The sequence below is a fragment of the Zea mays genome, chromosome 1, assembly GCF_902167145.1.
Source record: "Zea mays cultivar B73 chromosome 1, Zm-B73-REFERENCE-NAM-5.0, whole genome shotgun sequence".
In the NCBI taxonomy this organism is placed as follows: domain Eukaryota; kingdom Viridiplantae; phylum Streptophyta; class Magnoliopsida; order Poales; family Poaceae; genus Zea; species Zea mays.
Window position 1 is genome coordinate 291,232,576 of NC_050096.1, and position 72,089 is coordinate 291,304,664.

At 43.8% G+C, this 72,089-nt stretch overlaps 2 protein-coding genes, 1 long non-coding RNA gene and 1 pseudogene across 3 annotated transcripts; 3 read left to right on the top strand and 1 right to left on the bottom strand.

The window, feature by feature from the left end:
- Positions 1 to 18,511: 18,511 nt before the first annotated feature.
- Positions 18,512 to 21,210, top strand: LOC111590125 (uncharacterized; annotated as a pseudogene).
- Positions 21,211 to 21,963: 753 nt separating this feature from the next.
- On the bottom strand, positions 21,964 to 22,919 carry LOC103644129 (uncharacterized). The gene has a single exon (XM_008667326.3). The coding sequence runs from the start codon at positions 22,804 to 22,806 to the stop codon at positions 22,174 to 22,176; it is 633 nt and encodes a 210-aa protein (XP_008665548.1). The 5' UTR covers positions 22,807 to 22,919; the 3' UTR covers positions 21,964 to 22,173.
- A 19,373-nt stretch (positions 22,920 to 42,292) lies between these two features.
- Positions 42,293 to 43,166, top strand: LOC103645672 (uncharacterized). The gene is given in 1 exon segment (XM_023301371.2): positions 42,293 to 43,166. A coding segment is annotated over 1 exon segment (222 nt). The 5' UTR covers positions 42,293 to 42,698; the 3' UTR covers positions 42,921 to 43,166.
- A 26,720-nt stretch (positions 43,167 to 69,886) lies between these two features.
- Positions 69,887 to 70,476, top strand: LOC100276724 (uncharacterized). Its single transcript, NR_157032.1, has one exon. It is a non-coding gene; the product is annotated as an uncharacterized lncRNA (long non-coding RNA).
- Positions 70,477 to 72,089: the final 1,613 nt, after the last annotated feature.

The following is a 72,089-nucleotide window of genomic DNA, read 5'->3' on the forward strand; positions in this document are numbered from 1 at the left end:
GACATCTTCAAACTGGCCTGGTAACTGTTGTTATAGGAAAACTCTGCATAAGGCAATCTCTTATCCCATCCGGACTGATCTTGCAACGCACAGGCTCTCAACATGTCTTCAAGAATTTGATTGGTCCTTTCGGTCTGACCATCTGTCTGCGGATGATAAGCTGAACTGAAATTCAGATGCGTGCCCAAGGCTTCATGCAACTACTGCCAGAAATGAGAGGTGAACTGCGTTCCTCTGTCTGACACTATCTTCTTTGGCACACCATGAAGATAAACGATCCGAGACATGTACAACTCTGCCAATACTGCACTAATGTAGTTGGTCTTGACAGGTATGAAGTGGGCTGACTTGGTCAAGCGGTCCACTACTACCCAAATAGAATCGTAGCCGGCTCGAGTGCGAGGCAATCCGACTATGAAATCCATACCGATTTCATCCCATTTCCACTGAGGGATTTGCAATGGTTGCAACAATCCAGCAGGTCTCTGGTGCTCTGCTTTGATCCTTCGACAACTATCACACATAGCCACATGCTCTGCGATTTCCCTCTTCATTCCGTACCACTAGAATTTCTTATTCAGATCTTGATACATCTTCTCACTGCCAGGGTGAATCGAATAGGTTGTCTCATGAGCTTCCTTGAGGATCAACTCCCGAATGGATTGGACATTGGGAACACACAAGCGGTCTTTGAACCATATCACACCTTCTGCATCTTCTCGAAAATCTTTGCCTCTGCCATCTAGAATCAGTCGTCGGATCTCACTGATCTTCTCATCATTCTTCTGCGCTTCTTTGATTTCGCGCTCCAAAGTAGGTTCCAACTCGACTATGACTCCTCGCGAATTGTTCAGAAATCCGAGACTCAACTTGTCGAACTCTTTGGCCAACTCGTAAGGCATCGGACGAGCGACCATCAGGTTGACTTGACTCTTCCTGCTCAAAGCATCTGCCACTACGTTTGCTTTGCTTGGATGGTAATGGATCTCCAACTCATAGTCTTTGATCAACTCTAACCATCTTCGCTGCCTCATATTCAACTCTGACTGAGTGAATATGTACTTCAGACTCTTGTGGTCTGTGTAAACATCACATTTCTGTCCATACAGGTAGTGCCTCCATGTCTTCAGTGCGTGAACCACTGCTGCCAACTCTAGATCATGGATTGGGTAATTCTTCTCATGAACCTTCAACTGTCGGGACGAGTAAGCCACAACTCTTCCCTCTTGCATCAACACACATCCCAAACCTGTGTAACAAGCATCACAATACACCGAGAAGGGCTTGTGCACATCAGGCAAGACTAGGACAGGCGCTGTTGTCAACTTCTCTTTCAGCGCTTCAAAGGCCTCTTGACATTTCTGGGTCCACTTGAACTCAACCTTGTTGCCTAGCAATGCTGTCATTGGTTTCACAATCTTCGAAAACCCTTCAATGAATCACCGATAATATCCGGCCATTCCAATGAAACTCTTGATTCCTCGGGCATCTGTTGGCGCTTCCTAGTTCAAAATGTCTGCCACTTTCTTCGGATCCACAACCAATCCTTCTTTGTTGATTATGTGACCCAAGAATAGGACTTCACTGATCCAGAACTCGCACTTGCTTAACTTTGCATACAGCTGGTGCTCTCTCAATCTCTGCAATACCATCCTCAAATGATCTGCATGCTCTTCTTCGCTTTGAGAGTAAATCAGAATGTCATCAATGAATACCACCACAAACTTATCAAGATAATCCATGAATACACTATTCATCAGATTCATGAAGAAGGCTGGCGCATTGGTCAAACCAAAAGACATCACTGTGAACTCATACAACCCATACTTGGAAATGAATGCCGTCTTCGGAATGTCCGAAGGTCGGATCCTGAGCTGATGATAACCTGACCTCAAATCAATCTTGGAGAACACACTGGCTCCTCTCAACTGGTCGAACAGATCTTCTATTCTAGGCAAAGGGTACTTGTTCTTGATCGTGACTTCATTCAGAGCTCAATAATCGATGCACATCCTTTTGGTGCCATCTTTCTTTTCCATAAACCGGACAGGGCGGCCCAAGGCGAGGTGCTTGGCCGGATGTAACCTTTCTCTGACAGCTCATCAATCTGCTTCTTAAGCTCAACCAACTCTGGTCCAGATATTCTGTAAGCTCTCTTAAAGATGGGGGCGGTTCCAGGAAGAAGCTCTATGGCAAATTCAACTTTCCGCTCTGGTGGCATACCTGGCAAGTCCTTTGGAAACACAACTGGAAACTCATACACAACCCTGATACTCTCGATCGGGTCTGCTTCACTGCTATCAATGACCATCTGATAACAACTTCCTTTCTTTGGCTCAGGCGGGACTAACTCGGTCACCACTTCCTCTCCTAGTGGGGACACCAACTTGATTGTCCTCTTATCACAACTGATAACTGCCTGATACTTATCTAGCCAATTCATCCCTAGGATGACATCTATTCCCTGAGTACCCATTACTATAAGGTTAGCGGGAAACGCTATCCCCCTTACTTTCACACTTACATTCAAACAAATGCTATCGGCTCGAATTCTACCACCGGCTGAGTCAATTTGAAAGGGGGTTGACATGGTAGTAATTGGAAGATTATGTGCTTCTACCCATGATGCAGTAATGAAAGAATGCGTTGCTCCAGTATCAAATAACACTTCTGCAATATGGGAGTCGACCGGGAACATACCTACTATCATGTCGGGGGTCTCCTGAACTGCTTCAGCCTCCAAGTGATTCAGTCTTCCATGATTGTAGCGTGGCTGAGAGCGGTTGCCTGCTCCAGGCTGAGACACATTCTCCTTTGCTGGGGCATTGGGGCCTGACTGCTGCTGGGCTGCCTTCTTCGGACATTGCATCACCTAGTGGCATTGCTCTCCACAATGGAAACATGCCCTGTTTCCAACCTGAGCTGGTGCTGCTTGACTGTTCTGCTGGGCTGCTGGGGCAGGAAGACGAGGTGCCTGCTGATTCTGCCTCTGAAACTGACCTCCTAACTGATTGCTCTGACGGTTCTGATACTGGTGCTGAGGATACTGCCTTTGGAACTGCTGATGCTGGTGAGGTGGACACTGGTTCTGCCTGAACTGCTAAGGTTGATTGCCTGAGAAACGAGGACGATTGCTGCTTCCAGGCTGGGGTCCACTGATCTTGTGCTTACGATCCTCCATCTCCTTACGCTTCCTTTCTGTCATAATTGCTCTGTCAATCAGGTGCTGGAATGTCGGGAAGGTATGATTCATCAGTTGGTACTGCAGAGGGTCAACCAAGCCTCTCATGAAACGGTACTGTCGCTTGGCATCAGTGTTGACATCTTCAGGAGCATAGCGAGACAACAGCAGAAACCTGTCCTGGTACTCACTGACAGACGATGACCCTTGCTTGAGGGCTAGGAACTCCTCCTTCTTCACTGTCATCAGACCTGCAGGAACATGGTACTGACGAAAGCTTCCTCTGAACTCTTCCCAGGTGATGGTGTCGGGGTGGGCATGGGTGGCGAGGTAAGACTCCCACCAAGACTGAGCTGCTCCTCTCAACAGACGGGGACCATACATGACTTTCTCCCTGTCATCACACTGAGCGGTATGCAACTCCCGCTCCACAGTGCGCAGCCAGTCTTCAGCAACCATGGGGTCAGAAGAATGAGCGAACGTTGGTGGATGACCTCTCATGAATTCAGCACGCTTGTCCCTAGGCATTTGAGGCATCTGAGGCTGAGGTGGGGCCTGCTGCTGTTGCTGCTGCTGCTGCTACTGAATGGCGGCCAAAGTCTGACTGATGGCTTGAACTGCCTGAGTCTGCATCAGAAACATCTGCTCGATCGACATCGGGGGCGGGGGCGGCAGGTGCTATTGCTGGGGTACCTCTTCCTGCTGAGCGGCTCGCTCCTGCTGAGCATGCCTTCCTCCTCTGCGCCTGTTCTCTGACATCTGCAGAATGCAACCACACATCAGAACTGATCTTGCAAATCTTGCAGCATAAGAAAAGAGTATAGAATTCTTCAACAGCACTGAACAGATGAGCATCTTCACTGATCTCCAACACAGACCACACAGCTTCTCAGATAAAGAGGAAAGTGGAATAAAAGGTTTCCCAACTATATAGCTAACTCCATTAACATATAACATGTAAACCATAATGCAGGGGATACCCACACTCTGGTGACAGTCATTACAAAGATCCAAACCAAACATAGTTCATCATGACAAACATAAATGCACAGGATATAGCAAACTACCTTGTCTAACTAAGACTAACTAAGAGCGAGACTAACGCTAAGACTATAGCTTCTACGTATATATATTTTGTATTAATTACAAGATCCAACTCTAACGATCTATGGTTCTAGATTTATCTTAGTCTTGCAGTCGGGGTTGCCATAAGACTGGCGTCCACGCCGAGGTGAGCGGTACGGGTGCTGAGTCCCAACGGGAGCGGGGGAACCATCATCCAGGTGACGATGTTCCGCGCGCTCAGCCCGCAGCAGGGCGATCTCAGCACGAGCCCTACTCAGCTCGTCTAATGCATGGTCCAGCTCCGTGTTTAGCACGGCGGCTAGGTTGACTGTGCTGCTCAACCTAGGATTGCCCTCACCGACAGGTGAGACAATCACGCCTCCTGTGCTGCCAGATGGACGGCGAGGGTAATACTTCAGGTTGAGACCGTCAGCTACCCCACCGAGAACCGAGCAGTAGTGCGAAAGCGCACGCCGTGCAGCATCTTGCATGGCCGCCTCAGCTGAGTCCCGCTCAGAGATAGAATAGTGCTCTGAGCAGGCCTCCGCACCCTAGAGACTGTTCTCCGGGCGGCGCACCAAGCAGGTCGCCTCCCAGCGGTCCGGGTAAACCCCGTGACTATGCTGGTAGACCACACAGCGATACTCGATGGACCAAGTACGCCGGTTAAGTGCCCGACGTAGCAAGATGTCGAGCGCATCGTGGAAGTGACACCCGCGAGCAGCGTCGCGAGTGATGGGTCGAGCAACCCATCCTTCCGGCTCCTGGTCAGCAGAGAAGTCGGTGTCGTGGCTCGAGCTGTCGTCGCCACCTCCGTCATCTGGGTCTCCTCCAGCAGCTACTCCAGAAGCTGGGGCGCCCAGTGGTGGTGTAGGGGGGCGCCTCCAGGGGAAGCACAGGGGAGCAGCTCCTCACGAACTCTATCTCCTGGTGGAGCGAGAAAGAAGAGCCCTGCTGCTCCTGTCGTCGACGTTCCTGCTCGTCATGCAGGCAGTGGTGCAGTCTCTCCAAGTGGCTGGACTGTCCGGCCACGGGACGGCGAAGCGGACGCTCAGCAAGGCGGGAGGGTAAGAAGGGGATGACAGACTTTCGTGCAGTGTGTCTAAGACGAGCCATCTACAAAAGACACCGCAAGCAAAAGAGTGAGAACAGAATTAATATGACCAGCAAGTAATGAACCATAAATAAATGAAGGATTAGAATAAAACATAATTTTCAGCAAGGTATAATATATAGTAGAACATAGGTTTGGTCGGTATGACCAACTTTTGAAGGGATATCAAAGTCAAGGCAGGGACAGAGGTCTATAGTCCTTAGAACGACCATTCTATTCTAGGTTAGCGGTCCTACAGTCAGCACGGCTTTGATACCACTTATGTCACACCCGGTTTTAGAAGGCAAACCGAATGCGAACCATGTACGTGCCAGGATCAGTAATTCACGTACACAGCAGTTACATAACATGGACATCATCACACAGTGCTCAAAATAGTATTAAAAGGGAAATAATAGTTGATTACATCATACGTCTGAGACGTCCATATAGTCCTTACAATAAATCAAAGTGCGAAAACGAAACATAGATAACCACGGCCTTCACAGGCAGCCGACTGGGGGTTTGCCGCTAACCCACGCCTAGAACTCGTCGTAGTCTTGGAACTCCTGGAAGTCTCCTTCCACAGCTTCATCTTCTCCTGAGCAGTGGTTGCAATGCTGACAACCTGGGGATGGGGGGGTTTGGTGTGTAGAGCAAGGGTGAGTACACATCAACATACTCAGCAAGTATCCTGTTTGGCTGTAGTGGACTAGCTTTATGTGGGGATAAGTCAAGCAGTTGCTTTTAGTTGGTCAGATTATTATTTACTAATAGAAAGCCAGGTTTTAGCATTAACCCAAGTTATTAGCCTCATGTACCCTTTCCAAACGGAAAGAATACCACTTACCAGCACCATAGTCATAACCAAAACCATCAGTCTCATTGCCACCGAGATACCATAATGTCTCTGATCAAGTACCACTAATCACTGGAGCTCCCTTGGCCGCTCATAACTGCGAGCACGACTGATATATCAGTTTTCAAACACTCTGCAGAGGTTGTGCACTTTACCCACAAGTCGTGATTCCCTTTCTGCCCGGAGATCATGACTCTCCATTGATCACTACCAAGGTGACCCAGCAGGGCATCACTACGTAGCCTTTACAAAGATTCCCCGGGGCTGTAGCCACCCGTTAGGTTTCCTAAATGCACCGCACTCCTCCCCAAGGGGCGAACCCAAACTTGGCAGAGCGAGCCGCATACACCGAGCCCCATTGACGGCACGACGGCTAAGTGATCTACACCCCGGATCCTCTAATTATTCAGCTAAGGGCATCCCATTCCACCCTCATGGTTGCACTGTTTTCCCGGGCGGTCATCCATAGAACAGGTCCTTACGGAGAGGCACTCGAGAAACCGCTCGAGCCCCCTTGAAGACCACAAGTATAACATCATAATAAAAGAGGGGAAAACAACGTATCATTGATAATTCTCATCATGTTCATTGATTAAAGTGGAGCAATAGCATAAAGCTAAACAATAATAATCCAACCCAAATAGGTAAACAAGGACATGGATAACAAAAGCTAGGCAATCCTTAGGTATACATGTGTAAAGCGGGAGGTGAATTAAAGAATGAATAGGACAAAGATAGGTCAAGGGACACTTGCCTCCACCAACCGACTGCTGCTTAGGGGCTTCTCCTGCGAGTTCCTCGGGCTCTTCAACCGGATCGTTCTCTATGCGATTGCAAGCATACACACATCCATCCATTCAAATTAGGAAACAAACAGTACACCATATAGGAGAACAAATAAAGTATATATGCATAGAATATCACATACGATAATGAACTCACCATGGTTAGAAAGAAATGGGAAAAGGTCTCGCGAGAGTTAAAGCTTATGCCCGAGACGCACTACGGGTAAACAAATGACTAAACGCTACGTGCTCTAGTTCCAATTGGTTCTAACAAAAGAATTAGCTACATGCACTAATGTAAACGTGACCACTTTTAGTAGATCAACATTGAATGAGATATATGATTAGTTATACAAATTAACTAACGTAACCAATTTCCAAATTGAGACTCCTACCTTATTAATATAAACACGTGATTAGCGCGCATAGGACACGGGGGGGGCGGGGGGGGGGGGGGGTAGACGGGGCGTCTGGGGTAGACGGGTCGTGCCAAGGCACTACGCACTACGCGAGCACGCGCGCGAGGCCGCACGCACACGCCACGAACTAGCCGTGCGCACGTCGGGGCCGTGCGCTAGCCGAGCTCGAAGCCGCGCGCCATAGGCACACTGGGCCGAGCTCGAGGCCACGCCGGGGCCGTCACGACGCGAGCAAGGCACGGCGGGGCGAGCGGGCAAGCACGCCGGGGCAAGCGAGCACGGGCGAGCGAGGACGCGGCCGGGCGGCCGAGCCGGGGCACGGGGCGGCCGGGCTCGCCGGGAGGCGACCGAGCTCGCCGGGAGGCGGGCGGGCTGGGCACGGAGGCGGCGCGGCCGGGGGCGGGGGCGGCGCGGCCGAGGACGGCGGACGGGGTCGGGGAGCACCGGGGCGGGCGCGGCCGGGGCCGGGGCCGAGCTCGCCGGGGCCGGGCGAGCGCGCCCATGGCGCGGGGGAGGGTGCCGACGGGAGGGAAGGAGGAGGGAGGAGGGGGGAGAAGCCTCATCGGAGGGGGAGGACGGCGCGGTGGCGGCGCCGTGGAGGGGCGGCGGCGGCGCTAGGTTTAGGGAGAGGGAGAGAGAGAGGGGATGACGGGCGAGGCCCGCGGGGAGGGGATTTTTGGAAAAAAATAAAAAAGGGGAGGGGGCGGTTGGGCCGGCTGGGCCCAAAGGGGGGAGGGGGGCGCGGCTTGGGCCGCCAGGACGGCCCACAGCGGGGGAGGGGCGGCTGGGCCGCCGCGGGGCCCACGCGGGAAGGGGAGGGGGGCGGCTGGGCCGCTTGGGCCAAGGGGAAGGGGCGGCTGGGCCAAAAGGGGAGAAGGGAGGGAGAGAGGGCTTTTCTTTTTCTATTTTTCCATATTTTCTATATGCCTAATTCTCCAATTCACTCAACCACAAACACAAGAGTGCATAATCCGGCATGATGCAACAAACAAAAATAGTTCTAGGTTTTGGTTACACAAGATGTCGAGCTAATTCTCGCTATAACTTTTAGAAAAATCAAGGCTTAGCGAGAAGAAAAGGGAAAAAGGAAAGAGTAACGCCTGAATTTGGTGAGAGAAAAGAAGAAAAAATTCTACCCCCAAATTCAGGGCGTTACAGCTGGCAACCCAGGACGACAGAGGCAACGAGACGGTACCTCCCGACTCGAGTGTAATCACTGAACTTTTGATTTGCCCAAGTGATTTTACATGTTATGAACCATGCTTCTAATTTTTAATCCTGGAATAGGCAGTATCTTGAGAGATTTTCTGTATATCTGTATATTTTTTTATTAAGCAAGCTTGCTGCAGCATTGTTACCCTGGACCAGTGGATTAAATTTTGTACGGTTTCCTGTATGTGGAAGGTTGGAGTAACTTTTATGGAATCATGCCTACGTAGCTGCAGTTCATACACTGGATGATCAGAATGTTGTTAATCTTCTAGTTACTACTTATAACCCCTCTATATATCTGCCTGTTCAAAATTGAACAATTAATCTTGTATTTCAGTTTTCTAGCCTTGGTTTTCTTTTATCGTCTGCACAATTCCTAGGTTATTAAAACGATAAAACGTTGAAACGCTCATGGGTGAAATTTTGACATTTAAACAACATAGGAAAAATACCAATATATCATAATTTCAGCACAATTCTCCTGAGCGTTCGATAAAAAAAATAATTTCAAACAATAACATGAAGTTAAATACCAAAACCGAGAAGTTAGTGGTTTACCAAAACTTCACCTATGAGCCAGATTGGACCCCAAAAGTAACTAACAGACTAGGCCCAAAAGTAGCTAATGGTCTAAAACACATGAAACACTGTGTTTTACAGTCTAGAACGCCAAAACGCGGTTTCAACCTCTAATTAGAATTTTGACGTTTAAATGTAGTTTTAAGAAATAACACTGCACAATTCTATGCAGTCAAATGCTTCTTCTGGCATGGGAGTTGCTCCTAACATTAGGGAGACGTTTGTCGAGCTCCAAATGAAGAAGGCATTCTGATATGTTATCTTCAAAATCGAAGAAAAGCAAAAGCAGGTAGTTGTGGAGAAGACGGGGGCGACTACTGAAAGCTATGATGATTTTCTGGCCTCTCTCCCGGAGAATGACTGCCGATATGCGCTGTATGATTTTGATTTTGTTACTGGGGAGAATGTGCAAAAAAGTAAGATTTTATTCATTGCCTGGTAAGTTTCAGAATCATATATGCACGCATCTTTATTTTGTTTCATACATGTTTAGCAGTTCCGTTAAGTTGTAAAGCCAATGCCAATGAAACTAGACTAGAATACTAGATCCATAGAAATAGCTAAAGATGTGAACTGTTGATGAGTTAGTCATTCGAGGATCTGAAAAAATCTTAAAATGCACCAATCACAGTTAACTTAACATACTAGTTGTTTAAGTACTTAATCTTTTAAAGTGTTATTAACTCAGTATTGAACTGTAAAGTTGGATTGGATCTTGTGATGTGTGATCTTGCTATGATAGCACTTGCCACCTCTACTTTATAGTGTTTGCTGGTAACCCATACTAGTTAGCATTTTAGTAGCTCAGACCAAAAGGATTAATAATGCATGTGGCGCAACAGTTAGGAATATTCTTGGCAATAATTGTTAATCTATTATGTAGATTCTGATGTGGTCTTTTTGGACTGCACTATATGTATCCCTGTGGTGCCTCATATTCTTTCATGCTCAATGCATCCGCTCTGGCCTTCCTGCTGGTTTCACTTCACCAAACCTTTTACCTAATCCACCGTTACCCCAGGTGATACGACCACGCTATTAAGAAACACGTTACAACCTCCAAGGCATACTACATCAACTCAGGTACAATCAACATCATCACAAACCCAAGCCTTTGATGGACCAATTACACGTAGCTGAGCTAAGAAGCTACAACAAGAGGTGCACGCGCTACTTTATGAATTTCAATTAAACACTAATGAGAACTTTATGCTACCTAAGTCGTGTATGTTGATATTACTTAGGTTCACCAAAGAGCAAGGACAAAACATATCAAGGGCGAATCAGTAAGAAGAGTTATGTCCGAGTGAGTCCAGCGCTACAGAACCGTCCAGAAGAAACAGTCATATCTTTTGATTCCCAAAAGCTATGAAGGCCCATAAGTACTTTTTAGAAAGCTCTTGAAGTCTAGTTTCCAATGCTTCTAAAGCCGACTTAATCAAATCTACCAGAAAGGCAGCCGACCTACTTTAGTGCTGACTGGTCAGAAGGTCAACAGTCTGCTTGATGACCAAGTTTTTGTATTAAACTGCATCATTCTACGAAGTTTCATTAAGCATGCTATACATGGTGAGAAAGCTTATCAAGTCAGCTTTCCAACGCATCCAGCCCCACGTCATTTGGAGATTCCTAGAAGAAGTTATTGTCAAAATACTGAAGGCTGCGCAGAAGTCAAACAGCCACACGGAAATCAGCTCTGCAGATCTCTCGAAGAGGCTCCTTCACATTAGCACGTGAAAATACTTTTGTTTCGTGTTTATACCTTGCTAAGGCTGGTTCTTACTAGTATAAATACCCCCCTATGTCTATGATGTAAGGCAGCTTTTGATAATCTAAAACAGAACCCCCTTTGTTCAGCTGTGTGCTAACAAATATTGAGAGTGATCTCTACCCCTTTGCTCTTGTGAATTCCTTCGCGGGATTGCAGAAGCGGCGGCTTCATCCGCTCCCAAGTGGTGCTCCTACTCCCTTCGAGGTCTCCTCGATTGATTGTAGGTTGTGTTGGTTGGTTCTTTGAGAGTATGGTTGGGAGAATCCTCGATTCAGGCTGCCGGTTAAAGACGGTGGTTGGCTTCGAGTTTTATTTGTCTGGTTGCACTAGTTATCGCTGCTTGCAGCAAGTTATCTTGGCTTCTTTGAAGGTAGTTATCTGAAGATTGATCCTACATCGTGAAGATCGGGCATCATGACGCATCATCTGGTATCAGAGCCTCAGTTGCCACGGTAGGATTCTTTACCCTTAGCTACATATATTTTGTGTTCGTCCTATCCACCAAAAAGCCATAAAATATTTTTGCCATAGCCCTTTGTTTCAATCTGTTGTTCCAGTGAGTTTTGTTAAGTTTCAGTCCTTAGAGTCTTTGTTTAGTTGATGGTCACTCTATCCTTTGTGTTTCCTTTGAGCCTCTTATATATATCTGAAAATATCCACAAAAAGAAAATTCTGAAAAAAAAACTTATCATTTCCTTCGCGTTAACTTTGATCCTATTTAAGTTATAGCTGCTGGTTGAGTTCTTTGTTAATTATTATAAAGTGTGCAATATCATATCAGATCTCTGTGTTTAGTTCTATAAAAAAGAGTATAAAAAAAGTGCCAAAAAAAGTGTTGATCAAGATTGTGAAAGAAAAGTAGAACAATCAATTTGTTTATGTGCACAAGTGCTGAAAGTTTTATCAAGTTGTTCAACTAGTTTGCTATTGTCATTTGGTGCAAAATTTTGGTTGGATCTGATTGCAACACTTGCATTCCAATCATACTCCTTGTCTGCATCAAATCTGAAATTTCTTGCGCGTGTGTTTGATCTATTTACATCACTCGTATCTTGTGGTCAGCACTAAGCAGGGAACTTCTAGTTGGATGGTTATTTAACTTAACAACAACTAGGATTCAGATTGCATCTCTTGTTTATTATCCCCCCACTAAGCTCCACATATAAGCCATCGTAATCGGTACTCTGGTCTTGTATTCGCTTAACCACCACTTTCGTGCTACCACCACACATTTTCTTGCAATTGAAGAATGTGTCACCATGATACAATTCAATGAGCTCAAACAAAGCATAGAAGCCAAGCAAGATCTGTTGGCACAAGATCTTCAGACACTTATGGCTGAAATCAGAGGTCGTCGTCGACTCCCTAACGGTGTAAGAAACCATGATGAAGATGGGGAAGAAGGTGAAGGAAATTATTCTAGAAGGGCAAGTGAACATGGGAGGAGAAATCAAGGTGCTGCACGTGGTAGAGGAAGAGGCCGGAATCGAAGAAATGATGACAATGAAGAATCTGAATTTGGGAATGATGATGATCAGTCCCAACATCGCTATGGTCGTCGTCATCATAGAGGCGTCAACCAAGAAGAGAGATTTGGGAAACTTAAGTTTACCATGCCAAAATTTGATGGTAGATCTGATCCTGAAGATTATTTCATATGGGAATTGAAGGTGGAGAAAATATTCCGCCTACATAATTATTCAGAGGAGAAGAAACTTGCAATGGCATCTCTTGAGTTTGAAGGACATGCTCTGATTTGGTGGGAGCAACTTCTTCGTGATTGTGAAGAAGATGGAGAGGACCCTATTATTACTTGGCAAGAGATGAAGCGAGAAATGAGAATTCGTTTTGTGCCGAAGCATTATCGGCGTGATCTTTTTGATAAATTGCAGAATTTGAGGCAAGGAAGTTTCTCTGTTGAGGAGTATTATAAGGAGATGGAGAAGGCCATGATTAGAGCCAATGTGTATGAAGACGAAGAGCAAACCATTGCACGTTTCATGGCTGGGTTACACCGCAACATTCAGCGTATTGTTGAGTTTCAGCCGTACCAAAGTCTTATTGATTTGGTACATCAAGCCACCAAAGCTGAACGCCAGCTGCAACAAGATGCTAAGAGCAGCAAGCCCTTGTCATATGGTGCACGAACCATGACTGGAAGAAGCAAATCGATCTCAAGGTTTACTGTTGCATCCTCAGCGACAAAAGGTTCAACTGGAGGCTTGCGATCCAATATTCAAGGCAATTCTAGTGGAAAGAATGGTGCTGCTCCAAACACGAGTTATAAACCAGCAGCATCCACTTCAACATCAGTGGGTTCAACAGCCAAGAGTAGTGGTATTCAGTGCTTCAAGTGTGGAGGTCGTGGTCATGTCATAAAAGAGTGTCCAAATAATCGTGTGATCCTTGTGACTGATGATGGAGAATATACATCAGCTAGTGAAGAAGAAGCTGAAGCAGGAAATGAAGATGACATTGATAAATCTGAAGAACATACGGGATGTGAATTTGAGCATGGTACTACTCTTGTGGTTACACAAATCTTGAGTGTTCAAATGAAAGAAGCTGAAATTGGACAACGACATAATCTTTTTCAAACGCGAGCAAAAGTGCAAGACAAAGTAGTAAAGGTGATCATTGATGGAGGGAGCTGCCATAATCTTGCAAGTCGTGAGATGGTTGAAAAGCTTGGTTTGAAGTTGCAGCGACACCCTCATCCATATCATGTCTAATGGTTGAATGAATCGGGAGATATCAAGATTGGTTATAAGGTGAAAGTTTCGTTCAAGATTGGAGAGTATGTTGACACAGTGGAGTGCGATGTTGCACCCATGTCTGTGTGTCACATGCTGCTAGGAAGACCTTGGCAATATGACCGATATTCTCAGCATTGTGGAAGAACAAATCAATACACGCTAGATCTGAAAGGGAGAAAGTTTGTACTCAAGCCTATGACCCCTCAACAAATCATGGTTGAACATTTACAAAAGAAAACTGAAATTAGTGCAGCAAGTAGAGGAGGAGAAGAGCAAAATAAATTGAGTGCCATCCACAATTCGGTAAGCGAGTGCTACAAGCCAAATTCAAGAGATAAAAGGAAGGAAGAGGGAGAACATCTAGTTATGCTAGCCAAAAAATCTGAGCTGAGAGAAGTGAGGAACAACCCATATCAAGTACTCTTTGTACTTGTGAACAAAGATGTTTTGATTTCTCCTAACGACATAACATCTCTTCCTAGTGTTGTGGCTGATCTTTTGTAGGACTTTGAAGACGTGTTTCCACAAGAAACACCGGCTGGACTACCTCCAATTCGAGGGATTGAGCATCAAATCGATCTTATTCTAGGGGCTGCACTTCCTAACCGTCCACCATATCGAACCAATCCTGAAGAAACTAAGGAAATACAAAGGCAAGTGCAAGAACTTCTTAATAAAGGTTTTGTTCGTGAAAGCTTAAGCCCTTGTGTTGTTCCTGTGATTTTAGTACCTAAGAAAGATGGATCTTGGAGGATGTGTGTTGATTGTAGAGCTATAAATAATATTACCGTTCGCTATCCTATTCCACAGCTAGATGATATGCTTGATGAATTAAGTGGTTCCACATTTTTTACTAAAATTGATTTGAGAAGTGGATACCATCAAATAAGAATGAAAACTGGAGATGAATGGAAGACTGCATTTAAAACAAAATTTGGGTTGTATGAATGGTTAGTGATGCCCTTTGGGTTGACTAATGCTCCTAGTACTTTTATGAGATTAATGAACCATGTCTTAAGAACTTTCATTGGAAAATTTGTTGTTGTCTACTTCGATGATATTCTAATTTACAGCAAGTCTTTTGATGAACATGTGAAACACATTCGACAAGTTTTAGATGAGCGTAGAAAGGAGAAATTATTTGCTAATCTTGAGAAGTGCAGTTTTTGCACAGACCATGTTGTGTTTCTTAGCTTTGTTGTTTCAGCAAAAGGAATAGAGGTGGATGAATCCAAGGTGAAAGCCATCAAGGATTGGCCAGCTCCAACGAATGTAAGTCAAGTAAGAAGTTTTCATGGTCTTGCTGGTTTTTATAGAAGATTTGTGCGAGATTTTAGTACCATCGCTTCCCCTTTAAATGAATTGACAAAGAAATGTGTTGAATTTAAATGGGGAAACTCACAAGAAGATGCTTTTCAAGAATTGAAGAAACGTTTGACTGAAGCACCTGTACTTATTCTTCCTGATTTCACTAAAACTTTTGAAGTAGAATGTGATGCTAGTGGGATTGGGATAGGAGGAGTTTTAATGCAACAAGGAAAACCTATAGCATATTTTAGTGAAAAATTGGGAGGTGCTCAATTAAATTATTCTGTGTATGACAAAGAATTGTATGCTTTGGTCCGAGCGCTTGAAACATGGCAGCACTACTTATGGCCAAAAGAGTTTGTTATTCATTCCGATCATGAAGCTTTGAAGTATTTGAAAGGACAAGCCAAACTGAACCGTCGCCATGCCAAATGGGTTGAGTTTATCGAAACATTTCCATACATTGTGAAATATAAGAAAGGTAAGGACAATGTGGTCGCTGATGCCTTGTCTCGAAGGAATGTGTTGTTGAATCAACTAGAGGTAAAAGTTTTGGGTCTTGAAAATTTGAAAGAAATGTATCATGATGATCCTGAATTTTCAGAACCATACAATCATTGTAAAGATGGAAAAGGTTGGGAAAATATCATATACATGATGGATTTTTGTTTAGAGCTAACAAACTTTGTGTACCAAATTCTTCGGTTAGATTGCTTTTATTGCAGGAGTCACATGGAGGCGGTCTAACAGGTCATTTTGGACAAAAGAAGACTTATGAAATGCTCAGTGATCATTTCTATTGGCCAAAGATGAGGAGAGACGTCATCAGATTTGTGGAGCGTTGTGTCACCTGTCACAAAGCTAAGTCAAAATTGAACCCTCATGGTTTATATACTCCTTTACCCGCTCCTAAAATTCCTTGGGAAGACATAAGCATGGATTTTGTTTTAGGACTGCCGATGACTCTAAAAAAGAGATTCTATTTTTGTTGTGGTTGATAGATTTTCAAAAATGGCTCATTTTATCCCATGCAACAAGAGCGACAATGCTTCACATGTTGCCAATTTGTTTTTCAGAGAAATCTTGAGGCTACATGGAGTGCCCAAGACCATCGTATCTGACCGTGATGTGAAGTTTGTGAGCTATTTTTGGAAAACAATGTGGGCAAAGCTTGGGACTAAACTTTTGTTCTCCACAACATGCCACCCCCAAACTGATGGACAAACTGAAGTGGTGAATCGTACATTATCAATGCTGCTGCGAACAATGGTAAAGAAGAACTTGAAGGATTGGGAGGAATGTTTGCCACACGTGGAGTTTGCTTATAATAGGGCAGTACATTCTACAACTAATTTATGCACCTTCGAAATTGTATATGGGTTCAAATCTATTGCTCCGATAGATTTGTTGCCCCTTCCATTGCAGGAAAGAACTAATATAGAAGCTTCCAAGTGTGCTGCCTATATAAAAAAGATACATGAGAAGACTAAGGAAGCAATTGAGCTCAAAGCAGTGCGCAAGGCTACAAGCATGAACAAGCATAGGAAGAAAGTGTTATTTGAACCGGGGGACTTGGTTTGGATTCACTTGCGCAAGGAGCGTTTTCCTGAGCAGCGCAAATCCAAATTGATGCCACGAGGGGATGGTCTATTTCGTGTTTTTGCCAAGATCAATGATAATGCATACAAGATAGATCTTCCACCAAGCTATGGCGTGAGCAACACGTTCAATGTTGCTGACCTCTTACCATATACAAGTGAAGACACTTCAGAGTCGAGGACGACTCCTTTTCACGGGGAGGAGGATGATACGACCACGACATTAAGAAACACGTTACAACCCCCAAGGCATACTACATCAACTCAGGTACAATCAACATCATCACCAACCCAAGCCTTTGATGGACCAATTATACGTAGCCGAGCTAAGAAGCTACAGCAAGAGGTGCACGCGCTACTTTATGAATTTCAATTAAACACTAATGAGAACTTTATGCTATCTAAGTCGTGTATGTTGATATTACTTAGGTTCAACAAAGAGGAAGGACAAAACATATCAAGGGCGAATCAACAAGAAGAGTTATGTCTGAGTCAGTCCAGCGCTACAAAACCGTCCAGAAGAAACAGTCATATATTTTGATTCCCAAAATCTATGAAGGCCCATAAGTACTTTTTGGAAAGCTCTTGAAATCTAGTTTCCAATGCTTCTAAAGCCGACTTAATCAAATCTACCAGAAAGGCAGCCGACCTACTTTAGTGCTGACTGGTCATAAGGTCAAAAGTCTGCTTGACCAAGTTTTCGTATTAAACTGCATCATTCTACAAAGTTTGATTAAGCATGCTATACATGGTGAGAAAGCTTATCAAGTCAGCGTTCCAACGCATCCAGCCCAACATCATTTGGAGATTCCTAGAAGAAGTTATTGTCAAAATACTGAAGGCTGCGCAGAAGTCAAACAGCCACACGGAAATCAGCTCTGCAGATCTTCCGAAGAGGCTCCTTCACATTAGCATGTGAAAATACTTTTGTTTCGTGTTTATACCTTGCTAAGGCTGGTTGTTACTAGTATAAATACTCCCCTATGTCTATGATGTAAGGCAGCTTTTGATAATCTAAAACAGAACCCCCTTTGTTCAGTTGTGTGCTAACAAATATTGAGAGTGATCTCTACCCCTTTGTTCTTGTGAATTCCTTCGCGGGATGGCAGAAGCGGCGGCTTCATCCACTCCCAAGTGGTGCTCCTACTCCCTTCGAGATCTCCTCGATTGATTATAGGTTGTGTTGGTTGGTTCTTTGAGAGTGTGGTTGGGCGAATCCTCGATTTAGGCTGTCGGTTAAAGATGGTGGTTGGCTTCGAGTTTTATTTGTCAGGTTGCACTAGTTATCACTGCTTGCAGCAAGTTATCTTGGCTTCTTTGAAGCTAGTTATCTGAAGATTGATCCTACGTCGTGAAGATCGGGCATCGTGATTGCACTATACGTATCCCTGTGGTGCCTCATATTCTTTCATGCTCAATGCATCCGCTCTGGCCTTCCTGCTGGTTTCACTTCACCAAACCTTTTACCTAATCCACCGTTACCCCAGGTCCCATCGACATCCCGCATCCGTGCTAAGATGTTGTACTCGACCTCGAAGGACCGCATCAAGTATGAGCTCGATGGGTTCCACTACGAGACCCAGGCGACCGACCCATCCGAGGTGGACATTGAGGTCCTGCGGGAGTGGGCTCACTGAAGCTAGTTCGCCTTTGAAGAAGAAGGGACCTGTGGAGGGCCGTGAACCTTTTGGTCAGATGCAAATCCTATTACCAATGATGAAAGCTCCCACCTTGGTATTTTTTATTAAGTTTCTGTAAGCATGTCGTTTAGGCGCGACACGTGACTCTAGCTGGTGAAGCATTAACAAAGCTGTATCTGTATGAGCTTTGGTTGTCGAGCCTATAAACGAAGCAAGGTTTGCGAACTTGTTATATTGTGGTATTGATGGTACTGGATTACTGGTTGTGGGTTGCTGGGAATGCCTCTGTTGGTCTGGTATGTGGGCGTGGTTGTGGTTCGACTGAGAATGGGCCTTGTTGGTTTGGACGTCCGAATCTGTGGATAGACTGGTGTTAATCAAACGAATGCTATTGTGATGCTGGAGACTGGTTTGGAGGAAGCTTTGTCTGTTGTTGTCGTGTTGGGAACTTTAGGTTCTCACATTTTCCAACTATATGGATCAGTATCTCTCGTTATATAAGCTATGACTATGGTTAGTCTTTATAGACTAGCGCTTTAGTGCATAGTTTAGTTATCTCAATGTTACGTTAGCTTTTTAACAAACTTTTAGGTAGCATAAAAATAAGTTATTTTATTAAAACAAAAGTATATCTGATTACATAAACAAATAACATTACATAATTTGTAAATCATAAATTAAAATGATATAATTCAGTAAAATAAAAGGTTATATTATTTATAAATAAAACCTAATTATGTAGATTGTATATATGCTTTATTAAATAATTTTGAAGCTCCTCATGGACAAGATCAGTATGGATTATGGCTTCATGTTAAATGATGGTTGCATAGTTCGGTTCATGGATGCTTCAGAGTGATGATTGATAATGCAGTATAGGACTTGAATATCCCATAGTCATCCACATCAAATGATCTTCTATACTCATACTCAATGATTATGTTGTGTTGAACAATACATGAACATATGGTCATACTGAATATTCACTGGGAAAAAGAACGACTTAGGCTAGCCGGAATATAGATGCTAGCATTAGGTCTTCTAAAATACAACAAATACATGCCATTTTAGAGTCTATGAGAGAGAACTAGTCTGCACCGGTCACTAGGAGTAGATGCCATCGACAAGGTTGTACTCTTAGTTAACCTCATGTCCATTCATTGTGAAGTCCAGTTTGGTGCTTCTCTTTTAAGCACGTCAGAACAACGACAATTGGTTGTGCACCTTGACATCATTGATCGGCCTCGCTACCCAAAAGGGAATGTGAAATTAAGTCATACACAAGAGTATTGAACATGCTCTTTCCTCTAGGATATAAATCATTTAACACACCTTCCAAACTTCTATAGCTTGATCACCAAGAAGAAAACCTCAGAGTATGGTTGATGACATTAGGCTCATCATTAAAAATAGTCTCGAACGTCTATTTTCTTTTATTTATGAGATAATGCATTTTTATAGAAATTAATAGCCAAGGCCCCTCTTATCTGAACAAAACAAATAGTTAGAATAGACACGTTTGTAGTACTTTTGACAACAAATACAACAACACATCTCACGTTGATTAACTATAAGGGGTGTTTGGTTTGAGGAATCACTTCATCGAAGATAATGTGATGCATCATGAGTCTATTCATCAAATTTAATAGAATGATCTCATTCTTATATTAGTACTAACTATGAGAAATGAGGTGATGATGAATCAACTCATTCCATTCCACGAACCAAACAAAAAAGTGATGAGTGAGAAGATGATGGAATAACTCATTCCTCGAACCAATCACCCTATAAGTATCTAAACAATATTGTTTGTCAGAGTATAAATCCCAAAGCGACCAATTGTTTGGAAACAGACACTAGTATTTTGGATCAGGTGGTGGACAGGTGGACTACATGACACTATACTAACAAAAAAGAGCTGCACATAAAGTAGGGAACTAGTCTCGCAAACCTCTACTGTCCTGGTACTGGTAGTAGAATCATATAGGAGTATTTGTATGAGCTGTGTTTAAGCACAAAAAACTGCTTTGGCCAACAGATACCGTCACTTTGGACGCATCAAATAATGAGGTGGTTTTATATGGCAAAGATGAAAGGTTGTAGAAGTCTAGAAGATGAGTCATTAAGGAATCAGGGTTACTAGCTCGTTATTACACGTGTGAATTGTGCATTTACAATCCCTTTCGAAATGACTGAGCGAAAGAGGGCAAATGTGCGAGTTCTTTGCTCAACCGTAATCTCAATCAGATGGTGGAACATGCTACCACGGATGAAGAGGTCAGAAGTACAACAAGGTGCAGGGCATTCGTCACTCGACCGTTGCCTCTAGGTACAGACTCTAGCCATGCCAGGCCAGCTCCCCTCCCTCCAGGACACCAGCACCAACGACAACGGTCACTTGCCGCTACGCTATCAGACAGTAGCCAGCACACTTCACAAGCTTCTTCTCTTGCAGGCTCCAGCTGCAGCCCGACCGGCCTCCTTCCCTAGGATTCTTTTGCAGCTTCCATTGTCTCCCCATCTATTTAACCCACCCACCCCCGCTTCGTCTCCCATGTCCCAAAGCAAAGCAAAACAAAGCTTCAAAGCATCTCTGCTGGGATTTTAGCAAGTGGCAACGACGAGCGACCCAAAAAAGCAATCAATAGTCACCATATCAGCTCCTCTCGCTCCACACCCCCCTGCTCTGTGACTTGAGGTAGGACAGGAGGCAGAGGCGAGCAATGGGGTTCGTGCTGGTGGTCTCTCTGCCCTTCATCTTCCTCTCCATCCTCCTCGGCTTCGGCTTCTACTTCCTCGGCAAGCACTGGGGCCGGGAGGAGAGCGGACCGGCGTCGGCGCGCAGATCTACGGCATGTCGCTGCCGCCGCCCGGCGTCATCGGAGCCTCCTTGCCGCCGACTCAGCCATTCCACAGCAAGAAACAAGGGTCCGAGGCTGTGTGACTGAGATTCAGACGTCTCTCCATCCATCCATCCATTCTACTACTACTACTACTACTACATATATGTCTTGGTGGTGATGTTGGATTTATATTCTTTCTTCTTTAATTTCGCCCTGGTTGTCTTGAGAGTGTAGATTGAGAGTCAAATCTATGCTTGTGTCTAAAGATGGTGTGTGTGTGTGGATGTTGTGATATGATTGCAATCACACTTTATATCTTCTGTAATCATGCAATGGCGTTGCAGTAGAATGGCTTGTGTGTGTGACTCCTGGAGGCTATATATGTGTTTGAAGATTGCAACTGAGCATCTCCACAAGATCTTTCAATTTAGGATAATTCAATAAAGAAATGTTATAGCAGGATCATCTAAAACATTTCTGTCGTATTTCTTGAAATGTGCTATCAGATGTCTGAAGTTGGGGAAATGTCTGAAGGAGCGTTCGATAGGGAGAAAACCGAGATACCAAAATGCTGCCAAGTTCCAGAACCAGGTTAGCCTTATTTGGGTTATTTGGGAATGATTTTAAGGTTTGGTTGGCCGCCTCACCGTCCACGCCACAGATTTTCCGCCATCGCTGTGGCGGCCAAATTGAGCGCCGCTGCTTAGGTAGGGTGTGGCAGCGTTAGCGCCATACCAAACATGCCCATATGGACTAGGATAGGAACGAACAGGCCCTCAAAATCCCCTCCAATGTAGATTGGAAGGAAACCGAACGAGCCCCTTACCAGTTCCACCAAAATGAACTCACAAGCATTAACATTAATAGGTATCATCGTAAATTCATAATACCGAGAGCATTTACTCTCTGTTACAATCAGATCATTTCCTTATTATTATTACAAATAGATAAAACCAGCACCAAAATTCGCAGAAAAACAATTCTGCCCAGAATGAACAAGGAGGAGAAGAGGCCAAGAAGGCAAGGCAAGCAACACGTGCTGATCGCTTCCCCACCTGACCTGGCTAATTGCAGAGCAAGAACCTGGTGAGCACGAGCACCCCGCAGGCGGCGGCGAAGAGCGCGAAGACGGCCAGGTCCCTAGTCTGCCACCTCCTGGGCCTGTCTGCTGCGCCCTTGGCCTCAGCGCGAAGGTTCTTGGCCCTGCGCAGTGTGTCCACCTCCTTGAGCAGGTCGAAGCGGAGGCCCTTGCGCTTGAGCTCGGAGACGCACCTGGCCAGGTACAGCGCATCCTCGCGCTCTCGCGCGAGGACGCGCTCCAGGACGGCCTCCGTGTCGGACTTGTACCACAGCGCCCAGAGCATGGTGAGCGAGGAGAGCAGCGAGACAAGGTAGGGGATCCACGACCGTCTGCATGCTGTTGTCGCTGCCGCCGAGGCAGCGGAGGAGGAGGAGGAGGAGAGGAAGAGGAGCAGCACGGAAGCGGCGTGGAAGGCGAAGAAGGCGCAGTAGAGGAAGGCGATCTCTTTGCGGGCGCCGTTGAGGCAGGCCTCCCATAGCGCCACGCGGCGCGCCAGCAGGTCCTCCTCCTTGACCCACTGCTTGAGCAGCAGCCGGTGCGTCTCGCTCGCCGCGATCTGGCTCAGCGGGTGTTGCTGTTGCGCCTCCGTCACGACGAGGGCGCCGGAGTCGGCCATGTGGGACGGCGGCGGTTTCGTCTCGTGCGCGTCCTAGTTCTGTTAGGATGGATGGACCGATGGAGGGAAGGGAGTTTATTTGGGGTACAAGTGCAACGATCGGGGGAGGGCGCGTGGGCTGAAAAAGGTTTGGGGAAAAAAGCCGAAAGCAAACGAGTTCGCGCACATGAGCGGCGCAACAGTCGGAATTTTCTCGGGCCGAATCATTCACGTTTCGTGGTGGCCGGTGGACCTACCTGGCACACATTAAGACTGGGTCACTGTGGACTGAGATTTTGGTCCACTAGTCAGTCTCAGTCCTGCAAGGGATCGGCCCACTAGACCGTCGGCAGTTCTCGGACTCGATATTTTTACGCAAAAAAAACATGTCAATCAATACTGCAATAGAGGATAGCGGCATGAATTTCATACCCCAGAAAAATGCTTCAAAAAGTCTTCACAACGCCCCAGTGGAGACACACTAAACACTATCCCGGTGGTGTCACTGTCCTTGGTCAATAAAAGGATCAAGTACTCTCATCGTTCTGGTGTAGTGAACCGCTCACAAAAGTGTGCTGTGTCAAATATTTTTTGTGATCCCAGTTACCTAGTGTACTTGTACACCAGACATAAAAGTTACAATAAGGGTGACAACAATCATGCTGTAGGCGGGCGCTCAGTCACATTGGACATTTGTGTAATGCATCTAAACGACACTACTACAAAAGGCTAGCTGCATAGGAGCTAGAATTTTGTGAAACAACACAAGACCTTATAACTCTAATCCGAGTTCATACAACGTGCCAACAAAAATGATCGTATTGCTACAGGAATCAAATGCAGCAGCTTCCAACCTGAGTAAAATGTCCATGTGCAATCCACACTCACTATATTATACTATAATGAGTAAAATATTGTTGTAATGAATGTTCAACTCCACAATGGTTTGCTTATTAACCTAGCTTTGTCCAAGTATGGAACTCATTTCCAGTAATTTTTGGCTTGATTTTATTTGGTGGAGGCTCTATACCTTATTTTCCCCCTTTGGTGGCTCCCAACCCGAGTATGTCACTTATTAACATGAGAGTGTGGTGTTAGTGGAGATCGTGTTCCATTACTGCTTGTCAGGTTCACACCATAAATCATAATGATTACCCCTTTATATGATACACACAATGAAGGTATCCACTATTAGAAAAGTAGACATTTTTTGGATTAAAACTAGAATAGAGACCATGACCTCAAGACGATGGAGATAAGACCATTGTTATTGTGCCAAGTTGGCTTAATTAGTGGTGCTCCAAACATAGTTGTAGCAACAAGTGTAGGCTACCAGTTACCACAAAGGTGACCACATGAGTGATGAAATACCACTACCCGATCAATGATATTCTAAAAAAACATTGTGCAAGCTCAAGGTTCCCTATGACAGATAGATGAAGAAAGGACTTGTTCCCACATTTTCGTTTTCGATATACCCTGTTCCCGTTCTCGTACCGCAAAATAAATATGAAAATGAAAACAGTAGAGGTGTTTTACCGACCGCTTTGATCCTTATACCAAGCTCAATGAGATCAATGGTGGTGCACAATAATTACTCCCTTATGAACTAATGAGATTGCTAACCAAGCGAATTTCAACTTTCAAATCCCTCACTAGGTAATGATTCTTTCTCACACTCAATATGAGTATAAATGCATGAAGTGGGTCGAAGAAGATGGGTATATTTTCGCCCCCTACTACTTCAGGTAACTAAAAAGGTTGTTTTAAACATATATGTAACTATTGGGATCAACCTTTTCATGTATCAAGATTTCAAACTTGTAATGTTTGAATGGTGCAATCCTGACACTATGGCGCACTAGACTACATTTCTAATTTATCCATAATATGGACATGCAGTTATATTAGACTCTTTGGATACTCTAAAAAAGTGTACATTGACTTTGAAAGCATATTGAGCTTGCAAGTGATAGTACTTATTATTTTGTATTTAACATACATGTTAAATTTGTCGTTTACTCCTATGGTTTTTATACACTGCTTACAAGATGTACCTCGAGGATTCTAAATCCGTCGATCCAAGAAATGAGAAGAAGAAAGAACATGATTAACTGTTAGGCGTGACTTCCTGGTACGTATCAATGTTCGTATTTTGTATTATATCATGCATGCTATCTATAAGTTTTAATCGATTGCAACCACCCAGACACTATTATGTGGATACTATGCTTGTGAGGACCTGAGAGAATCTCACAAATTCAACATTAGGTACAAATAGCTAAGTAATGCACAAGTCTGGTGGACAATAGAATGTATCACCCAAATGCAAATATTGAGAACCGTAGGACATATGTGGAGTCATCTTGCACAAATGCGTGATGCATAAGTCCTAGTGGACAATAGAATGTATCACCTAGATGCAAATAATCAGAACCGTAGGACATATGTGGAGTCGTCTTGCACAAATGCGTGCATCAAAATGCAAAGTTCTTCAACAACACGAACTGACATTGGACAAGAAGTATGACAAGTTCAGACACTGGGAGAAGCTACCATTAGGTGATCACAAGATGCCTGGAGTGCAAAATATTACAAATCATATGTATATGGCATATAACTAGTATTGTTCACGTGAATAGCTTTTGTACTTAGTTTTTTTATATCTTCTAATTAAAAGATTTAATCACCGAACCAATTTTATATTTGTATTCCCTAAGATTTCTTTTGAGAAAACAAGACCACACATGCTATATATATTTTAATTTGTTATTACTCAGTTATTCTAATGGTTTACTGTAGCACCCCAAAAATTCAAATCTTGAAATTTTTCCAAACTCGCTCTAAATTCAAAATGAATTTTAAATTTCATTTTAAAATGTTTGTTTGCGAGTTGATCTCAACAAATAAAATATAGTGGTCTATATTCTCTCCAAAATTCTCCTCAAAATATCTTACAAATATTATTCCCAGTGATCCCCTCTGATTCTTTCCAGAAATACTGCCCAAATATTCCACCGATAATTCTCCAAATATTCTCCTCCTGTAAAATACCTTCAGAATCATTTTTAAAGTCTCCACAAATATTTTCTTCATAATTTTCCGCATGCTCATACGTATACGTACGCCTCCGGTGTCATACAGTGAGCTCTACAAGCTAATTTCACTTATACACGACTAATACATGCTTATCTCCCACTAATCCTCGCCTCCTCCCCCTAATCCCCCACCTAGCCTATAAATAGAAGGGCAAGGGCCTCCTCTCAAGCCACCCCAAGCCATTTCATGACAACTCTCTCCCCCCACACGCCCACTCCAAGTCCCACACAAGAACACGCTAGCACAATGATCGTTCGGTTGTTCTTCAATCGTTCGTCCACCTGTTCTTAGTTTGTTCGTTCGTTCGTCCGATCATTCTAATTAAAAGATTAGTTCAAAAGATTTAATTAAAAGATCGTTCTAATTCAAAATGAATAGCTTTTGTACTTAGTTTTTTATATCTTCTAATTAAAAGATTTAATCACCAAACCAATTTTATATTTGTATAGTATTTTATAGTTGTAGTGAGGTATAGAGGGAGATTATAGAGGAACCACTGTGGAAGATAAAAAAATAGAGGATAAAATATTGGTAATATGACAAAAATATGATATAGTCGGAAAATTTTAAGGAAACTACTGAAGATAGTCTAAGCATCGGTAACAGGATTAGTCGCTTCCTACAATATTCAGAGTGAAAGGTTGCTAAAATTTTGTCGGGTCAAAAGCAATTCAAATTTGAACCACGTTCGGATCACAAGCATTTTTGCTCAAAAGGCTGCGTAGAACCAGCTGCACGACGATGGCGGAAACGAAGGGAAGGCGGCGGGACTTGGCAGCGCGGACGATGGCGGCCTGGGCGTGGGGCTCGGTGTTGCAGTGCACGACGGCGGCGATGCCGAGTGATGCCATGGCCGCGGCCATAGCGGCCTCGGAGACAGTGTCCATCGGGGACGCGACGCAGGGGATGGATAGCGGGATGCGGCGGGAGAGGCGGTGGAGAGGTCGACGGCGTCGGCGGGGAAGCCGATGTAGCCCGGGAGGAAGATGACGTCATCGTATGTGTAGGATACTCCCTACGAGAAGAGGCGCCGCGAAGCCGTCGTCGGCAAGGTAGGTGCTGCTCGACGCCATTGGTGGATTGGGGGTTTAGGGTTTTTTTTGCTGCAGCGGCGGTTGACGTCTGGGAGAGAGAGACACAGGGAGACGAAGGGAGGCATGAGAGAGCTCTGCTTGTGTTCGTGTTGGTCTTGTAGGTGTACATTCGGGCCGCCCGGCCCAAGCCCGAAAAGACCCGTATTGTTTGAATTTCGGGCCGTGCCAAACCGGCCCACGGCCCGACCCGTAATTGCTTTAACGTGTCGGGCTCATTTCGAGCGGCCCGAAATTATAAAAGCCCAAAATTCACATTAGGACCCAAAATTCAATTTTTGGTCTGAAATTCACATCAGGGCCCGAAATTCACATCAGAGTTAATAAAACAAATAAAAAGAAGACAAATAAATTTAACCAAAAGCAAACTTAATATTTGTATTACGTTACCAGAGCTATGCAATGACTACCTCGTTTACAAATCATTTTGTTAGAAAGAAATAGAGTATAATCAGCTCTATATAAAGTTTGTAAGTTCAGTTCGTTATATAATGTTCATAACAAAAATAAAACTACATCACATACTCTAATTCAAAGCTATAAAAAATATCTAACTAACATTATCTCTAGCTTTGTGTTCTTTATCAAGTACATGAAAATATGGAATGAAGTGTGGTTTTAATAAATATATGGGCCTTTTCGTGCCTCTATATGGGCCATTTCGTGCCTGCCTTAAACGGGTCGTGCTCGTGCCCGCCCATGGGCCGCGACCTCGGCCCAAACCCGGCCCGGCACTAAAATATTTTTGGTCGTGCCGTGCCTAGGCCATGCTTTTTTTCTATGCTTCGGGCCGATACATCAGGCCCGGCCCAAATGTACACCTATAGTTGGTCTTGCTGGATTTGCATTTGCTCTTTGTTTGGCAGGTAGCAAGGCGCATAATAGTTCGATGACAAGTGGGCCCTATTGTCCCGGCGGCTAGCCGGATTGTGAGCTGGGCTGGCAACCCAGGACGACAGAGGCAACGAGACGGTACCTCCCGACTCGAGCGTAGTTCAAACTTCAAATATGCGGTCTTTGTTTCGGCTTTTTCCTAACTTCTCACCACCAAGCTGCTGCAGATTAAAACACTTAGCTTTGTTGTCTGTATTTTTATAGTCGTTTAATTTAAAATCGTCTAAAATCAACGTAAACATTGAATCGGTCAAGTCATCGCGATAGTAGAAAACTAAGAATCCATCACATTCTAGATTCTAAATCTTATTCTTTCATCTTTCTCCACGCGTAATCCTCTTGATAATCAGATTCTCCTCACGACTATATTCTTCTCATAGCCAGATTCTCAAAAAAACTCATTAAAACAAAGCTGAACAAACATGCCCTAGCAAAATAAGCGGTCTTTCTGTCACATCCATATATCGCTTTTTAGAGCCTGATTGTAGGGATTCTTGTCGCCTACCATTTTACTCGCATGTATAACAGTTAACTCTTCACTATTAACGTAGGATCCCACATGTCTCTCTCACAAAAGTGTCGGAGAGGCCCACTAGTTAGCAGAAGGACGATGAAAAGATTCGCCGTAGAAGGACCCACCCTTGGATAGTCCCGAGGCAATGAGCCCCAAATCGGGCGAGGCGGAGCCAGAACGGGGTCAGGTGAATTGAGAGAAAGCCAATCTAGTGCATTTCACGCGTGACCCAGGATAGACCCACCATAAGTGATCGACCACATTAACCGCGTTTGGCACTAAGCCGCAGCAGGGGTAGTGGCGGAGCCAAGGGGGGCCCGGTAGGGGCCATGGTCCCTCCCAAGGCTCGCCTCGTCTCCATAGAACCTCGTCGTTCATCTACCATATATCGTTTACGTTACCGTTGAAAAAATTAAGGGGAAAACCCAATTATAAGGTGACACAAGGTTATAATCACAATTAACCCTGAATTAACAATGTTAAAGGTAAGGAGCAAATGACGACTTCGTTTTCAAAGCAGATGGGTAAAATCACAAAGTTGTAAAACTAGAGATAAAATCACCATTGTAGATCAGAGAAAAGTATGGTCATAATTACCCCTAATAATAATTTGAGTGATATAAGTTGGTACTCCTGTCTTGCTCTTCCCCAATACTATATTATCCATTCAAGACACGCGAGGATAGTCACAGGCTCAGCCATTTTGTCCACGTGTGAGATGCTGCTCTGCCTCTGTGTCACTGTCACTGTCAGATTTGCTTCCTCCTTCGCAAATCAAAAGGGCCACATCCCACCACGACACCACTGGAGGGCCCACTAGCCCAGTCAGATCCAGCGGGCCGAACGCATCGCGGCCGTCCAATGCACCGCCGCCGAGCACCACCCACCCCACCTCCCCTCCTACGGCCCAGGCCCGCCGTCCACTGGCCCCACACACCTAGCCGAGACCGATGGACTGACCGACACCCTGACCCTACTGTCACCCACGAGGCGTGTATGCCACACAGGCCCCCACCCACGCACACCGACACGAAGCGGCGGCGCGTCCGCGTCTATGGAGAATTTCGCCCCACCACAAGAAAACGAAAACCCGCAGCAGCCCCGTGGAAGCAGCCCAGATATATATAAAAAAATAAATAAAGAAAAGGAACCTCGTAGCCAACAGAACAGTAGGGGCTCCCTTCTCCAGTTCTCCTTGCTTGCGTCTTCCTAGTCTCGTCTGCGTGTGTGTGATCGACGCAGAGGCACGGGCGCTCGCACCAAGCCGATCCGATGGCCTTCATGCGCTCCCGCATGAATACCCCGCTCCTTCCTCTCGTCAATCCGATCATGCTCTGTGGTGTAGATCCGTGTGGGAACTGGGTCGGTTCGCGCGCGATCTAGGTGTTGTACTTCATTGAGTGCTGCCCGGGTTAGATCTCCTTGGGAGGGTTTGATCTGACTCTACCGACGGTTCGTCCGGCTGACTGCAAATGCGTATGGGTTCATAGCCTATATGTACATGTCTATTCGTAAAAGCAACCGGATATGTATTGAGTCGCTAGCATATATTCAGAACCCCAATTGGCAACCGGTGCGGGAAAATTGTTTTAGCTATGAAACTGGGGGATGGGGCGAAATTGGAGTAGAGGTGGAAATGAAGACTATTTTTTAGTTATTATGATTTGGACTTTGGTGTTGTTAATAGCTCATTTCTTTAGAGCAACTCCAAAAGGATGTTAAAAATTTTATCCCAAAAACTGATTATTAAGAGTAGGCTAAAAAGTTTTAAGAGTGAATTATGATGAGTACTTCAAGAGTTCCTTTAAATGTGACATGTGGCGTAATCTGTACAGTCGTCGGGAGGTTGTGGATGATCTGATACGTTGAAAAATGAATTGGGGAGGGATGGAACACACCAAAATATGAGGGAGATGAGGTTGTGGATGCGGGACGCTAATTTTTTTGGGGAAGAATGATTGAGCTGTTGGAGTAAGAAAAACCACTATTCTTGACTAATCTGTTTTAGGGTTAGTTTACACGTTATTTTGGAGTTGCTCTCAAGGAAATAACGTTCAGTTCATCCCTGAACGAATATTCTTGCTTGCATAGACTTTTGATCCTCTGAGGGATGGCCATGGTGGTATAGTCTTATTCCCGCTTCGTTGCTTCCACTAAGTGCAAATATTTGGAGTATGCCTCTTACACCCGATTTCCCGCTGCCTGCTGCCTTTTAGGTTAGTGTAGGGACGGTGAACTGCTTCTCATACAGTTGGCGATGCAATTGATTGAATTAAAATTAGCATGGATGGTTGAGCTTCTGTTTGGTGTTGTGCCTAATCCTGTCCATTATTGTGCAATCACTGAACTTTTGATTTGCCCAAGTGATTTTACATGTTATGAACCATGCTTCTAATTTTTAATCCTAGAATAGGCAGTATCTTGAGAGATTTTCTGTATATCTGTATAATTTTTTATTAAGCAAGCTTGCTGCAGTAGTGTTACCCTGGACCAGTGGATTAAATTTTGTATGGTTTCCTGTATGTGGAAGGTTGGAGTAACTTTTATGGAATCATGCCTACGTAGCTGCAGTTCATACATTAGATGATCAGAATGTTGTTAATCTTCTAGTTACTACTTATAACCCCTCTATATATCTGCCCGTTCAAAATTGAACAATTAATCTTGTATTTCAGTTTTCTAGCCTTGGTTTTCTTATATCGTCTACACAATTCCTAGGTTATTAAAACGATAAAACGTTGAAACGCTCATGGGTGAAATTTTGACATTTAAACGTTTAAACAAAGTTTAAACGTAGTTTTAAACAACATAGGAAAAATACCAATATATCATAATTTCAGACAATTCTCCTGCGCGTTTGATAAAAAAAATAATTTCAAACAATAACATGAAGTTAAATACCAAAACCTAGAAGCTAGTGGTTTACCAAAACTTCACCTATGAGCCGGATTGGACCCCAAAAGTAACTAATAGACTAGGCCCAAAAGTAGCTAATGGTCTAAAACACATAAAACGCTATGTTTTACGGTCTAGAATGCCAAAACGCGGTTTCAACCTCTAATTAGAATTTTGACGTTTAAATGTAGTTTTAAGAAATAACACTGCACAATTCTATGCAGTCAAATGCATCTTCCGGCATGGGAGTTGCTCCTAACATTAGGGAGACGTTTGTCAAGCTCCAAATGAAGAAGGCATTCTGATATGTTATCTTCAAAATCGAAGAAAAGCAAAAGCAGGTAATTGTGGAGAAGACGGGGGCGACTACTGAAAGCTATGATGATTTTCTGGCCTCTCTCCCAGAGAATGACTGCCGATATGCGCTGTATGATTTTGATTTTGTTACTGGGGAGAATGTGCAGAAAAGTAAGATTTTCTTCATTGCCTGGTAAGTTTCAGAATCATATATGCACGCATCTTTATTTTGTTTCATACATGTTTAGTTGTTTCGTTAAGCTGTAAAGCCAATGCCAATGAAACTAGACTAGAATACTAGATCGATAGAAATAGCTGAAGATGTGAACTGTTCATGAGTTAGTCATTTGAGGATCTGAAAAAAAGCTTAAAATGCACCAATCACAGTAAATTTAACATACTAGTTGTTTAAGTAGTTAATCTTTTAAAGTGTTATTAACTCAGTATTGAACTGTAAAGTTGGATTGGATCTTGTGATGTGATCTTGCTATGATAGCACTTGCCACCTCTACTTTATAGTGTTTGCTGGTAACCCATACTAGTTAGCATTTTAGTAGCTCAGACCAAAAGGATTAACAATGCATGTGGCGCAACAGTTAGGAATATTCTTGGCAATAATTGTTAATCTATTATGTAGATTCTGATGTTGTCTTTTTGGACTGCACTATATGTATCCCTATGGTGCCTCATATTCTTTCATGCTCAATGCATCCGCTCTGGCCTTCATGCTGGTTTCACTTCACCAAACCTTTTACCTAATCCACCGTTACCCCAGGTCCCCGTCTGTTGGGGACTTGTTCTCAAATGCTATGAATTAAGAACAAGGCAACACAAAATGTTAAAGGTTAATGCCCTTCGTCCTTCGAAGCATTACCTCCCTTAGGATATAATGATCTTCAGATGAAGGTCGTGAAAGTCATACCTTCACCATTGCAGTGTATAATAATGAAAGAAGAAGCATATGAAACATAAGAGATAACGTGAATAATTATACAACATCTTTAATATGTCTTTATAAAATCATCATAAACGAATATAAACAATATTGGATTACATTTGTACCTTCGGCTAGACAGAAGACAAAAGTCCAAGCGTGACGCATGAATGAGTACAAGTCAGCGTGAACAGTACAAGGGTACTGTTCATCTATTTATAGGCACAGGGCGCAGCCTGTGTAAAATTACATTCATGCCCTTTATGTTTACTATTGACGTAATGACAATCCAACAAGGACTAGATAGCCTTTTCCCCTTTAAGTCGGTTCCCTTTTCTGTCGTTGAGCCGAAGCTTCCTTGTGCATAGCTTCGGAACTAGTTCAACCTTCGTCCTGACCCTGCTTTTCATATTGTGTACAACTTTATCCCGAGTCTGAAGGTTCCTGTACATATATTACACTTGGGAAACATTGTTAGTCATGTTTTTGAGGACCTTCGGGAGACGAAGGCCCCCAACAGTAGCCCCTCGCAGTATTAATTTGTTATAACAACAAATTCAAACTGCGACATGAACGAAGGCCTTAAGCCGAAGGTCCGAAAAAAACACCTTCCCTTTGCTAGAATAGCAATACTCAATGACAGACAGGGCCTACCAAGTTGCAACACACTGGGTGTATTAATATAAACCATAGCGGCAGCATTTGATACGCCATTTCCACTATTTTCTCAAACTTTTTAGCTCTTGCTCACTAGCTCTCGCCTGATTTTCAAGATTTTTGAGCTTTGTTTTAAGGACGTGTTTTCACCATGTCTGGGAGAAGATGAGTGAGGAAAAGAAAATGATTGTGGAAACGAAGGTAACTGAGGAGACGAAGTTGTTTGAAGAAAAGAGAACTGTGGATCCTTTTATCGCCGGGTTTGTTGAGTCTATGTCAAAAACAAACACAGAGAAGATTACTAAAGAGATTCTAGAAGGTTTGTCCGAAGATACTGATGATAGTGATAGTTATGACGTGGAGAGTGGAGACAAAGATTCTGAAGATCGGCCCTGGCGACCAAGCCATACTGTCTTCGGAAAATCAACTATTAAATAGAGTCATCTTGACAACATGAGAGGAAGTTACTTTCGAGATATGTGTATCGTGAGAGCTGGCGGAGACAACACCGCCCCTGCCCCTGAGGAAAATAAAGTTGTTATCTTCTGAAGCTTTTTTAAGGCTGGTCTCTGGTTTCCTTTGAGCAAGTTTGTAGTTGAAGTGCTGAAGATCTACCAGATCTTCCTTCATCAGATCACCCCCGAAGCTGTAATGAGGATGGGGATTTTTGTCTGGGCTGTAAGGATTCAGGGGCTAGAGCCAAGCGTGAAGTGCTTCTGCAGTATGCACGAGCTTTTATATGAGACGAAGGCTACTGGCAAAGAATAGTACCACAACAACTTTGGTTGTTATGGATTTATTGCTCGCCCCAACGCAAGCCACCCGGTGCCAACATTTCGGAAGAGATGGCCCGGAGCCTGGATGGAGGAGTGGTTTTATGTGAAGAATGATTTAAAGGCAAGAGAAGACATTAAAGAAATCATCTAGCACCCTATCTAGTCCCGCTTTGGTCTTTGAAGGCCGAAGGTGGAAATTGATGGCAATGTCAAAGCATGTCAGAGGGCTTTCAGCACTGTGTGTGCCTTCATTGGCACAAGGGATTTAATTGGCACAAGCATCCTTCAGGGTATGGCCACTTGTGGAGCTAGGATATGCCGAAGGAGACCACCGCCGACTCTGGTGAGGGTGATCTGGTCCGACTGAAGTATACCTTCAGATTGAGGGAGAAGTTTGATGAGCCGAACGACAACTGGCTGAAGTGCATCAAAGCTACCAGTGATGAGCTGCTTGGAGCATACTCCAAGGCCAAAGATAATGCTCTATCCGCAGCCTTTGGAGGTCGAGGCAAGAAAAGATTAAATAGGGTATTTGATGCTATTGGCTTCGTATACCCTGATTACCGCTACCCGCTGCGAGGGCAAGTGAAAAAGAGGAAGATTGCTGCTTCGGTCACCCCAGCTGAGCCTATGCCGAAGAGCAAAAAGGTGAAGGTTCTGACCCACCAACCATGTTATATTGAACCAGCCGTAGTGCCTGAATTTGGCGCAGGGTCCTCCTCAGCAGCCGAAGCAACATAAACTGCTCTGATTGCACAAAGCGCTGAAGAGGCGACCGTAGTGCCGAAGGTACCCATAGCCGAGCCAGTCGAGGCTAAGGTTGATAAGGCTGAAGAGCCAAAAGTTGAAGAAATAATAAAAGTGCCAAAAATTCTGAGCCCTCCGACAGAGACAAAACTATCGAAGGTGCAAAAGGCTTCTACCGCAACTCCCAAGAGGAGGACGATGACTAACGTGTTGGATGCTGTGCTCGAGACTACAAAGGCCTTGAGCCCTACTCCTACAAAGAAAATTACTGAGGCTGCCAAAGCGCAAGCTGAAGCCGAAATTGGACAAGCAGAAGCCGAAGCTATGAAAATTTAGGCTGAAGTCGAAGCCGGGCCTCCAGCGCCCGTCGCGGCGAAGCCTGCCGCACCTAAGGAAAAAACGGCAGGGCAAGAGATGGCAGAAAGGGCAAGATCTCCTGCCTCCGAAGCGCAGGCCGAAGCTGCTGATTACATTTATCGACATGCTTTGGGGAAGAAATTGTCCGAAGATGAAATTGCGGAAGCAAGGCATTATGCTCAAAAGCTGAAATATTCGAAAGGAGCCTTAGTATTTAACAGAAGTAATGAAGATGATTTCCTGTACTGTCTCCCGGACAACAAAGAAATATTCGTTTGTCGGGAGATATGTAAGAGCATGGGATCCCCGAAGCTAGAAGATGGTCTTTCGATTTTGTCGAATGATGATCTTACTGATAGCCTAGCATACAACAGTATAAAGGTATAGAAGTTAGCTTTGAATTTGAGAATGACGTATTTTATTTGTCATGCTCAATTCTTTCTTCTCTTTTGTTACAGGGCTTGATTCTTAGTAATGCCCTGAGGGCACAGAAGAATATTGAAGACGAAGGTTATACAATGGCTCTGAATAACCTTCGTTCAGAGGTGATTGAATTGAGAAACGAAGGTCCTGAAAAAGACAAAATCTTAATTTCATTGGTAAACAAAGTGAAGGAAGACAAAGCTAGTTTCAAAGCTCAGGCCGAAGCCAAAAAGACTGAAATTGAAGACCTTCGGAGACAACTGGCCGAAGCTAAGGAAAACTGCGCACTCGCACAAGCTAACCAAGAAATTAGCGAATATTGGAAAAATCATCTAGAGAAAAATGTTGAAGAACTTCGCACATCCAAGGAAAGGTTCTTTGAAAAATCCTTGGATTGCGTGAAGAAAATAAAAGGTAGCTTCGCCAAAGTGGGTGCCTACTCTGCTGAAGAAAACTTCATACGAGGCGACCCCGAAGGCGTTGTTGAATGGATAAGCGGAGAAGCTGAGACCTTCGAAGAAATTTTGAGTGATCGCGGGGATGTTTGTGCGTTTTCCGGTGCACGGGGAATTTCAGCCATCTTGGAGAAGGCGGGATGTGATCATATTAAAGCCGTAGCCCAGGCCGAAGCTGCCTTCTCCGTAGATGATACGAAGGATCCTTCAGCTGAGGCAACCTTGATGGGCGGGAAATTTTACAATGATGTCTGGGTGAATGGTGGCCGAGAGATGGCCCATGAAATTATAAAGAAAAGTGAAAAAGACACCCATGACGCCCGAGCAGAAGCAAGACAAGCTGAAGAAGCTGCAGAGCGCGAAAAGCATATAGGTATTATTTTTTGGTTTTTAGCTTTGGCATTTATTTTTGTGGCTTCGGACTGATTATTTTTCCTACTTCAGCTGAACTATCTCCGCCACCGGAACTGTTCGATCCCTTAGCTGATCCAGAAATGAAGGAAGCGCTGAACATCATAAACATGGCTAAATCCATTATCGACGAAGTCGTCAACAAATTGCTGAACGAAGTTGCAGAGAAAGTCCTTAAAGAGGAATGGATTTTATTGTAATAAACATTCTGAAAAACTTGATGTATATAACAAATGAAGGAAGATTAGTTTTCTACTGTAACAAAACTTTGTTATATTTGGAGTGTGTAATGTTGAATTGAATATGTAAATTACTGCAGTTTATTTCTTTGCGATGTATGAAATTTACACACATATCGTTTTTGAGCTTCGACGAAAAAACACCTTCCCTTCTTTTTATGATTCGTAAAGAAAAAGATCCATTATTCGTAAAGAAAGATATCCATGCTTTGTAAAGAGAGATCCCTTCTTGTGACAAGGCTGATAAGACTGTATTTCCCAAAACTTACTTCGTGCCTTATCACCTTTTTATTTTGACGAAGCATTTGCCGAAGATTAGCTTCGTATTCCATTCTCGTGTCATTGATGCAATATGATGTATGATGTGATGTTATGCGAAATGACGTGATGATATGATGCAAAATGATGAGGATGCCAAAGACACACACCCACACGCCCACACTGGAACACACAAGCTCTGCATCCCTTTAGGAACGACTTTTGAGCTTCTTCACCTTCTATTTCGGTGATATAAGTTCTGCATCCCGTTAGGAACGACTTTTGAACTTCTTCGCCTTATATTTCGGCGGTATAAGTTCTGCATCCCCTTAGGAACGACTTTTGAACTTCTTCGCCTTATATTTCGGCAGTATTTGGCTCTGCATTCCCTTTGAAACGACTTTTGAGCAGAAAACTTACGCTGCGCTCCCTTAGGAGTGACTTTTTGTAGCTTCGGCAAATTAGGCTCTGCATTCCCTTAGGAATGACTTTTGAGCTTAAAACTTACATTGCGCTCCCTTAGGAATGACTTTTTTGTAGCTTCAGTAAATCTAGCTCTGCATTCCCTTAGGAACGACTTTTGAGCTTCGTAAATTTGTGAAGAAGATATATTTCATTCTGATAGAAGAAAAATCATTACAATAAATTAATACTAAATTTACATTGCTTGTTCCTTATTAAAAAGAAAAATGGCATAGAACATAAAATTCAGAAGCAGTATATCGCTCAGTATATGTGCTTCGATTCTGGTACAGTACTATTGACTGTATGAGCTTCGGATTCCTACCTGAATTCACGTTGTTGTTGGGAGTGCTGGCGCCCTTCTGGTTGCTGGCTTCGGGAATAAGTAGGTTGCAGTAGTGGTGGCGGTGGGAGTTGAGGCCAAGAAGCCTGTGAATGGCTTGCCGAAGCAACAGAAGCTGCAGGTTGGTTGCCCACATATTCTGGTATGTAGGGAGAGTGGCACGAAGCAGTATGTAGGACTTGCTTTGGCTTATTCTGTCGAGCTTCTGCTTCGGCAATCTCTTTTTGCTTCAGAATAGTGATCTGGCAGGTTCTTGTAGTGTGGCCTTTGTCCTCACCACAGAATAAGCAATAAATTTTTCTGGGCTGATCCTCATATCTTCCTCCGAAGCCCCTGCCGCCTCTGTCTCTTGGAGCTGGTGGCCTGAAGGAGCTTTGCTGCTGTCCCGAAGACTGTGAGGTGTGATGTGGCCTCTGAAGCTAGCTTCTTTTGTCATCATTCTGACTGGAGTTGTGGATTGATCTGACATGCCTAGGGTGGATTCTTCCTCCGAAGCCCCTAGTCATCTCAGAGAATCTGTAAGCTTTCTCCCTTCTTTGGTGGAAGTCGTTGTCAGCCCGGATGTACTCATCCATTTTTTGAAGCAGCTTCTCTAGACTCTGGGGGGGCTTCCTGGCAAAGTATTGGGTCGTAGGTCCTGGCCGAAGACCCTTGATCATGGCCTCAATGACAATTTCATTGGGCACTGTGGGTGTTAGTGCTCTCAGTCGCAAGAACCTTCGGACATACGCCTAAAGGTATTCCTCATGGTCTTGTGTGCACTTGAACAAGGCCTAAGCTATGACTGGCTTTGTCTGAAAGCCCTGAAAACTGGTAACCAGCATGTCCTTGAGCTTTTTCCATGACGTGATTGTCCCTGGCCGAAGAGAAGAGTACCATGTCTGGGCCACGTTTCTGACTGCCATGACGAAGGACTTTGCCATGACAGCTGCATTGCCTCCATATGAGGATATTGTTGCCTCATAGCTCATCAAGAATTGCTTTGGGTTCGAGTGCCCATCATACATGGGTAGCTGAGGTGGCTTTGTAAGATTGTGGCCATGGGATAGCTTGCAATTCTGCTGCCAGGGGAGAAGCATTATCAAAAGTAAAGCTACCAAGATTGAAATCATCGTACCATTCATCTTCATTGAACGAGCCCTCCTGACGAAGCTCCCGGTATTGATGCCTTTGGTCGTGATCATCTTGAGTAAGATGACGCACTTCCTCAGTAGCTTCGTCGATCTTTTTCTGAAGGTCGGCCAGCCGTGCCATCTTCTCGTTTTTCCTTTGCACCTGCTGGTTAATGATTTCGAGGTCCCTGATCTGCTGGTCCAACTCCTCCTCCTGAAGTGTTGGACTGGTGGCTTTTCTCTTTTGGCTTCTGGCTTCTCGGAGAGAGAGAGTATCCTGGTTTGTGTCCAGTGGCTGCAGTGCAGCCCCTGGCGCTGTTGTCTTCTTCGGCGGCATGACGAAGGTTATTGCTTTGTCGAAGATTGTGGAAGTGAGTACACCGGAGGTGGGCGCCAATGATGGGGACTTGTTCTCAAATGCTATGAATTAAGAACAAGGCAACACAAAATGTTAAAGGTTAATTCCCTTCGTCCTTCAAAGCATTACCTCCCTTAGGATATAATGATCTTCAGACGAAGTTCGTGAAGGTCATACCTTCACCATTGCAGTGTATAATAATGAAAGAAGAAGCATATGAAACGTAAGAGATAACATGAATAATTATACAACATCTTTAATATGTCTCTATTAAATCATCATAAACGAATATAAACAATATTGGATTACATTTGTACCTTCGGCTGGACAGAAGGCGAAAGTCCAAGCGTGACGCACGAATGAGTACAAGTCAGCGTGAACAGTACGGGGTACTGTTCATCTATTTATAGGCACAGGGCGCAACCTGTGTAAAATTACATTCATGCCCTTTATGTTTACTATTGGTCTAATGACAATCCAACAAGGACTAGATAGCCTTTTCCCCTTTAAGTCGATTCCCTTTTCTGTCGTTGAGCCGAAGCTTCCTTGCGCATAGCTTCGGAACTGGTTCAACCTTCGTCCTGACCCTGCTTTTCATATTGTGTACAACTTTATCCCGAGTCCGATGGTTCCTGTACATATATTACACTTGGGAAACATTGTTAGTCATGTTTTTGAGGACCTTCGGAAGACGAAGGCCCCCAACACCGTCGACATCCCGCATCCGTGCTAAGATGTTGTACTTGACCTCGAAGGACCGCATCAAGTATGAGCTCGACAGGTTCCACTACGAGATCCAGGCGACCGACCCATCCGAGGTAGACATTGAGGTTCTGCGGGAGCGGGCTCACTGATGCTGGTTCGCCTTTGAAGAAGAAGGGACCTATGGAGGGCCGTGAACCTTTTGGTCAGATGCAAATCCTATTACCAATGATGAAAGCTCCCACCTTGGTATTTGTTATTAAGTTCCTGTAAGCATATCGTTTAGGCGCGACACGTGACTCTAGCTGGTGAAGCGTTATCAAAGTTGTATATGTATGAGCTTTGGTTGTCGAGCCTATAAACGAAGCAAGGTTTGCGAACTTGTTATATTGTGGTATTGATGGTATGGATTGCTGGCTGTGGGTTGCTGGGAATGCCTCTGTTGGTCTGGTATGTGTGCGTGGTTGTGGTTCGACCGGGAATGGGCCCTGTTGGGTTGGACGTCCGAATCTGTGGATAGACTGGTGTTAATCAAATGAATGCTATTGTGATGCTGGAGACTGGTTTGGAGGAAGCTTTCTCCGTTGTTGTCGTGTTGGGAACTTTAGGTTCTCATATTTTCCAACTATATGGATCTGTATCTATCGTTATATAAGCTATGACTATGGTTAGTCTTTATAGACTAGCGCTTTAGTGCATAGTTTAGTTATCTCAATGTTACGTTAGCTTTTTAACAAACTTTTAGGTAGCATAAAAATAAGTTATTTTATTAAAACAAAAGTATATCTGATTACATAAACAAATAACATTACATAATTTGTAAAGCATAAATTAAAATGATATAATTCAGTAAAATAAAAGGTTATATTATTTATAAATAAAACCTAATTGTGTAGATTGTATATATGCTTTATTAAATAATTTTGAAGCTCCTCATGGACAAGATCAGTATGGATTATGGCTTCATATTAAATGATGGTTGCATAGTTTAGTTCATGGATGCTTCAGAGTGATGATTGATAATGGAGTAGAGGACTTGAATATCCCATTGTCATCCACATCTGATGATCTTCTATACTCATACTCATTGATTATGTTGTGTTGAACAATACATGAACATATGGTCATACTGAATATTCACTGGGAAAAAGAACAACTTAGGCTAGCCGGAATATAGACGCTAGCCTTAGCTCTTCTAAAATACAACAAATACCTGCCGTTTTAGAGTCTATGAGAGAGAACTAGTCTGCACCGGTCACTGGGAGTAGATGCCATCGACAAGGTTGTACTCTTAGTTAACCTCATGTCCATTCATCGTGAAGTCCAGTTTGGTGCTTCTCCCTTAAGCACGTCAGAACAACGACAATTGGTTGTGCACCTTGACATCATTGATCGGCCTCGCTACCCAAAAGGGAATGTCAAATTAAGTCATACACAAGAGTATTGAACATGCTCTTTCCTCTAGGATATAAATCATTTAACACACCTTCCAAACTTCTATAGCTTGATCACCAAGAAGAAAACCTCAGAGTATGGTTGATGACATTAGGCTCATCATTAAAAATAGTCTCGAACGTCTATTTTCTTTTATTTATGAGATAATGCATTTTTATAGAAATTAATAGCCAAGGCCCCTCTTATCTGAACAAAATAAATAGTTAGAATAAACACGTTTGTAGTACTTTTGACAACAAATACAACAACACATCTCACGTTGATTAACTATAAGGGGTGTTTGGTTTGAGAAATCACTTCATCCAAGATAAGGTGATGCATCATGAGTCTATTCATCAAATTTAATAGAATGATCTCATTCTTATATTAGTACTAACTATGAGAAATAAGGTGATGATGAATCAACTCATTCCATTCCACGAACCAAACAAAAAAAGTGATGAGTGAGAAGATGATGGAATAACTCATTCCTCGAACCAATCACCCTATAAGTATCTAACAATATTGTTTGTCAGAGTATAAATCCCAAAGCGACCAATTGTTTGGAAACATACGCTAGTATTTTGGATCAGGTGGTGGACAGGTTGTCTACATGACACTATACTAACAAAAAAGAGCTGCACATAAATTAGGGAACTAGTCTGGCAAACCTCTGCTGTCCTAGTCCTAGTACTGGTAGTAGAATCGTATAGGAGTATTTGTATGAGCTGTGTTTAGGCACAAAAAACTGCTTTTGCTAGTGGATACTGTCACTTTGGATGCAACAAATAATGAGGCGGTTTAATATGGCAAAGATGAAAGGGTGTAGAAGTCTAGAAGATGAGTCATTAAGGAATCAGGGTTACTAGCTCGTTATTACGCGTGGGAATTGTGCATTTGCAATCCCTTTCAAAATGACTGAGCGAAAGAGGGCAAATGTGCGAGTTCTTTGCTGAACCATAATCTCAGCCAGATGGTGGAACATGCTACCACAGATGAAGAGGTCAGAAGTACAGCACGGGGCAGGGCATTCGTCACTCGACCGTTGCCTCCAGGTACAGACTCCAGCCATGCCAGACCATCTCCCCACCCTCTAGGTCTAGGACACTAGCGCCAACGACAATGGTCACTTGCCGCTACACTGTTAGACAGTAGCCAGCACACTCCACAAGCTTCTTCTCTTGCAGGCTCCAGCTGCAGCCCGGCCGGCCTCCTTCCCTAGGATTCTTTTGCAGCTTCCATTGTCTCCCCGGCTATTTAACCCACCCACCCCCGCTTCGTCTCCCATGTCCCAAAGCAAAGCAAAACAAAGCTTCAAAGCATCTCTGCTGGGATTTTAGCAAGCGGCAACGACGAGCGACCCAAAAAAGCAATCAATAGTCACCATATCTGCTCCTCTCGCTCCACACCCCCCTACTCTGCGACTTGAGGCAGGACAGGAGGCAGAGACGGGCAATGGGGTTCGTGCTGGTGGTCTCTCTGCCCTTCATCTTCCTCTCCATCCTCCTTGGCTTCGGCTGCTACTTCCTCGGCAAGCACATGGGCCGGGAGGAGATGCGGACCGGTGTCGGCGCGTAGATATACGGCACGCCGCTGCCGCCGCCCGGCGTCGTCGGAGCCTCCTCGCCGCCACCTCAGCCGTTCCACAGTAAGAAACAATGGTCCGAGGCTGTGTGACTCAGATTCAGACGTCTCTCCATCCATTCTACTAGTACTACTACATATATGTCTTGGTGGTGATGTTGGATTTATATTCTTTCTTCTTTAATTTTGCCCTAGCTGTCTTGAGAGTGTAGATTGAGAGTCAAATATGTGCTTGTGTCTAAAGATGGTGTGTGTGTGTGTGTGTGGATGTTGTGATACGATTGCAATCACACTTTATATCTTCTGTAATCAAGCAAAAACCAATGCGTTGCAGTAGAATGGCTTGTGTGTGTGACTCCTGCAGGCTATTTATGTGTTTGAAGATTGCAACTGAGCATCTCCACAAGATCTTTTATAACATCTATAAATTCTTTAGATTCAATTTAGGATATGTCATAGCAGATCATCTAAAACTTGTCTCTCGTATTTCTTGAAATGTGCTGTCAGATGTCTGAAGTTGGGGAAAAACGTCTGAAGGAGCGTTCGATAGGAAGAAAACCAGGTTTCTCTCAGAATGCTGCCAAGTTGCAGAACCAGGTTAGGCCTTATTTGGTTATTCGGGAAGGATTTTGACTTAGGCCTTGTTCGTTTGTGCCGGATTGGTGGGTCGGAACGATTCCTGACCGGATTGCTTTTCTAATTTATATAAACTTTGATTAGCTGGAACGATTCCGGGTGCAATCCGATGGAAACGAACAAGGCCTTACTAGGATTTAATTCATATATGGACTAGGATAGAAACGAACAGGCCCTCAAAAATCCCCTCCAATGTATATAGACTTCTCTCGCGCCTCGCGCTAGTCTGTGAACTTTAATTATATAAAAACGTGTTACTTTAATTAATAAAAACATGTGTAGCAATATATATCGATATGTTCACATAGAAATAATAGAATTATATAAAAACGTGACATTGATAGATAGATAGATAGCTCAACTGCTTGTGCTATGACAGGGAAATGACCAAATGAATGAGAGGTGGGAGATGAGTCTGACAGTTGTATAACACAAACCTCAACCTTTGCTGGGTATCAGTTTTTGTTTCTTTGTTTAAAGAAAATTGTATGCATTTATTATTAGTACTACTACTAAAGCAGATTTCGGTGCTTATGATTATGATGATTCAGAAATCAATGGAGGCGACCGAGTAGAGCAACAATGGGACTATGGAACAAACTTTGGCAAAGAAAAAGAAGAGGACAACCGAGAGCAATCTAGGCCTGCAGACGGTTCGACATTCCTTACACAACAGTTTAGACGGCTGTTGTAGGGACAATAAAGCCAGTAAGCCGCTCCACTTTTCCTCGTTTCTCCCCGCACCCCATCGCTTCCGTGCTAAAAAATCGAGAAGGCAAAGTCCAAGCAGCCTCCCCTGCTCCCTCTCCATCAATCCATCGTCAATGATCAAATGACAAAGACAGGGTAGAGGCAAGACACGGGTACCCTAGTAAGCCTATAAATGGCCTTAAACTTGTTGGCTGTGTCGAGGTTGTCATAGATGAGTTTCATTGCAGAGATGGATCATATAAGGGAAAGGAAGGGTGACTCGATTGAATTGAACTGAGTTTCATCAGAAGAAGTGAGGGGGGGGGGGGGGGGGGGGGGGGGGACGTACTGCCGCGGGTGATGCAGCAGAGGCCGAACTCGAGGATGGTGCGGCAGAGGTCGCAACTCAGGCCGGTCTGGTCGGGCAAATTGAATGTGACGACGGTTTCGTCGCCCTCGGCGCTGCCCGACAGCATGGTGACGCTGCTCACCAAGAAAACTGGCTTGTTTTATATTTGGTCCTACATTGCAGTGTGCAACATATCTTTGTTTTATATCAATGGCAACATCTAACTGCATTGCGCAATTTGAACAATTTGTGAAAATCCATGCAAGAGGCCAATAGCATTAAATACATGCACGTTATTAGATACAAAAAGAAATGTTAAGAATAAAGGAAAAAAAGAATACCTAAAAAAATCATCTTTTTGAACAGACTCAAATGACTCATTCTCATCGGTGCGTTCATTGGTTTGATCCTCTCTTTGATGAAATTAGAAACTTGAAGTACCCTGGAAGACACCTTGATCATTCTCTCGGCTTCAATGACCAGATACCGTTGTCTCATCCAATTCCATTTCATCGCCATAATCTGAATCTTCTCGCCCCTCCTGCGATAAACCACCAACATCAGGTCTAAATAGTATCTCACTTAATGACCGTATTTTTTCCATGAATATTAGCTTTTGAGTTCCCATTCTCGAGCTCAGCTACCTGCACAAAAGAAATCCACTCTGCATGTTGGAGAAGGGGGTGGATTGCCAGGTGCCAGCGAGGGATGACGTCGTCGGGGGAGACGCCTAGCCATGACCGGAACAGCGGACCACGCTGACGTGGGATGGCACACCAGTGACGACGTCGGCGTTTGACGAGAGGGAGAGACCCAGCACCGCCACCTAGGAGGAAGGAGATGGAACTCCCAGCCTCTCAGGACAGCGCGACAAACTACGCAGGGGGTGGCTAGCGGGCGACAACGTTTGCCAGGGGACAGACGGAAGGTTGGAAGGCTTCGCCTTTTTTTCTTTCCACAGAAATCGGCCTCACAGGGCTTCTAGCAGCTACCCCACGTGTCCTGTCACTGCGACGGTCGATACTCTATCAGACAACGCAAAATATAAAAGAGACGACGTGGATGTTCTAAATGAGCAGTTTTGCGTCCGCGTTTGTGATCCTCTCTTTGATGAAATTAGAAACTTAAAGTACCCTGGAAGACACCTTGATCATTCTCTCTGCTTCCATGACCAGATACCGTTGTCTCATCCAATTCCATTTCATCGCCATAATCTAAATCTTCTCGTCACTCCTGCGATAAACCACCAACATCAGGTCTAAATAGTATCTCACTCAATGGCTGTATTTTTTCCATGAATATTAGCTTTTGAGTTCCCATTCTCGAGCTCAGCTGTCTGCACAAAAGAAATCCACTCTGCATGTGGGGGGGGGTGGATTGCCAGGTGCCAGCGAGGGATGACGCCTAGCCGTGACCGGAACAGCGGACCACGCTGACGTGGGATGGCACACCAGCGACGACGTTGCCGTTTGAGGAGAGGGAGAGACCCAGCACCGCCACCTGGGAGGAAGGAGATGGAACTCCCAGCCTCCCAGGACAGCGCGACACACTACGCAGGGGGTGGCTGGCGGGCGACGACGTTTGCCAGGGGACGGACGAAAGGTTGAAGGTTGGAAGGCTTCGCCTTTTTTCTTTCCACAGAAATCGGCCTCACGAGGCTACTAGCAGCTGCCCCACATGTCCTGTCACTGTGACGGTCGATACTCTATCGGACGACGCAAAATATAAAAGGGACGACGTGGATGTTCTAAATGAGCAACTTTGCGTCCGCGTTTGTGATCCTCTCTTTGATGAAATTAGAAACTTAAAGTACCTTGGAAGACACCTTGATCATTCTCTCGGCTTCCATGACCAGATACCGTTGTCTCATCCAATTCTATTTCATCGCCATAATCTGAATCTTCTCGTCACTCCTGCGATAAACCACCAACATCAGGTCTAAATAGTATCTCACTCAATGACCGTATTTTTTCCATGAATATTAGTTTTGAGTTCCCATTCTCGAGCTCAGCTGCCTGCACAAAAGAAATCCACTCTGCATGTGGGGGGGTGGATTGCGAGGTGCCAGCGAGGGATGATGCCTAGCCGCGACCGGAACAACGGACCACACTGACGTGGGATGGCACACCAGCGGCGGTGTCAGCATTTGACGAGAGGGAGAGACCCAGCACCGCCACCTGGGAGGAAGGAGATGGAACTCCCAGCCTCCCACGACAGCGCGGTGTTACGGCCCGTGGCCATCGGCGGTGAGACAACCGGGACGTGAGCGATTGCTGCCGCCGTCAACCGAGGCAACAGCGAGGTAGGTGGAATTTCTAGTCGTATTATTTTCTTTATGCCAGTTTCAGAACACACACAAGGGTTATACTCGTGCCCCAACGTCGGCCCACATCAATGTTCCCATTACAACGGGCCATATGGCCCACATCCAGCCTTACACTTCCTATTCCACATCCGCCAGCTCCTGAACGTCTTCCTCCCTTGCCATCTCCACACCTTCATCAGTGCTGGCGTCTGCTTTATGTGTAACATCTGCCCCCTGCAGAATTGGCTTGTCCCCAAGCAATGGCATCTGGAAAACGCTGACGAAGGACATGGTAATCTTCCCAAGTAGTTGCTTCTTTTGGCACCGAACTCTAGCGAACCAGCACATGAGGAATTGCACGATTACCCTTCTTGACCAGCCGACGATCGACTATCTCCAATGGAACCAGTTCATACTTGCTGAGCCAATAAAGGTAGATCCAAACGATAAGCAACAGGTGTTCCAGCACTTTGTATGGGCCAAAAAATTTGAACGCGAGCTTGGGACAGGGTCGGTTCACCACCGAATGCTGAGCATATGGTTGCAACTTGAGCAAAACCAAATCCCCCACTTGGAACTACCGCTCAGACCGCAATCGATCCGCTTTGAGTTTCATCCTGTTCTGAGCAACAGCCAACTGGTCTTTCAACATCTCAGTAAAGTGAGCACGCTCAACCAACACCTGGGCCACTGAATTATCAGTATCAGATGGAATAAGAGGGGCAACAACAAATGGTGGATCATAGCCGTACAAGGCCTTGAATGGAGACCAATCCAGGGAAGTATGGTATGATGTATTGTACCAGAATTCAGCCAGCGATAACCATGCCTTCCACTTGTGAGGTTGAGCATAGACAACACATCTCAAGTACATCTCTACACATTGATTGACCCTTTCGCTCTATCCATCCGTTTGAGGATGATACGCAGTGCTCAAGTTCAACTTAGTACCCAAGAGTTTAAACAACCGAGTCCAAAAGAGACTAGTGAAAATCTTATCTCTATCACTCACAATAGACTGTAGTAAGCCATGAAGTTTGACCACATTGTCCAGTAACAACTGAGCAACCTGAGCCGCAGTAAACGAGTGCTTGAGAGCCAAAAAATGTGCATATTTGGAAAACCGATCCACCACCACTAAAATTGTGTCATACCCATATGATTTCGGTAACTTCTCGATAAAATCCATCGTAATATCCCTCCAAGCTCCTTGTGGTACTGGCAACGGCTGAAGCAGCCCTGCTGGATGAATCCACTCCCCTTTGGCCTGCTGACAAACTTGGCATTGCCGCACAAAATCTTCCACATCTCCTTTCATCCCTTCCACCAAAATAATTTCTTCAACCGTTGATAGGTAGCATGAATGCCAGAATGCCCGCCTAACGCATTGTCATGCAAAGCTACCACGATCTTGGTACGCAAAGCAGAGTTGTTGCCCAACCATATACGGTGCTCCTTTCGGATCACCACTTGAGATAGCGAGAAACCATGTTCATCTAGACTGTGCACTGACAGCTGAGCTAACAAGGTTTGTGCCTCCCCATCAGTGACATACGAGTTTAACACCTCCTGCAACCAAACTAGCTGAACAACACTGACCACTGAAATAGCCATACAATATCCAACACGAGAAAGCGCATCAGCCACCTTGTTTTCCTTACCCTGCTTATACACCACCCGAAACTGCATACCCATCAACTTAGACATGGCTTTACGCTGCAACTCAGAATGTAACTCCTGATTGCCTAGAAAACTAAGGGATCGATGATCTGTTCGAATTTCAAACTCCACCCTTTGTAGGTAATGACACCAGCGATCCACTGCCATGATCAAAGCGATGAACTCCTTTTCATAAATTAAGAGCTTATGATTTTTGATTCCAAGGGCTTTACTCAAATAAGCCAAAGGCTGACCCTACTGCATGAGTACCGCCCCAACACCGTCATCGCAAGCATCGGTCTCCACCGCAAACGGTAACATAAAATCTGGCAAGGCCAAGACTGGAGTGGTTACCATCGCCTGTTTAAGACGCTCAAAAGCCACAACTGCCTCTTCTGTCCACCAAAACATCCCTTTTTTCAGCAGTCGAGTTAATGGCCGAACTATACCCCCATAACCTTGCACAAACCTTCGGTAATAACCAGTTAAGCCTAAAAACCCCCTCAGCTGAATAATAGTTGTGGGTCGAGGCCAATTTACCATAGCAGTTGTCTTCTGAGGACCTGTTGCCACCTCGTTAGATGAAATAATATGACCCAGATATGTCAGTTCTGTGCGACCAAAAACACACTTCTTGTGCTTGAGAAAGAACCGATGACTACGTAAAGCAGCAAACACCAGTCGTAAATGCTCCAAATGCGACTGCCAACTGGGACTGTACACCAGAATATCGTCTATAAACACCATAACAAATTTGCGAAGATATGGGGCCAACACCATATTCATTGCACACTGAAATGTAGCCGGGGCGTTAGTAAGCCCAAACGGCATTACCCGAAATTGATAATGACCCTGGTGTGTTTTAAACACTGTCTTGAATTCCTCGGATTCCCCCATGCGAATCTGATGATACCCCGACGTCATATCCAGACTAGAGAAAAATTTGGTACCTGCTAATTCATCCAAAATTTCCTCAACAACTGGCATAGGGAATCTATTCTTTATCGTCATACTGTTCAACTTCCGATAGTCAACACAAAACCGACAGGTACCAAATTTTTTTGCACTAACAACACCGGTGAGGCAAACAGACTAACACTTGGTGTAATCAACCCTGCCCTTAAAAGCGCAGCAACTTGGTTCTCAATCTTAGCCTTGTGGTAGGGAGAATATTTATATGGTCGAGAATTGACAGGAACAGAACCTGGTACAAGAGGAATATGGTGATCAAAAGACAAGATGGAGGTAAAGCTATGGGCAACTCAAAAACATCCTTAAATTCCTCCAACAACCCTTGTAATTCCTTGCAATCAACCGGATTGTCAGCCACCTGAACCTCCTCTAACACTGCCAAAACCCAAATTTCATTTCCCTTCAGCCACTTCTCCACCTGCATCTTGGACACCTCCTTAACCTCTCGAACATCATCCGAATCCCCTACCAACTGTACTAACTGCCCCCTGTCCACAAAACTAACAATCCTTCCCTTCCAATCAAAATTCATGGGACTATGACTTTGAAGCCAATCAAAACCCAAAATCATATCATAAGCTCCCAAGTCCAAAACTCTCATATCATCCGTGAACGAGTGACCATTAGATCACCACTCCAAAGCTTCCACCATGCGATCACTTTGCATAAGCTCCCCATTAGCCATTTTAACCTTAAAAGGTTGACACTCCTTCATCAACAACCCCAAACGATCCACCAATTCCCTGTTGACAAAAGTGGCTGAACTTCCAGAATCAATCAATATCAATAGAGTCTGATTGCCCACTAATGCTCGCACCCGCATACATTCTTTACTCGTAGCACCACTCATAGCATGTAGAGACATATAAGAACACTCTTCCTCTTGCTCCTCTTGTTCAATCTGATCCAACTATTCCTCTGTCAATGTCATCCCGAGTTCCTCCTTTGTTAGTGAGTTCAGTTGCAACTGCACCCTCTTCGAACACTTCAGTTGATGGCCCAGCTCAAATTTGTCACCACAACTAAAGCACAGACCGTTCTGACGTCGATATTCCTTCACCAAACGTTCTTTAGAAAGCTCAGCCATACCGGTACCTCCCCTGACCTCCGTTCTTGATCCAGTTGCCACAAACTTGCTAGGACTGGCCCCCTTCAATGACTTTTGTCGTTGCTTATCCATAATTCTTTGCTGCAACCTAGCAAGGAACACAACCCTTCCCACTGATGACGGCACATGAGACTGCACCGGAGCTTGTAATTTGTGCTTTAAACCTTTAATAAACTAAGCCACATAAAATGTCTCATCAAGAGTATGATTGTGCACTGCTGTCGCATAGCGCGCATCCTAAAATGTTTTCACATATTCTTCCACTGATACTGCTTGATACAGATGCAACAACGCACACATGGCTTGGGGATATTCTTCCTCACCAAATCTCTGTATCACCGCCCAAGGCCCCAACCCATGCTGTATTTTGAAAATCTGGAACCATTTAGATGCATTCCCTTCCATACTCAGAGAAGCTATGATAATCCAGATCTGCTCAGGCACCCGATACAAAGTAAAATAATCTAAACACTTGTCTAACCAGATCCGTGGCTCCTCCATCAAACCTAGGAAACGGTTGACGAGGCACTGCAGTTGTTGGTAACTCCATCTCCTCGACACACCTGTTCCCAAACTCCCGATTACGAAACAAATTTGCATCGTCATACCTTTGCTGCGGTTCTGGTGGCACAGGTCGCGGTACTCCTCCCCGAAACCTGTTTTCCCCCAACAAATCAGCAGACTCGAGATCGTGGGCCATCTGCTCCAACCGCAATTCCGCAACCACCTTCTCCGTCCTCTCCATCTGCTGCGCGATCAGGATGTGCTCCTCTGCTGCTTGCTGTGCCACAGTCACAGCCAGCCCCACCTGAGCTAACAACTAATTTTGCACTTCCTCTACTCCCATCACCTTCTCCGCCAGTCGATCCATCTTCGCCATCATCTTCTCCCAGCGATCTGCTTCCTCCTCCTTCGTTGCCATCACGTCCAGTACAAACCGAGTTTGTACTGATGGCTTGGGATTCGGCACCATTGTGGATGAACCCTAGAACCGCGGCTTCCTCTTCGTCAAACCCACGCCGAGGAGGCGTGGCTTTCATACCAATTGTTATGGCCCGTGGCCACCGGCGGTGAGACAACCGGGACGTGAGCGATCGCTACCGCCGTCAACCGAGACAACAACGAGGTAGGTGGAATTTCTGTTCGTATTATTTTCTTTCTGCCAGTTTCAGAACACACACAAGGGTTATACCCGTGCCCCAACGTCGGCCCACATCAATGTTTGAAAGGGAAGTATTTTGGTGATTTAGTGTCCAACACAAGTGCCCAAGTGTCAAATGGTGGACAAAGTACAAATCAAGTATAAAGGTATGTTTCTAAGACTTAGTATATTGTTTTGGAGACTAATGTATTATGTCTAAGTGCTGGAAACAGGAAAAATCAAGTTGGAATTAAAGACGGCTTTGTTCAGCCGAAGTCAGCTCAGTCTGGGAGCACCGGACTGTCCGGTGGTGCACCGGACAGTGTCCGGTGCGCCAGGCTGACTCAGGCGAACTTGCTGCCCTCGGGAAATCGTCGGTGACGTACGGCTATAATTCACCGGATTGTCCGGTGTGCACCGGACTGTCCGGTGAGCCAACGGTCGGCCGGGCCAACGGTCGACCGCGTAATCCGTGCGCGACGCGTGGCCGAGCCAACGGCTAGAAGGGGGCACCAGACTGTCCGATGTGCACCGGACAGTGTCTGGTGCGCCAACGGCTCCAAAAAGCGCCAACGGTCGGCTTCGCCAAAGAAGGAAAGAAATCCGCACCGGACAGTGTCCGGTGGTGCACCGGACTGTCCGGTGCGCCAAGCGACAGAAGGCAAGATTTGCCTTCCTGGAATGCTCTCAACGGCTCCTAGCTGCCTTGGGGCTATAAAAGGGACCCCTAGGCGCATGGAGGAGCACACCAAGCATTCTCTAAGCATTCCTAAGCACCAAGACTTCGATTCCGCGCATTTGATTCTTTGTGATAGCAACTAGAGCTCTATTTGAGTTGTGAACTCGTCGGATTGTGTTGTGAGCTCTTGTTGTGACTTGTGTGCGTGTTGGTACTCTGATTTCGTGTCTTGTGTGCGTTGCTCATCCCTCCCTTACTCCGTGCTTCTTTGTGAACATCAAAGTATAAGGGCGAGAGGCTCCAAGTTGTGGAGATTCCTCGCAAGTGGGATATAGTAAAGTGAAAGCAAAACACTGTGGTATTCAAGTGGGTCTTTGGACCGCTTGAAAGGTGTTGATTGCAACCCTCGTCCGTTGGGACGCCACAACGTGGTGTAGGCAAGTGTTGGACTTGGCCGAACCACGGGATAAACCACTGTGCCATCTCTGTGTTGATCTCTTTGTGGTTATCGTGTTGTGCAAGCTCTCCTCTCTAGCCACTTGGCTTAATTGTGCTAACTCCTAATCAAGTTTTGTGGATTAAGTTTCAAGTTTTTACAGGATCACCTATTCACCCCCCCCCTCTAGGTGCTCTCAATGTTCCCATTACAATGGCCCATACAGCCCACATCCATCCTTACACTTCCTATTCCACATCCGCCAGTTCCTGAACGTCTTGCTCTCTTGCCATCTCCACACCTTCATCAGTGTTGGCGTCTGCTTCATGTGTAACACGCGGCACACTACGCAGGGGGTGGCTGGCGGGCGGCGACGTTTGCGAGGGGGCGGCGACGTTTCCAATGAGAGCTCCACCGACTCTTCCTCCGACGAGGACGCCGCAAACATCACCGTCAACAAGGGTCTCCTCTTCCCCAATGTCGGCCACAAGTGCCTCATGGCAAGGGACGGCAAAAAGAAGGTAAAATCTAGAGCCTCCACTAAATATGCAACATCTAGTGATGACGAGAACTCTAGTGATGATGAGGATAACTTGCTTGCCCTTTTTGCCAACCTAAACATGCAAGAAAAAGAAAAATTAAATGAATTGATAGGTGCCATTCATGAGAAGGATGAACTCTTGGATAGTCAAGAGGACTTCCTAATTAAAGAAAATAAGAAGCATGTTAAGGTTAAGAATGCTTATGCTCAAGAAGTAGAAAAATGTGAAAAATTAACTAGTGATCTTAGCACTTGCCATGACACTATTTCCAACCTTAGATGTGAAAATGCTAAATTGATTGCTAAGGTTGAGAAATTAAATGTTTGTGATGATTCGATTGTTAGTCTTAGAAATGATAATGCTAGTTTGATTACTAAGATTGACAAGTTGAATGCATCACTCTCTAGCCTTAAAATTGAGAATGAAAAATTAATTGCTAAGACTAAAGACTTAAATGTTTGCAATATTTCTATTTCCAATCTTAAGAATGAAAATGCTATTTTACATGCTAAGATTGATGAATTAAATGCATGCAAACCCTCTACATCTAGTGTTGATCATGTTACTATTTGTACTAGATGTAGAGATATTAATGTTGATGCTATTCATGATCACCTAGCTTTAATTAAACAACAAAATGATCACATAGCTCAACTTAGTGCTAAGATTAATGAGTATGACTTAGAAAATGAAAAATTTAAATTTGCTAGAAGCATGCTCTATAGTGGGAGACGCCCTGGCATTAAGGATGGCATTGGCTTCCAAAAGGGAGACAATGTCAAGCTTAATTCCCCTAAGAAATTGTCTAACTTTGTTAAGGGCAAAACTCCCATGGCTCAGGATAACGAGGGTTACATTTTATATCCTGTCGGTTATCCCGATCACAAAATTAGGAGAATTCATTCTAGGAAGTCTCACTCTGGCTCTCATCATGCTTTTATGTATAAGAGTGAGGCATCTAGTTCTAGGCAATCCACTCATGTTAAATTGCCTAAAAATAAAACTCCTATTGCATCAAATGAGCCAAATATTTTATTTAAGACTTTTGATGCTTCTTATGTTTTAACTAACAAATCAGGCAAAGTAGTTGTCAAATATGTTGGGGCCAAACACAAGGGCTCAAAGACTTGTGTTTGGGTTTCCAAGGTGCTTGTTTCTAATGTCAAAGGACCCAAGACCGTTTGGGTACCTAAGAACAAGGCCTAAACTTGTTTTGTAGGTTTATGCATCCGGGGGCTCAAGTAGGATCATTGATAGCGGGTGCACAAACCACATGACTAGGGAGAAAAGGATGTTCTCCTCCTATGAGAAAAACCATAATCCCCAAAGAGCTATCACATTCGGGGATGGAAATCAAGGTTTGGCCAAAGGACTTGGTAAAATTGCTATATCACCTGACCATTCTATTTCCAATGTTTTTCTTGTAGATTCCTTAGATTACAATTTGCTTTCTGTTTCTCAATTATGCAAAATGGGTTACAACTGTCTTTTTACGGATATAGGTGTTACTGCCTTTAGAAGAAGTGATGATTCGGTAGCATTTAAGGGAGTGTTGGAGGGTCAGCTATACTTAGTTGATTTCAATAGAGCTGAACTCGACACTTGCTTAATTGCTAAGACTAACATGGGTTGGCTCTGGCATCGCCGACTAGCCCACGTTGGGATGAAGAATCTTTATAAGCTTCTAAAGGGAGAGCACATTTTGAGACTAACAAATGTTCATTTTGAGAAATACAGGGTTTGTAGCGCATGTCAAGCAGGGAAGCAAGTTGGTGTTCATCATCCACACAAGAACATCATGACGACCGACAAGCCGCTTGAGCTACTCCACATGGACCTATTCGGCCCGATCGCTTACATAAGCATCGGCGGGAGTAAGTACTGTCTATTTATTGTGGATGATTATTCTTGCTTCACTTGGGTGTTCTTTTTGCAGGAAAAATCACAAACCCAAGAGTCCTTAAAGGGATTTTTGAGACGGGCTCAAAATGAGTTTGGCTTAAGGATCAAAAAGATTAGAAGCGACAATGGGACGGAGTTCAAGAACTCTCAAATTGAAGGCTTTCTTGAGGATGAGGGCATCAAGCATGAGTTCTCTTCTCCCTACACACCTCAGCAAAATGGTGTAGTGAAGAGAAAGAATAGAAATCTACTTGACATGACGAGGACCATGCTTGATGAGTACAAGACTTCAGACCGGTTTTGGGCGGAAGCAATCAACACCGCTTGCTACGCCATCAACCGTCTCTACCTTCACCGAATCCTCAAAAAGACATCATATGAACTCCTAACCGGTAAAAAGCCCAATGTTTCATATTTTAGAGTCTTTGGTAGCAAATGTTTTATTCTTGTTAAAAGAGGTAGAAAATCTAAATTTGCTCCTAAGGCTGCAGAAGGCTTTTTACTAGGATATGATTCAAACACAAGGGCATATAGAGTCTTTAACAAGTTCACTGGACTAGTTGAAGTTTCTTGTGACATTGTGTTTGATGAGACTAACGGCTCTCAAATAGAGCAAGTTGATCTTGATGAGCTAGATGATGAAGAGACTCTGTGCGTCACGCTAAGGAACATGTCCATTGGGGATGTGTGTCCTAAGGAATCTGAAGAGCCTCCACATGCACAAGATCAACCATCTTCCTCCATGCAAGCATCTCCGCCAACCCAAGATGAGGATCAAGCTCAAGATGATGAAAATGAAGATCAAGAGCAGTCACCTCAAGAGTAGGACAATGATCAAGGGGGAGATTCTAATGATCAAGACAAGGAAGACGATGAGGGTCCAAGACCGCCACATCCAAGAGTCCACCAAGCAATACAACGAGATCACCCCGTGAACACTATCCTCGGCGATATTCAAAAGGGGGTAACCACTCGATCTCGTGTTGCTTATTTTTGTGAACATTACTCCTTTGTGTCTTCTATTGAGCCATATAGGGTGGAAGATGCATTAAGGGATTCGGACTGGGTGTTGGCAATGCAAGAGGAACTCAACAATTTCACGAGGAATGAGGTATGACATTTAGTTCCACGTCCTAACCAAAATGTTGTAGGAACCAAGTGGGTCTTCCGTAACAAGCAAGATTAGCATGGTGTGGTGACAAGGAACAAAGCTCGACTTGTGGCCAAGGGATATTCACAAGTCGAAGGTTTGGATTTTGGTGAAACCTATGCACCCGTAGCTAGGCTTGAGTCAATTCGTATATTACTTGCCTATGCTACTTACCATGGCTTTAAGCTCTATCAAATGGACGTGAAAAGTGCCTTTCTCAATGGACCAATCAAGGAGGAGGTCTATATTGAGCAACATCCCAGCTTTGAAGATAGTGAGTACCCTAACCATGTATATAAACTCTCTAAGGCGCTTTATGGGCTCAAGCAAGCCCCAAGAGCATGGTATGAGTGCCTAAGAGATTTTCTTATCGCTAATGGCTTTAAAGTCGGAAAAGCTGATCCTACTCTCTTTACTAAAACAATTGCAAATGATTTGTTTGTATGCCAAATTTATGTTGATGATATCATATTTGGGTCTACTAACAAATCTACTTGTGAAGAGTTTAGTAGGATAGTGATTCAAAAATTCGAGATGTCTATGATGGGGGAGTTGAAGTATTGCTTAGGATTTTAAGTGAAGCAACTCCGAGAGGGCACCTTCATTAGCCAAACGAAGTACATTCAAGACATACTCACCAAGTTTGGGATGAAGGATGCCAAGCCCATCAAGACACCCATGGGAACCAATGGGCATCTCGACCTCGACAGGGAGGTAAATCCGTAGATCAAAAGGTATACTGGTCGATGATAGGATCTTTACTCTATTTATGTGCATCTCGACCGGATATTATCCTTTCCGTATGCATGTGTGCAAGATTCCAAGCCGATCCTAAGGAAGTTCACCTTAGGGCCGTGAAACGAATCTTAAGATATTTAGTTCATACACCTAAGTTTGGTCTTTGGTACCCCAAGGGATCCACTTTTGATTTAATTGGATATTCAGATGCTGATTGGGCAGGGTGTAAAATTGATAGAAAGAGCACATCAGGGACTTGTCAGTTCTTGGGAAGATCCCTAGTGTCTTGGGCTTCAAAGAAACAAAATTCCGTAGCTCTTTCTACCGTCGAAGCCGAGTATATTGCCGCAGGCCATTGTTGCGCGCAATTACTTTGGATGAGGCAAACCCTTAGGGACTATGGTTACAAATTAACCAAAGTTCCTCTCCTATGTGATAATGAGAGTGCAATCCGCATGGCGGATAATCCCGTTGAGCACAGCCGCACTAAGCACATAGCCATTCGGTATCACTTTTTGAGGGATCACCAACAAAGGGGGATATCGAGATTGCATATGTTAGCACCAAAGAACAATTAGCCGATATCTTTACCAAGCCATTAGATGAGAAAACCTTTACCAAACTTAGGCATGAGCTAAATATTCTTGATTCTAGGAATTTTGATTGATACTTTGCACACATAGCTCATTCATGTACCTTTGATCATATCTCTTTTCATGTGCTATGACTAATGTGGTTTTCAAGTGTATTTCATGCTAAGTCCTAGATTGAAATGGAAATGGAGTTCTTCGGCGAAGGCAAGGCTTCCACTCCACTCCATCGAATTATTTCTCCTTCGCCGTCACTCCGCATCACTCTCCAACTTTGGTATAATCCTTCACTCATATATTATTTGCCAAATGGGGAGAAAGTTTGATAAGGGCTCTAATGACTCCGTTTTTGGCGATTCATGCCAAAGGGGGAGAGAGTATTAGCACAAAGCAAAAGGATCACACCACCACCAATTTCAAAAATGTGTAGTCTTTTCAATGTGTATTAAAAGAAGTTTTTCGATTGGTATCTTATTTTTGATATAATTTCAAATTGGTATGACCTCTTTCAAAATTAATATCTAAAACCCTCTTGAACACTAAGAGGAGAATTTCATTAAGGGGGAGTTTTGTTTAGTCAAAGGAAAATCATTTGAAACAGGGGGAGAAAATTTCAAATCTTGAAAATGCTTCTCAAAATCTTATTCATATACCTTTGACTATTTGCAGAAGACTTTGAAAAAGAATTTCCAAAACATTTGCAAAAACAAAACAAGTGGTGCAAGTGTGGTCCAAAATGTTAAATATGAAGAAAGCAATCCATGCATATCCTATGAATGTATAAATTGGTTTAATTCCAAGTAACCTTTGCACTTACCTTATGCAAAACTAGTTCAATTCTGCACTTATATATTTGCTTTGGTTTGTGTTGGCATCAATCACCAAAAAGGGGGAGATTGAAAGGGAAATAGGCTAAAACCTTTTCCGAATTGATTTTGGTGGTTGAATTGCCCAAAACAAATAATTGGACTAACTAGTTTGCTCTAGATTATAAGTTCTACAGGTGCCAAAGGTTCAACACAAACCAAGAAAATGTCCAAGAAAGGGTTCAAATAAAAAGAGCAAAAGACAACTGAAGGATGCCCTGGTCTGGCGCACCGGACTGTCCGGTGTGCCACCGGACAGTGTCCGATGCACCAGGGATATCAACTCCAAACTTGCCACCTTCGGGTTTCTGGGATTGCCTCTCCGTTATAATTCACCGGACTGTCCGGTGTGCCAAGTGGAGTAACTGCTACAGCGCCAACGGTCGTCTGCAAAAGGTGAACAGTGATCTACAGTGCACGGACTGCGCGCGCAGAAGTCAGAGCAGGCGCAGATGGCGCACCGGACAGTGAACAGTGACTGTCCGGTGGCCCCACATGTCAGAGCTCCAACGGTCGAACCCTAACGGTTGGGTGACGTGGCTGGCGCACCGGACAGTGTCCGGTGGCGCATCGGACTGTCCGGTGCGCCCTTCGACAACAGCCTTCCCCAATGGCCACTTTGGTGGTTGGGGCTATAAATACCCCCAACCACCAACACTTCAAGGTATCCAAGTTTTCAGCCAACACATTCAATACAAGAGCTAGTGCATTCAATACAAGACACAAATAGAGTGAATCAAAATCTCTCCAAGTCCCAATTCCACTCAAAGCAATTAGTGACTAGAGGAGAGAGTTTTGCCGTGTTCTTTTGAGCTCTTGCACTTGGATCGCTTTTCTTCTTCCTCTATTCTTGTTCCCAAGTTCTTTGTAATCAAAGTAAGAGACACCAATTCTGTGGTGGTCCTTGTGGGGACTTAGTGTCCCAATTGATTGAGAAGAGAAACTCACTCGGTCTAGGTGACCGTTTGAGAGAGGGAAAGGGTTGAAAGAGACCCGGTCTTTGTGACCACGTCAACGGGGAGTAGGTTTGCAAGAACCGAACCTCGGTAAAACAAATCACCGTGTCATCCACCTTATTTGCTTGTGATTTGTTTTCACCCTCTCTTTCGGACTCGATTATATTTCTAACGCTAACCCCGGCTTGTAGTTGTGCTTAAACTTTATAAATTTCAGATTTGCCTATTCACCTCATCTAGGCGACTTTCAGCAGGCCACATGAAGGAGGAGAAGGGGAGCAACAACCACGAAGCCATGGGCACCACCGCCGCCTGCTTGCGTGCGTCTAGGGAGCCGGGTGGGGGCGTGGGCTGGGGGCGGGTATCGAGTGAAGGGGTCTGGGGGCGGGTATCACGCGACAGAGTCGATGCACGGGTGGGATCCATGCGCGGTGGAGGCGTGCATCGTGGGCGAGATCCGCGGGTGGGTTCCATGCGCGGACACGGGGAGGTGGAGCACAGGCGGAGGGAGAGGCGGTGTGGGGAGGAGGGTGGGGGATCCGCGACACCTTCCATCCACGGCCCAGGCAGAATCGTGCACCACTAAATTGTGGAAGCCTACACTCTGCTCTTAAGGAGTAGTAGAGATTATAAACCCTAGGCTTCCAATAGCTAGGGGAAGCTCTGGCCCAACGGTACTATTCGGTTCAGCCGCACCAAGTCCCGGATGTATATAAAAGCACCCGCCTCCTAGGGTTCAGTTTTTGACGTTCCACCCCGTTGCACGAGCGACGGTGCCCATCCAGGCGCATGCGACAGGCGGCAGTTCCACGAGAGCACGTGATGGCGGTGGACCCCGGGGCACGCTCGACGACAGCAGCAGTTCCCCGATCCGAAGGTGCTTTGGCGGCGACTTCTCGATCCGGAAGCACGACAGCGACGATTCCCAATTCGGAGTCGCGGCGTCGGCGACTCCCCGATCTAGAAGCGCGGCGGCGACGGGTCCCTGATCTAGAGAGGCGGTAGCGTCTCCCCGATCCGGAAGCACGACGACCCCGTGACATTCTCCAATCCGGCACGCTTCGGGCATGCTCCGACGATGGTCTCCTACAATCTGGCGACTTTGAGGCACCCTCCGGCAAGGACCTCATCAAATCCATGTTTATACCTCCATGATTACTTTTTATCCTGACGACTGCACTACTTTATGCATTCCATTCGATGGTTTTATGATGACGAATATGGCGTATTTCACTTGGCTTAGTATTTTTACGGTAATAATATTTACGCTATATTTGCCATTATTTTACGATCAAATTTGATGATTTTTACGATCATAAATTCAACACATCTCAGTTGTCAACAGAAGTTAAAGGATTTTACGCAAATCTGGGGTGCACCACCAATGTCCCGCATGCATATTTTTCGAGTGCACAGTGAAAAAGGAACTCCTTAATTTATGATGTATGTTACTGCCATTGAAAATTCAAATCCCATAAACAACTCTCCTAATCAAATCCCTTGATTTATGGTGACTGCATGGATGTGGCGGCTGTTGGTTGGGATTGAATCAACATTTACGCGGTACCTAACACTATTTTATGCTTAAACCTTAGGATCTTTACGATCATGAATACAACACATCAAAGTTGTCAACGTCTGTCATGTTGGCTTGGCATTTATGGTCAAAACCGAGGAGTTTTACGCTAAACACTGAAGCATTTTATGCTAGAACTGGAGCACGTCCACTAGTATACCACATGCATATTTTTCTTGAACACAGTGAAAAAGAAAGTGCCTTGATTTATGGTGTCAGTGACTACCATAAAAAAATCAAATCCCTGATCAAATCAACTAATTAAATCCCCTAATCAACTCTCCAATCAAATCCCTTGATTTATGGTGGCTGCATGGGACGAGGGGTCTGTTGTTGGGAGTGAATCGACATTTACGCTATATCTAACATTATTTACACTAAAACCCGAGAATTTTTATGCTCAAATCTGAGTTGCGCACACACAGTGTCTCAGATGGAAATTTTTCGCATGCACAACAATTTTCGAATCTGCCGTAATTTTGGACCTGCCATAATTTTTGGATCTGAAATCTCACCTGCCATAAAAATCAAATACCGCACGCATGCCTCGTGGGTGATGATTGTACCTTCTATAAAAATAGGACCCCACATGCGAGTTGACAAAAACAAGATTTTATACCATGTCTAACACTATTTTACGCTCAAACGTGATGATTTATACGCTCAAAACCTAGCATTGCGTCTATAACTCTAAAAAACAGATCTCTAAAATAGCGCATCCATGTGATCTGGACGTGGGATGTGGGATGGTGGGACCGTACGGGGCGTGGGACATGGGGGAGGGAGCCGACCGGGGCTTCATGTAACTATTTGAAGCCCTGGGCTCCAAATAACTAGACATATATATATTTATACACACACTCTCTATTCATCACCTAGGGTGATGGACCCACCTGAACCGCCCTGGCGCGCGCGCTCGCCTGACTGTGCCCCTCCCCCGTGCGCGGCTTCGTCCCGCATGGCTCACGCCCACGCGTAGCCACGCGTCAGCTCCTCCCCAATGCGTGGCTCCCTCTATGCCACGCGTTGGCTCCATAGGCGCACTTCTATTAAATCATTTCGCTTCTGTTTTAGACATTCCAGCGTACATTAAGTCATTTTTATGCATCTCAGACATTCCTTGTTATTGGTTCAGTCTTTATAGGCAATATTAAGTCATTCTAGGGTCTAGACAACACTAAGTCATTCTAGGTAACATTAAGACATTCCAACGTCTAGGTAACATTTAAGTCATTCTAGACGACATTAAATCATTCAGAAAACATTAAGCCATTTCAGTAAACATTAAGTCACAGTGGTAACATGGGTTGCGATTATGGTACCACATGACCCCACCCTTCATAATTAAATCTTTTATGAAACTTCTGGTAAGTGACAACACATTTGTTGCTGCAAGTCTGCAATGAATTACTTGGTCATGTGCAACAAGTTTTGCTCTAAGGTTTAAGAGGATTCAGACTTTGACGAGTGCAAATTAGTAGTGCTGGACTTTGGTCTCAAAATAAATAACCATTTAATTAAATTTCTCTGTTCTATAAGTATATTGACATGGAACTTGTGGCACATTGTCTCATACTTCACTCTTGCATGCCTCCATGCTCGTGTTATCATCCCTAGTCTGGTTACTTCCTCCATTGATCACCACTAAGAACAACCCATTATATTCGAGGAGAGTTCAATGCGACATAGGTGCATGCCTTCGGCATGCCACTAGCTTGTTGGGATTGGGTGGCACCAGCAAAACGTCATGGCTGCGGCAGCTAACATAGTTTGCCACACTGACCAATTCTAGTGTCTACATTAACCTAGATATCTCTGCAAATTTCCCAATCTGATCAGCTCCCTTGTCTTCTCCAACCTGAATCCTCCATGGATGGCTTCATCTGCTCGTCCTCGAACCTGCGAAGTAATTCAAGAGAAAGGGTTGATGATAGCAACCAGGATGGAAATTATTGCCATGCAATGCAATTAGGGCATGTCATGGAGATGGTTGGTGAGAGTCATAACGACACATGCCTTGCTGCAAATGAAGACACTTGAGAGGCCCAGCGGTGAAGAACAACATATGAAAGGACAAACTTTTCCACTGAGGCCCGAGCGACTGAAGGATTGCTCAAGACATCAAAGATCATCCTCGTGGATGCTTGCGAAGGCCATGAAGTCAGACACCTTCCGCTGGCACAGATACCTTTTACTATTGCTCCACTAGGGCCTATGCTTAGAGGCGGTCCTTGTAAAGAAAAATCTTCGATGGCCTTGGTGCATTGAGTGATGTAAATAAAGAAAATCAATAGTATAGTACAGCTGGTAAAGAAAAGTGTATGAATAAATGTGTGTAACTGTGCCCAACTCCTAGATGAGACCTTTGCTGACGAAGGTTTGGCCAGTCCGCGCCTAACTTTCCTTTTGTCAGGATTTACTTTCCCAAACAACTTGGTTTTGGCAATAAGTTTGGACTCCTGGTGGGCATGCTTGGCATGTTCAATTCAGTAACACACGCAGAGCTCGCCAAAGCTGAAACAAGCGATTTGTTGAGGGAGCAACTAGCATCACCTACTAGTGATATGATATCTGAATATTTTGCTCCATAGCGTTGACAACCTAATACTGAACCGTTCTTCTACCTATTTCAATTGCCATTATCAGAAGGGGTCTTCTTGCAACTCCAACTCCTTTCCTCAAGTGTAATGTACCTACACCTAGCTATAACTGTGTGCTATGTTTGCACTATGGCCCTGTTTGGCACAGCTGCAGCTTGTTGAAAAAGCAGCTTATCTGATAAGCTGGTGAAAAGCAGCTTCTGCTTGTTGGCTGCTTTTAGTGTATTCTGAGAAGCAGCTGAACTGATAAGCTGCTGCAGAAGCTGACTGTTTGGCAGAACTTCTGCTTAAATTTGTGAAGAAGCTGAAAATAAGCTGTGCCAAACAGGGCCTATGTAGAGGAGACCCGAGAACACCTTTTCCTCTAGTGCAATTTTGCCTGAAGTTGTTACGATTCGATCAATTTATAATACCCTGTAGACTACAACATTGTTGAAGCCATGGTGACTTTCAGAGAACAGTTGCACTCACACTTCTTCATGAATGTAATGATTAATACTCATGTCTTGGTGCATTTGTTCACAAGAAATGAATTGATTTCAAAGGGACTGCATTTAAGTGTGGACGCACTTGCAAAATTAAATGGTCTTTGTCTCTCAAAAAACATGCTCTTTCTTCGAAGAGTTTGCTTTGTTGTCGCATAGAGAAGAAATCCCTACCCATGTAACCATTGTTATATTCTTTAAATTTTTCTTTGTCTCTTGAACTCCCTACCTGTCCCTGTGGGCCATCCACCAAGACCCACACGGTTTTTCAAGTACGGCCATTGCGCTGGATCTGTCAAATTGAGCGAATTGAAATATAGGTTTCAACTCATGCAAAAACCCAAATTTCATCACTTCCATCTACTGCCAAATTTCTATCCTATTACTATAAAGCACTAGTTTACACCATCATCGCGCGTTAACACCTTTGCGAAAACCCTCATATTTCTTTGTAATCAACCGTTGGTCTAAGCCTCCCCATCCCGACTCTCTCCTCACTTTTGCAAAAAAAAAAACCAATTATATTTTTTATAATCAATCCACGGTCCAAGCTTCACTCATCAAATATGATTGTCGTATGGGCATTACAGTAGCTGAGGAATTGAATGAGAGATTTTGCATAACTAAGCACCGAAAAATCATCCAGGTCAGGGTGTTAGACTAGGGATTAGCCCATTTTATACTGGCATTGGGCTAAAGAATAGAAACCCTAGCCCTCTAGCTAGCACCAGGACACTAAGGCACGGACCCACTAGCCCACATAAATGAAGAATAAAACACGAGACAAATTTATTAAACCTAATTAAATCAATATATAATACTTATAATTAATATTCAAATATTTAATGTGACATAAACTAAATTTTAGCCAGGAAAACAAACACCCCTTATATTTGCCATACTTTGGATCGGAATGAGCGGTGTCGGGCATGTTTCATAGACGGTGCATTCCATACATCCGCCTTCACCTTCAGCATCAAGTTTGCGTTGACGGTGTTCTCACACCATGCACTGACTAGAATGATCCTACCACCAGGAGGCTACTACCTCGTGTGAGACTATCGACCACATAGGGAACAAAATAGAGATGGTGTTATCTGTCGTGCATGAAAGTAATAAAACCGATGTGAAAAATCGATTATCACCGATAAAAAACAATTGACTACGAAAAAACAACATCCTCCGATCTAAGCCTTGGGCTGCCATGGCCTTTTAAGCTGGCCTGAATATTGGACTCCTAAGCGTGGACACTTGCAAAATGTGATGTTTTTTCTCAGAAGGGTTTAGTATGCTGTCACATAAAGAAGAAATGATCTACCTTTTGATTTGTGGATTCAATGTCTCATGCAAACCTTTGTTACATTATTTATTTCTTTCTTTATCTCTTGAACTCCCTACCCCTGTGGGCCATCAACCAAGACCCGCGTGATTTTTCTGGAACAATCATCGTGCTGGATGTGTCAAATTGAGCGAATTTAAATAGAGGTTTCAACTCATGCCAAAACCTGAATTTCGTCACTTCTATCTACTGCTAAATCTCTACTACTATAAAGCACCAGTTTCTACCGTCGTTGTGCATTAGCTCTTTCACGAAAAGCCCTTATATTTCATTGTAATCAACCCGCGGTCCAAACCTTCCCATCCTGACTCTCTCCCCACTTATGAAAAACCCACTTATATTTCTTTGTAACCAACCTACAGTCTAAACCTCACTTATCAAATATGATTATGTGTCGTACGAGTATCACATTAGTTGAGGAATTGAAGGAGAGGTTTGCAAGACAGTGCATCGAAAAATCGTTCGTGTCAGGTGTAAGGCCAGGGATTGGGCCACTTTAGGCCATGTTCGGTTGCAGGGGTATTGGAGATGATGGAGGAAAATTAAATCTCTTCCTATTCAAAACTGAATAGGGCTTCCTATTTAAAATTGAATAAAAAGGGATTTAATTCTCCAATCCCCCTCAAGTCTCAATCCATAACCGAACAAGCTTATGTTGGTGTTAGTCCACTAATTAAGGCACCGGTCCACTAGCCTGAATAAATGAAGACTAAAAGATGAGACAGATTTATTAAACCTAAACAAGTTGATTTTTTTTTCGAAAGGACGGCAAGAGGATTGCCGAATATATTTATAGAAGGAGAAAAACCAAATACAGGGACTACTGACCAGCAAGGTTCCAACTACAGCCAATTCAAGAACAAAGAAGAAGAGAACGAAAAGAAGAGAAAAAATAAACAAAAAACCTCTAAGAAAGACCGCCACTAGAGAACTCTCTGATCAAAAGATAGAGAAAGCCGCACTGTATTGTAAGACATCCTCCTTGATTTGATGGGCGACGATAAGTTGATCATTTCCGGAATTTTGAAAAATTCGCCTATTTCTTTCTTTCCATATATTCCACCAAAAATAGACTACTAGCCCGTCAAATAACCTACGTATTGGCTTATCAATTATGAGTCTACATCTTCTCCACCAAGTATGTAACTGGCCATCGTGGTTTAGGTTTGCTAAAGAGTTGAGATTGATCCAATGTAACAAAGTCCGCCAAATGCTTAGACATTTAATTGATATTTAGTACTCATAATTGATATTCAAACATTTGATGACATGTGACATGAACTAAACTAGCAACACCCCATAATATTTGCCATACCTTGGATCGGAATGAGCAGTGTTAGACATTTTCATGGATGGTGCATTCCGTGCATCTGCCTTCACTCTCAGCAGCAAGTCTGCGTAGACGGGTACCTCGTGTGACACTATATCCTATCAGTTATGTAGGGAAATAGCAATGGTGTTATCGATCGTACATGAAAATAATAAAATCGATGTGAAAAATTGATTATCGCTGATAAAAAAACAATTGACTATGAATAAAAACATCTGATCTAGGCCTTGGGCTGCCATGGTCTTTTAAACCAGTCTGAATAATGGCATGTTGTGCCTACACGTGAATACACAGCAAGGAATCCTATAGCATGGCTGTGTCTGCCTCCATCGTTGGCAATTGCACACCGGTTTAGAGCATTTCCAACAGCTCCTTATATTTAGCCTCCCTAAAGCAGTAAATCTGGATCTTCCCATAATAGTGGGATTTAAAAACCATATATATCTGAAACAGTTCCTTGTTTGTTACCCTAAATTCTAACAAACTTCCGTGTCACCAACTAATTTGACATCTCGTTATGAGACTACACACTACACAACGGTTTATCTTTAGCGACTCTTATTAGATACTAACTGTTGGTTGCTAAAAGTTATAGACTGTTCGTTGGTCGCTAAATACGTTTGTAACGATGGTCTGTACAGCTTCCTGACGCCTCACAACTCATAACTCGCGGACGCACCTACAGGCTCTCCAGTGAAGAAGCCTTGCAATCCTGGCCTAGCGGTTTGTTTACTAGTTGCTGCTTCTAGTTTTACTATACTGAGCTGCTTTCTCAGACGCACGCATTTTTTTTAAAAAAAAACAAGTCTATACCTATAGAGATGTGTGATAAAATATAGGCAACGTTTGCTGAAATATTTGTCCTCATAATGACCTGGACAAGTGCTTTCTTCAGAAGAACTGTCTGCCATACCAAAGTCAGATAACATGGTCTTCAACACAGCGCCAGAGGTTGCTCCTTTGATCCTTCTGTGTAGGGCACTGGTAACTTCCTAGCATATGAATGAACTTAATCAGTAATATTTGATCTGCTGCTCACTGAATCAGTTCAGTGAAATATTGTTGACTCTCACTTTGTTTATGCCAACGTAACATAAACATTAATATTGGAAATATGCTCAAAGACAACTAACATACACTTTGTTCCAACAAGACAGACTGCAAGTATAAACTTCAATTGAAAAAAAAACTCTTTCTTTGGCAAAGGCAGCCAGGCAAAACAGCCGGCGCCGCCATTCAAACAACAAAGATTCTGGAGAGGCACCTTTCTTTCTCACATGTTAATTTTGGTGGACCTGCAAACTTTAACATACTGAGATGCAATTAATAGCACTAGCACTGTTTCAACTAATTTATTCAGATATTTCTACATGTTTTGCTGATGACTGTCAATGGTTGCAGGCTAGGCCATTCAGACGGATTAATCAACTGGTGAGCAGGTACACATGGCTTTGACTGTCGCCTCTCGCTCTCGCTCTCGACTGTAGCTGTCTCTCAATCTCCACCTTCAGATCTTCTCTATTTGGCACCGACTGACGCTACCGCTCCCTGGACTTGACATTGCCGTCTCCCCGTCTCCATTTCCCTACCTTCCTTCTCTCAATGCCGACACATCTCCTGCACCAGTGAAGGATGTGGCGTTTACTTATGCTTATTCTTCTTTCATAATGGTATATTTTTAGATACAAATTAAAAGGGTTACTTTGTCTTCTATATTAACAAATGTGTCTATATTAATTTTTTTTGAAAAAAGTCTACATAAACCTTTGATCTTTAGACGGTGTTCTACTCCACCCTTTCACCTTATTTAAAACTAACTGTTTAACCTTCTTAGCTTTATAAAACCAGACAAATAACCCTAAGACAGTTTTAGCTGATGATTTTAATGATATGGCACTGATTTAAGTGTGACTAATTTTGTATTTTTCAATTTTAACTTATATTGGTGTTCAAAATTTATATAATTTTACATAAAAATCGATAATTAGTTATTATATTTGTTTTAATTTTCTTGTGATTTAGGAGTATCAACTTAATTACTAAAAAATAAAAAAAAAACTACAAAAAAGAGCTTAAATATTTGTCCTGATCCATTTCTTATCTTCCAAGGCTAAATTCTTTTACTTGAGCTAAATAATACAATTACTAAACTATTGAATTTTTTACATTGTTTTTTCTCCATAGATAATAGTATGGGTGGGTAAATTTATCTTTTAGTTCTCTTAGCGTGTAACGTGATTAATTGTTAACACGGAGGCTCCCGTTGAAGGTTTCTAATTAGTATTTTGAAGATTAAAATGCCATGGATCAATATATATCTAATTTTAATTCGTTGTGAATATGTGCCATCGGATTATACATGTATATTCCAAAGCACAAAACTGGAGGAACGGACCAAGCCTTACACGGTCTAGATTAATTGTGGGTCTAGACTGACATGACATAATGTATGGATATACCTGGCCTCAACTCAGGCACACGGGCCGGCCAGGTACGACCCATTTAAACAGGGAGTCCACTAAAAAACGTAGTTTATATATTATGTGTTGTACTGAACTGAACTCTATTAACAATGAATTGAATATTAAACTTTTTTAAGTTGGCTGTACACTTTTTCTTCTTACCAAAGTTTTTTAATGAGGCAGCCATATATCAACTCAATTTTATTTTGGTCATATACATTATGTACTTTTGTTTATGTTTCATTTAATGTAATTTGTTCCATTGATTGAATGAATTACTTTGTATTAATGTTCTGTTTATATGGGCCGACCTAACACATTATAGTATTTTAGGTTACTTAGGCTGGTCTAGCACACTTAAATATTTGTGGGCTGTGTCGTGGGTCGATGGCTCGGCCCACAGGCTGACACATCACTATAATTGGGGTCATGCTTTAGAGCATCTCCAAGAGACTCTATATTTTAACTCTCTATTTGACTCTATTTATCTCTCTATAAAGATCAAACTCTATACATAGCATCTTATTCCAATAGAGTCTCTAACATGCAACCTAGTTTGGCTAGCTGGAGTGGCTAGCCAAGTTTGGCTAGTGATGGGGTAATTTGGAGAGCTAGATGGCTTGGCTAGTTAGATGGCTAGTATGTTGGAATATCCAAATTTTAATTTAACGAGTGATTTGGCTAGTCTCCTGAAGATGCTCTTAGTGAGTTATGCTTTAATGTGCCTAGGCCGTGTCGTGTTCGTCCAATCCGGATGTACATGCATGCATAGGATATCCTCCCTGGTCGTGTTAGTACTGCATCAGCAAGCAACAACATGCCACGATCAAGCTCAGCTGCTGCTGCTGCCGCCATTCAGATGATGACCAACATGATGGCAGGAGCGGATCTAAACAAAACATCCATTGGTGTCATCTCCATTAAATTATAAAATCATCAATTCATTTATGTGCTAACAAACATACATTCTAATGGAGATTACTAAAATTCATTGGTGTCACAGGACACCACAAAAAGGGCCTGGATCCGCCCCTGCATGATGGTAGAGTGGTAGAACTTTTGGTTGGGTGGTGAACTGGTGATGTGGTTGGCTTCTTATATTTGGCCTAAAAAGAAGCATTTGTGCTGGTTGCAATTATGGTACCACATGCCTTCACCGTTCATAACTAACTCTTTTCTGAAACTTGTGGTTAAGTGACAATATACTTGTTGCCACATGAATTATTTGGTCACTTGTAATGCAACAAGTTTTGCTCTGAGGTTTAAGAGAATTTAGATTATGATATGTGTAACTTAGTAGTGTTGGACTTTCATCCCAAAATAGATAGGCACTGAAGTATACTTCTCTGTTCTATAACTATAAGTATCGACATGAAGCTTGCATGCCTCCATGCTTGCTTTATCCTCCCTAGTTCGGTTACTTCTTCCATTGATCACCACCACCACTAATCCATTAGTGGAGAGTCCAGTGTGACATGGATGGCTTCAACATGTCACTAGCTAGGATTGAGCGGCATCAGCAAAATGTCATGGTTGTGGTAGCTTTTGCCACACTGATGAGCTCCTTTGTTCGCAACCACCTATATAGTTTTGTTTGCTCATCAGACAGGCTAAGCACAAGAACCATATTGATAAGGAGGCATCGAAGAACCTGCATGTGGATGGCTATAATTTTGTGCTATGTTTGGACTATGTAGAGGAAACCGAGTAACACCTTTCCGCCAAATGTAATTTTGCCAAAAGTTGTTAGGATTTGATCAATTTGTAATACCCTGCAGACTGCAGCGTTGTTGAAGCCATGGTGACTTTCAAAGGACAGTTGTGTTCGCACTTCTTCATGAATGTAATAATTAATCCTCATGTTTTGGTGCATTTGTTTGCAAGAAATGAATTGATTTCAAAGGGACTCTAAAGCTATTCCCAATGGGTAGTATTATACTCATTAATGAGATGTCACATATGACTTTTTTTATGATGTGGCAAGACATTTAATAGGAGGGACAAAAAGATGTATCTTATATGATATATTGCTTTAGCACGACATCTTAGGTTGCGGCACAATATTTGGGTATAGTCTCATATACACAACATCACACCAATTAACTATTTCAAATATATAAGTATGATACTACATATTGTAAAGGGTGTATTTTCCTAGCAATATCATATTTTACATCCTATATGGCATCTTTGGATATTGGAGTATGGTACTTTGGACTGGGTATAGTCTAAGGGTGGACGCACTTGCAAAATTAAACGCTCTTCTTTGAATTTGTGGATTCAATGTCTCATGTAACCTTTCTTACGTTCCTTATTTCTTTCTTTGTTCGTTTAAACTCTCTCCCTATCCCTGTGGGCCATTGGGCCATCCACCAAGCCTCATGCGGTTTTTCTAGAACAACCATCGCTCTGGATCTGCCAAGTTGAGCAAATTGAAAGTGAGGTTTCAACTCATTTAGAAACCCGAATTTCACACTTCCATCTATTGAAGGAGAGGTTTCACATACCTTATAGCCAAAAATTATCCACGTCAGGGCATTTGGTAGGGATGGCAATGGGTGGGCACTCGATGGGTGGAGCAAACACCTATCCATATTTAGGATGTTTGCTTCGGATTAAAGGCAATTGTTTAGACTGCTGTAGTTGCAATCTATAGAGACAAAACAATATAGAAACTGTAGAAGACGGTATGGATTGAAGCCAAGCGAACAGGTTGGTTGACACACATTACATCAAGACACACCCACACCC

Excerpts from the sequence above, each read along its gene's own strand:
- LOC103644129 (XM_008667326.3), bottom strand. The coding sequence starts at position 22,806 with ATGGCCGACTCCGGCGCCCTCGTCGTGACGGAGGCGCAACAGCAACAC.